Source organism: Babylonia areolata, chromosome 34 (genome assembly GCF_041734735.1).
Source record: "Babylonia areolata isolate BAREFJ2019XMU chromosome 34, ASM4173473v1, whole genome shotgun sequence".
Classification (NCBI taxonomy): domain Eukaryota; kingdom Metazoa; phylum Mollusca; class Gastropoda; order Neogastropoda; family Buccinidae; genus Babylonia; species Babylonia areolata.
In genome coordinates, this window is record NC_134909.1 from 24615005 (window position 1) to 24673392 (window position 58388).

Sequence of the window (58388 nt, forward strand, 5' to 3'; positions counted from 1 at the left end):
TCAACGTCAGGGATCGTGCACAACACTGAAAATAAGTTTTCTGGTTTGTTTTGTTTTGTATTGCTTTGTTTTGTTTTCCTCTGCTCTGTTTTGCTTTGTTTTCTGACACAGATCCGCTTCTGGCGCCGATCTTGGCTGACGACAGTGGAGAGAGAGAGCGAGAACAAATGAGGAAGATAAACTACACGTCAGTCAGCCGGGCAAGGGTTAACGTGAAGGGTTTTTGGCTGAAGCTGAAATGGAGGGGGTGGTTAAGGGAGACAGACTGACAGAAAGACAGACAGACAGGCAGACGGAGACAGAGGCAGAGAGTGAGGGACACACACACACACTGACTGAAACCATTTATTGTCAGATTAACTGTTTGTTGTACTCACACACACACACACACACACACACACACACACACACACACACACACACACACATATATATATATATATATATAGAGAGAGAGAGAGAGAGAGAGAGAGAGAGAGAAAATATATATAGAGAGAGAGATTTATATGCCAATACATGTATACTGGCCAGCCGTACATTATATAGTATTATAGGGAGAGACAGAGGGGGGGGGTGGAGATGAGAGAAAGGGGTAGGGGGAAGGTTTTCGTTTTTACATTTTCTTTTCTCTGGTGACAAATGCAGCAGAAAGCTCCAGGCTGTTTGGACACAGAGGTCCTCCAGACAGTCACCATCTGGCTTCTTCACTGTGGTCTGTGTTGTGCTGCCTTGGTCAGTTTCCCCAGGACAGTCACCATCTGGCTTCTTCACTGTGGCCTGTGTTGTGCTGCCTTGGTGAGTTTCCCCAGGACAGTCACCCCCTTCACTGTGGCCTGTGTTGTGCTGCTTGGTGAGTTTCCCCAGGACAGTCACCCCCTTCACTGTGGCCTGTGTTGTGCTGCCTTGGTGAGTTTCCCCAGGACAGTCACCCCCTTCACTGTGGCCTGTGTTGTGCTGCCTTGGTGAGTTTCCCCAGGACAGTCACCCCCATCACTGTGGCCTGTGTTGTGCTACCTTGGTGAGTTTCCCCAGGACAGTCACCCCCTTCACTGTGGCCTGTGTTGTGCTGCCTTGGTGAGTTTCCCCAGGACAGTCACCCCCTTCACTGTGGCCTGTGTTGTGCTGCCTTGGTGAGTTTCCCCAGGACAGTCACCGCCCTCACTGTGGCCTGTGTTGTGCTGCCTTGGTGAGTTTCCCCAAGACAGTCACCCCCTTCACTGTGGCCTGTGTTGTGCTGCCTTGGTGAGTTTCCCCAGGACAGTCACCCCCTTCACTGTGGCCTGTGTTGTGCTGCCTTGGTGAGTTTCCCCAGGACAGTCACCGCCCTCACTGTGGCCTGTGTTGTGCTGCCTTGGTGAGTTTCCCCAAGACAGTCACCCCCTTCACTGTGGCCTGTGTTGTGCTGCCTTGGTGAGTTTCCCCAGGACAGTCACCCCCTTCACTGTGGCCTGTGTTGTGCTGCCTTGGTGAGTTTCCCCAGGACAGTCACCCCCTTCACTGTGGCCTGTGTTGTGCTGCCTTGGCGGGTATCTGTGTGTACCTGTCTGTCTGTCTGTTTGCTCTTATGTGACGGGCATGTGTTTGTGTGTACGTGCACATGCGTTTGTGTGTGTGTGTGCGTGTGTGTGTGTGTGTGTGTGTGTGTGTGTGTGTGTGTGTGTGTGTGTGTGTGTGTGATGATGTTACTGTTGTTATTGTGAAGGTGATGCTGGTGATGCTGGTGATGCTGGTGATGCTGGTTGATGATGCTGATCTCTGTTCTCGTTATCGTTCCCGTTGCTCACGTTGGAGGGATGTGGGAGGGGGCGGTGGGGGAAGAGGGAGAGAGAACCATAGCAGAGCAGATAGAAAAAAGAAACTGTGCACACTGCACTTTAAGACAGAGGAGTCCGCTGGTCTACACAGCACGTGACCATCTGTATCACAGGAGGCTGGTTCTCCCTGCCAAACCTCATCACCAGCATGCCATCAACGCCAGACGCTCATGAAATGTGACCTGCTACATTCATTGGCATAGACTTGCCAGTCAGGGGGATGGAGGGGGGGGAGCGGTGTGTTGGGGGTATCTGTATATCTTCCTTACTTACCACATATTCTGTTTGTGCACGCTTTTTGTGCTTGTGTGTGTGTGTGTGTGTGTGTGTGTGTGTGTGTGTGTGTGTGTGCGTGTGTGTGGGGGGGGGGCTGCATAATGTGTGTGTGGTGGGGGTGTGCGGTGTGTGATGCACTCCCTTTTCTTGTTTTCTTCTTGTTGATTTCTTTCTGTCCTCGGCAAATGCCCAATCTTCACTTTATCACCCCCACCCCCACCCTCCTTACCCCCACCCCCCTCCTCCCCAACCACCTCTTTCTGTCTCTCTTCACTGTTCCCACAATCTGTCTGTCATAAACACCACACAGCTTTCTGGAGACAGTTTAATAGTAACAAGAAGAAGAAGAAGAAGCAAAACATACAATCATACAATCATAAAAGTTAACCATCTTCTGGGGTGACGTGGTCAGTGTCAGGGAGGAAAAGTGGTGACCGTTGTGTTGGAACCTTACCACAGACACACCTCACTACGGGGTCATCCAGCCAGCTAGTCACAGGACCTTTAACCTTTTAACCTTTGACCTTTTAACCATCAGTGGTGGTGGGTGGGTGGGAGCATTCATGTCCTCTGACACCCACTCACGCCATTAACGTCGACCCTACACAAAAAAGGTACCACTGTCTTTTCCGGCCATTTGGGTAGTGAACTGGTGTATATCCACTGTGTCCTGGGTTCAGCATAGTATATCCAGTGTCCTGGGTTCAGCATAGTATATCCACTGTGTCCTGGGCTCAGCATAGTATATCCACTGTGTCTTGGGTTCAGCATAGTATATCCACTGTGTCTGGGGCTCAGCATAGTATATCCACTGTGTCCTGGGCTCAGCATAGTATATCCACTGTGTCCTGGGCTCAGCATAGTATATCCACTGTGTCTGGGGCTTAGCGTAGTATATCTACTGTGTCTTGGGCTTAGCGTAGTATATATCTACTGTGTCTTGGGCTCAGCATAGTATATCCACTGTGTCTTGGGCTCAGCATAGTATATCCACTGTGTCCTGGGCTCAGCATAGTATATCCACTGTGTCTTGGGCTTAGCGTAGTATATCTACTGTGTCTTGGGCTTAGCGTAGTATATATCTACTGTGTCTTGGGCTCAGCATAGTATATCCACTGTGTCTTGGGCTCAGCATAGTATATCCACTGTGTCTTGGGTTCAGCATAGTATATCTACTGTGTCTTGGGTTCAGCATAGTATATTCACTGTCTTGGGCTCAGCATAGTATATCTACTGTGTCTTGGGTTCAGCATAGTATATTCACTGTCTTGGGTTCAGCATAGTATATCCACTGTGTCTTGGGTTCAGTATATCTACTGTGTCTTGGGTTCAGCATAGTATATTCACTGTCTTGGGCTCAGCATAGTATATCTACTGTGTCTTGGGTTCAGTATAGTATATTCACTGTCTTGGGTTCAGCATAGTATATCCACTGTGTCTTGGGTTCAGCATAGTATATCTACTGTGTCTTGGGTTCAGTATAGTATATTCACTGTCTTGGGCTCAGCATAGTATATTCACTGTCTTGGGTTCAGCATAGTATATCCACTGTGTCTTGGGTTCAGTACATCTACTGTGTCTTGGGTTCAGCATAGTATATTCACTGTCTTGGGCTCAGCATAGTATATCTACTGTGTCTTGGGTTCAGCATAGTATATTCACTGTCTTGGGTTCAGCATAGTATATCCACTGTGTCTTGGGTTCAGTATATCTACTGTGTCTTGGGTTCAGCATAGTATATTCACTGTCTTGGGCTCAGCATAGTATATCTACTGTGTCTTGGGTTCAGCATAGTATATTCACTGTCTTGGGTTCAGCATAGTATATCCACTGTGTCTTGGGCTCAGCATAGGAAGGCGTGGCCCAATTCTCTCCTTCCGCAGTTGGTTTGTTTGTTGTTTTGTGCTGTTTTTGTTTGTTTATTGTTTTTATTGGTTTGTTTGTTGTTTTTTGGTTTGTTTGCTGTTTTTTTGGTTCGTTGTTGTTGTTTTTCGGTTGGTTTGTTGTTGTTTTTGGGTTTGTTGTTGTTTTTCCTAACCATCCCCAACTGAAGGAAGGTACTGTCCACACCTGGGTGCAGTGAGGAAAATGGAGGAAAGTGTCTTTATAACTGAAGGAAGGTACTGTCCACACCTGGGTGTAGTGAGGAAAATGGAGGAAAGTCTTTCCCAAGGACACAACACAAGGCCGAAACGGGAACCGAACCCAAACTAGAGGTCCAACGCTTTGCCACGGTGCCTCCATGTGCCACGACACTTTGCCGTCACCATGCCTCAAGTCAACAATGTGTGTTTTGTGCTTACATCATTGCTTTGACGTCACAAGAACTCGAGTGAATGACGTGTTTTGTGCTTAAATCAATGCTTTGACGTCACAAGAATTCGAGTGAATGACGTGTGTTTTGTGCTTACATCATTGCTTTGCCGTCACAAGAACTCGAGTGAATGACGTGTTTTGTGCTTAAATCACTGCTTTGACGTCACAAGAACTCGAGTGAATGACGTGTTTTGTGCTTAAATCACTGCTTTGACGTCACAAGAACTCGAGTGAATGACGTGTTTTGTGCTTAAATCACTGCTTTGACGTCACAAGAACTCGAGTGAATGACGTGTGTTTTGTGCTTACATCATTGCTTTGCCGTCACAAGAACTCAAGTGAATGACGTGTGTTTTGTGCTTACATCATTGCTTTGCCGTCACAAGAACTCAAGTGAATGACGTGTGTTTTGTGCTTACATCATTGCTTTGCCGTCACAAGAACTCAAGTGAATGACGTGTGTTTTGTGCTTACATCACTGCTTTGCCGTCACCACGCCTACATCGAACGACGTGTGTTTTGTGCTGACACACAGCACTGCTTTGGGCTTGTGGCCTCTAATGGCGGCGTGAACAGGAACAAGAACTCAAGTGAACGGCGTGTGTTTTGTGCTGACACTACACAGCACTGTGAACGACGTGTGTGTTGTGCTGACACTACACAGCACTGTGAACGACGTGTGTGTTGTGCTGACACTACACAGCACTGTGAACGACGTGTGTGTTGTGCTGACACACAGCACTGTGAACGACGTGTGTGTTGTGCTGACACTACACAGCACTGTGAACGACGTGTGTGTTGTGCTGACACACAGCACTGTGAACGACGTGTGTGTTGTGCTGACACAGCAGTGTGAACGACGTGTGTGTTGTGCTGACACACAGCAGTGTGAACGACGTGTGTTTTGTGATGACACACAGCACTGTGAACGACGTGTGTGTTGTGCTGACACTACACAGCACTGTGAACGACGTGTGTGTTGTGCTGACACACAGCAGTGTGAACGACGTGTGTGTTGTGCTGACACACAGCAGTGTGAACGACGTGTGTGTTGTGCTGACACACAGCACTGTGAACGACGTGTGTTTTGTGCTGACACTACACAGCACTGTGAACGACGTGTGTGTTGTGCTGACACACAGCAGTGTGAACGACGTGTGTGTTGTGCTGACACACAGCACTGTGAACGACGTGTGTTTTGTGCTGACACTACACAGCACTGTGAACGACGTGTGTGTTGTGCTGACACACAGCAGTGTGAACGACGTGTGTGTTGTGCTGACACACAGCACTGTGAACGACGTGTGTTTTGTGCTGACACTACACAGCACTGTGAACGACGTGTGTGTTGTGCTGACACACAGCACTGTGAACGACGTGTGTGTTGTGCTGACACACAGCACTGTGAACGACGTGTGTGTTGTGCTGACACACAGCACTGTGAACGACGTGTGTGTTGTGCTGACACACAGCAGTGCTGTGGGCTGTGGCCCCTCATGGCGCTGTGAACGACGTGTGTGTTGTGCTGACACACAGCAGTGCTGTGGGCTGTGGCCCCTCATGGCGCTGTGAACGACGTGTGTGTTGTGCTGACACACAGCAGTGCTGTGGGCTGTGGCCCCTCATGGCGCTGTGAACAGGGACTACAGCCAGAAACGGATCAGCAAGATAAGTGAAAAGTCAGAACAGTTTAACTGGAGATGTTCTGGCAAGGAATGGAGGTGGGGAGGGAGGGGAACAGAGACGGAGGAATTCAGAGAGAGAGGGGGACAGGTTTAACTTGGGGTGTTGTGGCAACAAAGGGATAGAAAGAGAGACAGAGACAGACAGACAGACAGAGAGACAGAGAGATAATGGTGATGCTGGTTTATTGCTGCAGCTTTAACTTTGTTGTTCTCCTTCTTCTTGCTCACAAGGAATGGTTGGTTATCTGACAGCACGTATTTCGGAGTGAGTTAGTGAGTGTGTCAGTGTGTGTGTGTGTGTGTGTGTGTGTGTGTGAATGTACACTTTCTGATCTCAAATCAGTATGGTCTGTGATACTGTGATAATTTTCTTTTTTTTGTTTGGTTAAACTTTTTTTTCATTGTTTTGTGTGTGTGTGTGTGTGTGTGTGTGTGTGTGTGTGTGTGTGTGTGTGTGTGTGTGTGTGTTGTTGTTGGTTTGTTTTTTTTTGTTGTTGTTTGTTTTTTTGTTGTTGTTTTTTATTTGTTTGTTTGTTTGTTGTTTGTTTTGTTTTGTTTTGGGGTTTTTTTTTGTTTGTTTGTTTGTTTTTTTCAGTTTACAAGCGAATGTTTATTTCTTAGTATTATACACTTTGATAGATTCCCGTCTGCTGTGTCTGATATGAGTGTGTTTCTTCGGTGCGTAGGTGCAGGCGCGGGCGCGCGCGCACACACACACACACACACACACACACACACACACACACACACACACACACACACACACACACACACACACACACACACACACACGAACCTGTCCGACCTACAACATTCTCACATTCACAACCCCCACCTCCCTCCACTCATGAACAACTGTCCTCCTCCCCCCCTCCCCGCATCACCGCCACCCTCCCAGTCTTTGTTCTTCTTCTTGCTCTTCATGCCACACCAAACACACATCAAAGAGCCACAGTCGGCATTGCCAACTGCGGTGGTAGTACAGAGAGAGAGAGGGGGGGGGGGCACCAAAACGAATCGCACACACACACACACACACACAACTTGCCTCACGTGCAATGCACGCACGTACGCGCAGGAGCCAGCTCGCTCCGGAGCTTTGCGCACGCTCAGCCCGCAGACAAGACAGGATGAGGATGAGGAGGGGGGGGGGGAGGAGGAGGGGGAGAGAGGGAGGACGGGACATATATGGGTATAGCCTCCAGAAACCCGATACACTGTACCTCACACACACCTCTCACACACTGCGGCAACAAGGGGAAGGGTGGGGGAAGGGGGGTGTACCCAGGTCTGCAAGGGAACTCCACTGCCATCCACCACCAATACCCCCCCCCCCCCCCCAACCTCCTACTCCCGCCCCCCTCACCCTCCCTTTTTCCTCGCTATAACTAATGTACTCTGCACCTCCCTTCCTCCCTCCCTCCCTCCTCCTCCTCCTCCTTCCTTCCCATTCTCCTCCCTGTCCCCCAGTGCCCCCCCCTCCCTTAACCACCTACCACACCACCACCACCACCACCACCACCACCTCACACACACCACCCTTCTTTGCCAAATCACGAAAGCGATCAAGGTAAATGAAGTTGGCTGCTTTTCTTTCTTCTTCTTCTTCTTCTCTGTCTGTCTGTCTGTCTGTCTGTCTGTCTGTCTCTCTCTGTCTCTCTGTCTCTCTCTCCACAGCCATCACCCACCAGACACCAGGCAAGGTGTGTGTCAGGTCCTTCAGGTGTGCCGTCAGATAAACATCCAGGTTCCAGGAACCACGTCACTGCTGTCGTGTTGTGTCAGATTGTGTCGTGTCGTGTTGTGTCAGATTGTGTCGTGTCGTGTTGTGTCAGATTGTGTCGTGTCATGTTGCGCTATGTAGTATCATGTCATGCCATGTTGTGCAATGTCCTATCATGTTATGTCATGTTGTGCAATGTCCTGTCATGTTGTGCAATGTCCTATCATGTCATGCCATGTTGTGCAATGTCCTGTCATTCCTGTCATGTTGTGCAATGTCCTGTCATGTCATGTCATGTTGTACAATGTCCTGTCATGTACTGTCATGTTGTGCATTGTCCTGTCATGTACTGTCATGTTGTGCAATGTCCTGTCATGTACTGTCATGTTGTGCTATGTCCTGTCATGTCATGCCATGTTGTGCTATATACTATCATGTCATGCCATGTTGTGCTATATCGTATCATCAGGATGTCGTGGTCGATTGGTCAGCATTGTCCAACAATGATTTAAACTCTTTGATTGCCAAATATAGTCAACAGATCTTACCTCTTGCTCTGTGTGTGTGTGTGTCTGTGTGTCTGTATATCTGTGTGTGTGCAAGTGTTATGTGGCTGAGTAGGGAAATGTAATTGAATTATTACTTCATATGCTTATAGTAATTTTTAATAGGTTTCTTTTACGCGAATTGCCTGTGATTTTTTTATTTTACTCAAGCAGATGAATTTTATGGTGTGACAAGCCGCCGTGGCAAAGTGGTTAGCGTCGCGGACTGACGGCTGGGAGGACGCTGGTTCAAATCCCAGCGGAGGTGGGTTTTTCGGTCCGTGGCCGGCTCCTACCCAGAGTTGAGTGTGCTGTGGGCTTAAATGGGGAGACTGGGACCACACAGTCGAGTGTCATCCACTTCAAGGATGCGTCTTTGGGTGTGTTGCTCTAATTACCTGACCAAGACCTTAAGTGTCTGTATCTCTCGGACCTGGTTGACACCGGGATATCATTATGACAGGAAGCGTAGAGTTCAGCATTGTCACGCAGTCCTAAACCAGAATGGACCTCCATAGCAACATCGTCATCGTCATCCTCCACCTCCATCATCATCACCAATATAAACAAAAAATGTCCTAAAGTCTGTGGCCTTTCATGCCCTGCTCTCATGGTGACCTCAGTTCCGATCCCTCTCCACTTCCGTGCTCGGGGTGAGTCCTGTCAATGTCTTCAGCGTCGGCAGTTCATTGGGGGCTGTTGCTGGAGGGACGTGGTGGCGGTCTCCACTCTGGGAGGGACGCTCACTCAGTCTGGCTCCGCGACTAAGCCATTATTGTCGTCAGTTGGGGGCTTAGTAGGTGGTGTCCTAAGTACGTTAAATCAGAACAGGCACCACTGAACACAACCGAAGTGGCTCAGCAGCAGTACGGGTCTCCTCCGGTGTGTGGCCTCCTGACGACCCAACATCGATGGTTCCCTGTGGACTGCCGGCACTGGGACTGTGAAAGATGAACCCGGGGTGTGGCCGTGTGTGGGGGACTCGGAATGAGCGGCGTGGGAGTGATGCCACTGAAAGGGTGCACATGATGGGACAGTGGGGGGTGGGGGAGGGGGGTGTACAATGTGTGGTTCACCAAAACTTTACTCTTGTTTATCTTTGTTGATTCTCTGTGTCGATTTTAGTTTTTAGGTAGATTTATTAATGGTGTGTGTGTGTGTGTGTGTGTGTGTGTGTGTGTGTGTGTGTGTGTGTGTGTGTGTGTGTGTGTGTGTGTGTGTGTGTTGTATCTTTTTTGTGCTGTGAAAACACACTAAAAGCACTGTTCTAAAATGCAAAAAGGGCCTTTCAGTCTTAAAAAAATTGAAACCAAAGGCATCGAACAGCGCCACCTATTCCAGCTATATCAATCAGTCGTTCTCAGTGTGAAGCTATGATGCTGATCCTTGGAACAATAAAAGACACGCCAATGGCAACCATGCGATACCTGCTTGGCCTTCCTCCAGTGCAGGCCAGAAACAAGTTAGAACAGGTTAAGACCTACTTCAGAGTATTAGAAAACCCTCAAAACCCACTGCATGATGCAGTCAAAGAACCAAAAGGCAGCCGTCTAGGACGAGGAAGATCATGGATGGGGCAAGCAGAAGACACAATCCAGCTAGTATGCCGACTACAAGACCTGAAAGAAACAAAAGAATGGGAGGAAAGCCCCGAAAACCTGAATCATCTATTCAACACAGCCATTTCACCCACTCTAGGAAGACATTGTCGGGAATGGCCAGAGGGCAAAACTGATGCAGAAGTGAAGCTACTCATAGAAGAAAACAATGAGGCAATGCGCAACTTTCAGATTCAAAAACTTACATGGTCATCCTGGCCGGGACATGCAGGTGTTAACGGAAATGAGCGAGCTGACACACTTGCTGGTAACGCACAACAACGAGCGGTCCACATCTAGGAAAACCAGAAATCCTTGGAAAAGTGAAAGAGTGACTTAAAACCCAGATACAAGGCCATCACACTACTGATCGCCTCACAGAAAGAAAGATAGAGAGAGGGAGCGGCCGTAAGTCTAGCATGACAGGTAGAGCACGACGCTTTGCAAATCAACATTCCAAACCAACATTGCGCGAATTTCTTCAAAACAGAATAGAGTCTCTGTGGGCTTTTCCAAATACAGTTGACTGAGCAACACGCAAGACACCACGTTCCTGGCATCAGAGACCTTTTCTCACCCACCCCTCTTGCGGCAAATCAGTGGCAGCCTCTGTGTGTGTGTGTGTGTCTGTGTCTGTGTGTGTGTGTGCGTCGCCCCTCCGCCAGCATGAAGAACCACTGAAGAATGCCAGTGATGTAACCAGCTCAGAATGTACTGCGGGACTCTCTGTGTGTGGGAATAAATGTGTATATACATTTATATATATATATATATATATATATATATATATATATATATATATAGATATATATATAGATATCATTATTATTATTATCATTCGACATGTGTGTATGTATGTATGTAGATAGATAGATAGACATATTGATAGATAAACTGATAGATTGATGTGTGTATGTGCGTGTGTGTGTGTGTGTGTGTGTGTGTGTGTGTGTGTGTGTGTGTGTGTGTGTGTGTGTGTGTGTGTGGTATTTCTTTAATCTAACGTCTTTTCACTTTAAGTGAAATTAGACGTGTCACGTGTTTGTGTCATGTTGTTTGAGTGTGAGAGGTGGGGGGGGGGGGGGTTAAAGAGGGATACTCAGAGAAAGGAACACTACAACAACTGAATCGGCAATTCATAAATACCTGTGATATCTGCAACACTATAAACAACAACGAAAGTAAAATGAAATAATTATTGGTAGGTCGCATCACAGAAACAGTCCCATTGGACTATGCAACAGGAGTTTAGCGATTTCCAACAATGGTAACTGACTGGACATTGTTTCTTTTATGTTTTGCTCTGAAAAGTTTGTAACATTACATGACTTTGAAATAACCTGACACTCCTTTGACATTGAAACAAAACAGGGTTTCGTGTGATCTGTTTAACTCATCCACAATCAACACTTTGAAAAACTTCAACGAGACAGCAGAGAGGACCAGTGTATCGTAGAACACAGCAAAAGACGGACACACTGACTTGGGGGAAGGGGGGGGAGGGAGGGGGCGGCAGAGGGAAAATTACTGGAGAGTTCTGGAATTTGTGCTGGTTCAGCACAGCTTTTACTGTGAGCTGTGAAATTCTGAAGCACAGCGAAACACGCAACACTCAAAACATATTGGTTGGCCGTTCTGACAGAGAAAATGACACAGGCACAGAAAGATGAAGGCATGGGGCTTGAGAGAGAGGGAGGCAGAGACGGAGAGACAGACATAGAGACTAGGACAGAGACGGACAGACAGGCAGAGACAGACAGGGGTAAACAGAGAACGGGAAACTGATACTTGAGTGACACTGGTCAAAAGCAGATAGAAGACATTTTTGACTGATTGTGATCCTTACATTCTGATGAACACAATCGCAACTGAACTCAGAGAGAGAGAGAGACAGACAGACAGAGAGACAGACAGAGAGACAGAGAGACAGAGAAAAAGGACAAAACCGAAGGAACAGACCGCCAGAGACTAACAGACACAGACACACCCCGTTGAACAGAAAAGGACGGTACAGCTCTCTGACGGCGTTTCGGGCCAAACACTGGCAAACAGACGATGAACGAATTTAGGCAACACAGACCGCGTGCCAAGAGAAGAGCAGGTAAAACACGGCACAGGGTCTGGCAGCAGGTAAAACACGGCACAGGGTCTGGCAGCAGGTGAACACAGTGAGGACGGAGACTGGTTCCTTCTTCCAGCACTTCTCCCTGCCACGGGGTCGCTGCCAAGGTTTTCATAAAGCACCACGTCCATGCTATGGAACATACAGAGAGAAAGAAACAACATAAATACTCACACACACACACACACACACACACACACACGTACACACCAACGTGTATATGCATGTATATATGCATGCGCGCACGCACGGACACACACACACACACATACATGCCATAAGCACACATCCACAGACGCACGCAGGCACACATCCACACACACACACACACACACAACACACACACACACACACACACAAACACACACACACACACACACACACGCGCGCGCGCGCGCGCGCGCGCGCGCGCATGCATGCATAAATGCACGCACGCACGAACACACACAAGTAAACTGAAGACTGCACACACACGCACCCCCCCCCTCCCCCTGCCCTCCCCCCCCTCCACACACACACACACACACACACACACACACACACATGCATGCACGCACGCACGCACACAGATATAATTATTTTACATATCTCTCTCCCTCTCTGTATATATATTTTGAGAGATAGAAAGATACACAGATATAAAAAGATATATATATATACATATACATAGACATATATATCCACACACAGACAGAGACCGAGTACCGCAGTACATTCTGAGCTGGTTACATCACTGGCATTCTTCAGTGGTTCTTCATGGTGGGGTGAGGGGGGTGCGGGGTAGAGGTAAACTGGGTACTGACACCAGTCACTTACCTACATACTCGGAAGTTACAGTCGTCAAATACAGGTAAATCAGGTACATTGGTGGGTGGTTCGTTGCCACTACATGTACACAGGTAAGTGTATTCTCTGTTGTGTGTGCCTCGTGAATGGAGGCAAAGTAAGACCTCTCTGTGGTGGTCGCTACCACCGAGTCCTGAAAAAGGCCGGTACCAAATCAGCCAGTTTTCTTACAGGACACAGCTTCACTTCTCCGTTCTTTGCCGGTTACTTTCACCAGGTACAGCTAAATAAATAAACTGCATTCTTTGGTAGACATTGTTCCCGTAGTTACCAACAGCAGGCACATTCTTCGGTGACCCCCCCCCCACCCCCCTCCTCTCCTTCTGGTACAGGTAAAGACGGAGAGAAGTCAATTGAGGTGAATAAAACTCCATTCCTGGGAGTTAAAACCCACATCAGGTGGATAACACTCCACATTCTCTGGCTTGTCTCCCACACGGCTCACAGGTTAATCATCAACACATGCTGTGGTGTTCACGTCTACTTGGGCACGTGAAAAATGTGTCTTTGCTTTTTCTGACAACACATGAAACAAGTGCACCATTCTGTGTAGCCACGTTGGGTTCAAAGAAACAGGGCATTCCTTTCTTTGGCAATCACCAACATAGGGACATTCTCTTCTTTGGAGATCACCAGCATAAGTTATGGTGTGACAGGTAAAGAAACAGGACATTCTCTTCTATGGAGATCACCAACATAAGTTATGGTGTGACAGGTGAAGAAACAGGACATTCTCTTCTATGGAGATCACCAACATAAGTTATGGTGTGACAGGTGAAGAAACAGGACATTCTCTTCTATGGAGATCACCAACATAAGTTATGATGTGACAGGTAAAGAAACAGGACATTCTCTTCTATGGAGATCACCAACATAAGTTATGGTGTGACAGGTGAAGAAACAGGACATTCTCTTCTTTGGCGATCACCAAAATCAGGTATGGTGTGATAGGTTGATGGTCCCGTCAGGGCAGTGAATTCATATGATGATTGATATGGATACTTATATAGCGCCTATCCTAGGTCGGAGATCAAGCCCTAAGCTCTTTACAATCACGGAGTCATTTACACAACAGGCTGCCTGCCTGGGTAGAGCTGACTGACGGCTGCCATTGGGCGCTCATCATTCGTTTCCTTTGTTATTCAAATAAATTTCAGGCATGCACACATACACACTCGGACATGTAACATTCTTCGTGTATGATCGTTTTGTTTATTTACCCCGCCATGCAGGCAGCCATAATCCGTTTCCGGAGTGTGCATGCTGGGTATGTTCTTGTTTCAATTACCCGCCAAACACGGACATGGATTACGGGATCTTTAACGTGCGCTTTTTTTTTATTTTTTTTTTAATATCATAATTATTACTTATTTATTTACTTATTTATTTATGTAAGCGTATCTATTATTTATTCACCTTTTTTTTTTTCTTTTTTTTCCAAGGCCTGACTAAGCGCGTTGGGTTACGCTGCTGGTCAGGCATCTGCTTGGCAGATGTGGTGTAGCGTATATGGATTTGTCCGAACGCAGTGACGCCTCCTTGAGCTACTGAAACTGAAACTAACGTGCGCATTTTATCTTCTGCGTGCGTATACACATTCATGGGTTCAGGCACCAGCAGGTCTGCAAATAATTATGTTGAGCTGGGAGATCGGAAAAATCTGACTGAAAGTCCAACGCTTTATCTAATCGACTATTGCACCCGTCATATCCACTGTGTCTAGGGCTCACCATAAGGTGTGTGTGCGGGGAGGGGTGGGGGTGGGGGGCAGGGCGGTTAGGGAAATGGGGGGGGGGCAGTGATTTCATATCAACTGTGCCTAGGGCTCACCATAAGTGGTGTGTGTGCGGGAGGGGCGGTGAGGGGAATAGGGGAGGGGGGGGCAGTGATTTCATATCAACTGTGCCTAGGGCTCACCATAAGGTGTGTGTGTGCGGGGAGGGGTGAGGGGGGCGGGGGGGGGATAGGGGAGGGGGCAGTGACCACTCACAGAACACAGACAGAAGGGGCAGAGAACTGACCGTCACTCACAGAACACAGACAGAAGGGGCAGAGAACTGGTGACCACTCACAGAACACAGACAGAAGGGGCAGAGAACTGGTGACCACTCACAGAACACAGACAGAAGGGGCAGAGAACTGGTGACCACTCACAGAACACAGACAGAAGGGGCAGAGAACTGACCGTCACTCACAGAACACAGACAGAAGGGGCAGAGAACTGGTGACCACTCACAGAACACAGACAGAAGGGGCAGAGAACTGGTGACCACTCACACAACACAGACAGAAGGGGCAGAGAACTGACCGTCACTCACAGAACACAGACAGAAGGGGCAGAGAACTGACCGTCACTCACAGAACACAGACAGAAGGGGCAGAGAACTGGTGACCACTCACGGAAAACTGGATGGCGGTGGTGACGAACAGATGAAGAGTTGTCTCCCATTCAGTTTCAAGGCGGTGTTAATGCGTGCGGACTGTTCCGAGTTCGCCCCACATCCTCGGTGTGAAACCTGGCCAGGTAAACAGCACATGACTGACCAACACATAAACCTGGCCAGGTAAACAGCACATGACTGACCAACACATAAACCTGGCCAGGTAAACAGCACATGACTGACCAACACATAAACCTGGCCAGGTAAACAGCACATGACTGACCAACACATAAACCTGGCCAGGTAAACAGCACATGACTGACCAACACATAAACCTGGCCGGGTAAACAGCACATGACTGACCAACACATAAACCTGGCCAGGTAAACAGCACATGACTGACCAACACATAAACCTGGCCAGGTAAACAGCACATGACTGACCAACACATAAACATGGCCATGTAAACAGCACATGACTGACCAACACATAAACCTGGCCAGGTAAACAGCACATGACTGACCAACACATAAACCTGGCCAGGTAAACAGCACATGACTGACCAACACATAAACCTGGCCAGGTAAACAGCACATGACTGACCAACACATAAACCTGGCCAGGTAAACAGCACATGACTGACCAACACATAAACCTGGCCAGGTAAACAGCACATGACTGACCAACACATAAACCTGGCCAGGTAAACAGCACATGACTGACCAACACATAAACCTGGCCAGGTAAACAGCACATGACTGACCAACACATAAACCTGGCCAGGTAAACAGCACATGACTGACCAACACATAAACATGGCCAGGTAAACAGCACATGACTGACCAACACATAAACATGGCCAGGTAAACAGCACATGACTGACCAACACATAAACCTGGCCAGGTAAACAGCACATGACTGACCAACACATAAACCTGGCCAGGTAAACAGCACATGACTGACCAACACATAAACCTGGCCATGTAAACAGCACATGACTGACCAACACATAAACATGGCCATGTAAACAGCACATGACTGACCAACACATAAACATGGCCATGTAAACAGCACATGACTGACCAACACATAAACATGGCCAGGTAAACAGCACATGACTGACCAACACATAAACCTGGCCAGGTAAACAGCACATGATTGACCAACATATAAACCTGGCCAGGTAAACAGCACATGACTGACCAACACATAAACCTGGCCAGGTAAAAACCACGTGCCTGACAACACATAAACCTGGCCAGGTAAAAACCACATGACTGACCAACACATAAACCTGGCCAGGTAAAAACCACGTGAGTGACCAACACATTACCACGGCCAGGTAAAAACCACGTGCCTGACCAACACATTAACCCAGTGCCCTGTTCAGGCCGTGACAATCTACCCAGGGTGTGTGCAAAACACCAACAGGGAATGGAGTGAATGATTTAACAACTGAAAACAAATAAGTAAAGTACTTTTAAATACAATGAATTGAAGGCTACACAGAAAGCAAATGGGGCTGACATGACGATGTAACACATGGGGCTGACATGATGATGTATCACATGGGGCTGAAATGATGATGTAACACATAGGGCTGAATTGATGATGTAACACATGGGGCTGAAATGATGATGTAACACAAATGATGATGTAACACATGGGGCTGAAATGATGATGTAACACAAATGATGATGTAACACATGGGGCTGAAATGATGATGTAACACATGGGGCTGAAATGATGATGTAACACATGGGGCTGAAATGATGATGTAACACAAATGATGATGTAACACATGGGGCTGAAATGATGTTGTAACACAAATGATGATGTAACACATGGGGCTGAAATGATGTTGTAACACAAATGATGATGTAACACATGGGGCTGAAATGATGATGTAACACAAATGATGACGGGACAGGAAAACCCAGGCCCTGACACACTGCCAGACACGGAAGAATCAGGTGGACAGTTCTGTGCAGCTTGCTGAAGACGTCACACATGAGGGAGCAGAGAACCACTGCACGCTCCAACAACAGCATGAACAGACAGGTTCCAGATTCCTCGCAGAGTACCCCTACCCGGTGCTGCCAAGAACTGCATTGAGATACGGGTCAGTGGTCAAGGTGAAATTAATTAGCGGCATTCTCTGGTCATTAGCTGATAGTGCAAGCAGAGTGAACCAATGGATGCTGCCCGGCATTGTAAAGAACAAGGAGATACGGGTCAGTGGTCACACAAACACCCAGGTGATGACCTGTATGATACCTTCCCCATCCATCACACCTATCACCCTTCATCCCAGGTGATGGACCTGTATGATACCTTCCCCATCACACCTTTCACCCTTCATCCCAGGTGATGGACCTGTATGATACCTTCCCCATCCATCACACCTATCACCCTTCATCCCAGGTGATGACCTGTATGATACCTTCCCCATCCATCACACCTTTCACCCTTCATCCCAGGTGATGGACCTGTATGATACCTTCCCCATCCATCACACCTATCACCCTTCATCCCAGGTGATGGACCTGTATGATACCTTCCCCATCCATCACACCTATCACCCTTCATCCCAGGTGATGGACCTGTATGATACCTTCCCCATCACACCTTTCACCCTTCATCCCAGGTGATGGACCTGTATGATACCTTCCCCATCATCACACCTTTCACCCTTCATCCCAGGTGATGGACCTGTATGATACCTTCCCCATCACACCTATCACCCTTCATCCCAGGTGATGGACCTGTATGATACCTTCCCCAACACACCTTTCACCCTTCATCCCAGGTGATGGACCTGTATGATACCTTCCCCAACACACCTATCACCCTTCATCCCAGGTGATGGACCTGTATGATACCTTCCCATCATCACACCTATCACCCTTCATCCCAGGTGATGACCTGTATGATACCTTCCCCATCCATCACACCTATCACCCTTCATCCCAGGTGATGGACCTGTATGATACCTTCCCCATCCATCACACCTATCACCCTTCATCCCAGGTGATGGACCTGTATGATACCTTCCCCATCACACCTTTCACCCTTCATCCCAGGTGATGGACCTGTATGATACCTTCCCCATCACACCTTTCACCCTTCATCCCAGGTGATGGACCTGTATGATACCTTCCCCCATCACACCTTTCACCCTTCATCCCAGGTGATGGACCTGTATGATACCTTCCCCATCACACCTATCACCCTTCATCCCAGGTGATGGACCTGTATGATACCTTCCCCATCACACCTATCACCCTTCATCCCAGGTGATGGACCTGTATGATACCTTCCCCATCCATCACACCTATCACCCTTCATCCCAGGTGATGGACCTGTATGATACCTTCCCCATCCATCACACCTATCACCCTTCATCCCAGGTGATGACCTGTATGATACCTTCCCCATCCATCACACCTATCACCCTTCATCCCAGGTGATGGACCTGTATGATACCTTCCCCATCACACCTATCACCCTTCATCCCAGGTGATGACCTGTATGATACCTTCCCCATCCATCACACCTATCACCCTTCATCCCAGGTGATGGACCTGTATGATACCTTCCCCATCCATCACACCTATCACCCTTCATCCCAGGTGATGGACCTGTATGATACCTTCCCCATCATCACACCTTTCACCCTTCATCCCAGGTGATGACCTGTATGATACCTTCCCCATCACACCTATCACCCTTCATCCCAGGTGATGACCTGTATGATACCTTCCCCATCCATCACACCTTTCACCCTTCATCCCAGGTGATGACCTGTATGATACCTTCCCCATCACACCTATCACCCTTCATCCCAGGTGATGACCTGTATGATACCTTCCCCCATCACACCTTTCACCCTTCATCCCAGGTGATGACCTGTATGATACCTTCCCCATCACACCTATCACCCTTCATCCCAGGTGATGGACCTGTATGATACCTTCCCCATCCATCACACCTATCACCCTTCATCCCAGGTGATGGACCTGTATGATACCTTCCCCATCACACCTATCACCCTTCATCCCAGGTGATGACCTGTATGATACCTTCCCCATCACACCTTTCACCCTTCATCCCAGGTGATGACCTGTATGATACCTTCCCCATCACACCTATCACCCTTCATCCCAGGTGATGACCTGTATGATACCTTCCCCATCACACCTTTCACCCTTCATCCCAGGTGATGACCTGTATGATACCTTCCCCATCCATCACACCTATCACCCTTCATCCCAGGTGATGACCTGTATGATACCTTCCCCATCACACCTTTCACCCTTCATCCCAGGTGATGACCTGTATGATACCTTCCCCATCACACCTTTCACCCTTCATCCCAAGTGATGGACCTGTATGATACCTTCCCCATCACACCTTTCACCCTTCATCCCAGGTGATGGACCTGTATGATACCTTCCCCATCCATCACACCTATCACCCTTCATCCCAGGTGATGAACCTGTATGATACCTTCCCCATCCATCACACCTATCACCCTTCATCCCAGGTGATGACCTGTATGATACCTTCCCCATCACACCTTTCACCCTTCATCCCAGGTGATGGACCTGTATGATACCTTCCCCATCACACCTATCACACTTCATCCCAGGTGATGGACCTGTATGATACCTTCCCAATCCATCACACCTTTTACCCGTCATCACACCTGCTCATGTTCTAAAAATGATTGTTCTTTATGTCTTAAGTGTTATATGTAATCGAGCCAAAAGACGATTTTCATTTCATTTACAGGTAACTTACCTTACCTTACCTTACCTTAATTTACCTCACCTCACCTCACCTTACCTCATCTCACGTCACCTTGCATTTCCTCACCTCACCTCACCTCACCTCACCTTACCTTACCTTTCCTCACCTCACCTTACCTCACCTCACCTCACCTCACCTTACCTCACGTCACCTCACCTCACCTTACCTCATCTCACGTCACCTTGCATTTCCTCACCTCACCTCACCTCACCTCACCTTACCTTACCTTTCCTCACCTTACCTCACCTCACCTCACCTCACCTCACCTTACCTCACCTTACCTTACCTCACCTTACCTCACCTCACCTTACCTTACCTCACCTCACCTTACCTCACCTCACCTCACCTTACCTCACCTCACCTTACCTTACCTCACCTCACCTTACCTCACCTCACCTTACCTCACCTCACCTCACCTTACCTCACCTCACCTCACCTCACCTCACCTCACCTGACCTCACCTTACCTCACCTTACCTTACCTCACCTTACCTCACCTCACCTCACCTTACCTCACCTTACCTTACCTTACTCACCTCACCTCACCTCACCTCACCCCCTTACCTTACCTACTTACCTCACTCCCTCACCTCACCTCACCTTACCTACCTCACCTTACCTCACCTCACCTTACCTTACCTCACCTTACCTCACCTCACCTCACCTTACCTCACCTTACCTTACCTTACCTCACCTCACCTCACCTCACCTCACCTTACCTCACCTCACCTTACCTCACCTCACCTCACCTTACCTCACCTCACCTCACCTCACCTTACCTCACCTCACCTTACCTCACCTCACCTCACCTTACCTCACCTCACCTCACCTCACCTCACCTTACCTTACCTCACCTCACCTTACCTTACCTCACCTCACCTCACCTCACCTCACCTCACCTTACCTCACCTCACCTCACCTCACCTTACACCTCACCTCACCTCACCTCAACCTCACCTCACCTTACCACCTCACCTCACCTCACCTTACCTTACCTCACCTTACCTTACCTTACCTCACCTCACCTTACCTCACCTCACCTCACCTCACTCACCTTACCTCACCTCACCTCACCTCACCTTACCTCACCTCACCTCACCTTACCTCACCTTACCTTACCTCACCTCACCTTACCTCACCTCACCTCACCTCACCTTACCTCACCTCACCTTACCTCACCTCACCTCACCTCTCCTTACATCATCTTACCTCACCTCACCTCACATTACCATACCTCACCTTACCTAACTAACCAGTTGGACTGTCTCCACCCCAGTGGGCAATCTGTACAGGACCCAGCATCACTGCTCCCAACCCCCTCCCTCTCTCCCTGACTCTCCTCCTCTCTACATAAATTGCCTCCACCCCCTCATCAGTTCTATTCCAGCTCACCCACCCCACCTCACCCCACCCCACCCCACCCACCCCACCCCGCCCACCCCACCCCACCTCACCCACCCCACCCCACCCCACCCCAGCCCTGTTTCGGCGTGTATTACCAGCCCAACAGCAGCCTTGCTGTGAAACCTGTTCGGCAGACAGAAAAGAAAAACTTCACTTTGTTTTTGACACTCTTGCTGCTTCACATACATTCTCCTCAACTCCCTCTGTGCACGTCTCTCTCTCTCTCTCTCTCTCTCTCTCTCTCTCTCTCTCGTTCGCTGTGTCATGCACGTATTACCAAACCACATGCATGTGCGTGATGATGCGCATTTGTTCGTCCGCTGCTGCTTACTTACGAACACATTCACGCGGGCACGCACGCACACGCAAACACGTTGAAGCACGCATGCGTAAATGTGGAGATAAACAGTTCTTTTACAACATGTCCGCACTTAGGTATACACGAGTCTGTTTCAGTTCGTTTCAAGATGTCAGAGCGGACAGATCCATATACACTACTCTACCCAACACTCGGCTTATATCACAGATTGACAATAAGTTTACATTTGGGCCAACAGCAAAGTGAGAGCTGTATTATCAGTGGTTTCTCCAGTCAATGGGAAACCATTTACAGCTTAGTCGTTTGTGAAAGACTATGATTCTCAAACTAGGAGGCAAAATTGCACTGGCTCTTAGTGCTGCAGCCTTGTGGGCTAGTTGGCCTTTGGGAACCATCCCAACGCCGACTGTCCTGAAACCCTCTTGGCCGAGAGAGTGGGGATGTAACTTGGGCAAGACACTCTCCACTATAATCAAATTCTAGCCCAAATAGTCGGAACAGCAGTTGCCTCCTCTGCTGTTCTGATGGTCATAGTCGGACACGACTGACTATCATATACATATACTTCAGCTGGACTTGGAGAGACAGAGAGGCCTGACGTTTGTATGACCCAGTCACACCTTGAGAGTCGGTCCCAAATTTGAGTAAAATATTGACTTTAGAAATGAAGTAAAATAACAAACAAACAAACAATACATTAAAACATAGTGAAGGGAAAGAATATGTATGTATGTGAGAACTCTCTTTCTCTCTCTCTCTCTCTCTCTCTCTCTCTCTCTCTCTCTCTCTCTCTCTCTCTCTCTCTCTCTCTCTCGTGCGAACATCATGAAGCCATTATTAAATCTTCACAAACGGGGGCTAAGCTGGTACTCCTTAAAAAGACTTCCGTTCTGGAGTCAGACCATAAACAAGTGAATGTTCTCCCACTAATCTGTAGATTACAGGACAACAAAGGAATAGCAACATTCACAATAAACATTTTTTTGCTAAACTTTGTCTTGAAAGCGTTCAGTTGTGTGTGTGTGTGTGTGTGTGTGTGTGTGTGTGTGTGTGTGTGTGTGTGTGTGTGTGTGTGAATTTTTAAAAATATTTATCACTTCAATTTTCCCCTCTCTTATGTACTTCTACTAACACCATGCTTTGCTTTAATTTTCATTCAGTATTGTGTAGTGTAGACCCTATTCAGGGCGGGGACTGGATGTAAAAAAAAACAATAAAAACACCAGTGCTTATCTGTTATCCTCCAAAGAAAGAAATTTGTCTTGTCTTGTCTCTCTCTCTCTCTCTCTCTCTCTCTGTCTCTGTCTCTCTCAACCTCTGTCTCTGTCTCTCTCAATCTCTGTCTCTGTCTCTCTCTCTCTGTCTCTGTCTCTCTCAACCACCGTCTTGAATAATTACACACACTCCTGTCTCTTTCCTCCAAACTTAACACCTCACCCACCCCCCACCTCACCCACATCCGGAACAACCTGCCAAACAAACCACCTCTCCTCGCACTCACCTCTCTCATCATCACCATCATCGTCATCTCCGCAACCCCGCCCCCCACCCCCCCCCCCAGCCCCCCAGTTCCCTCCTCCCACCCCCCAGCAGTGTGGCCCGCTATGGTGTGAGCCATGTTCCCTTCCTGCTTCCCTGCCAACCCTCCCCCCTCCTCCTCCACCCACCTCCCCCCACACACACACTGCAGCCAGCAGGCGAGAGAGAGAGGAAGCGAAGTGCAGGGAAAACTATGGCAATTCATTCGCTGCAAAAAGATAGAAATAAATAAAAAGAAAATAAAGGGTTTTCAAATCATCAGCATGTTTTGGAAACATAGATAACGATGATAAGTATACTGACTCTTGAAAAGAAGGCTTGGTACCATCACCAGGACAGCCCTTCACTGGACACCACAAGGCAGACACCAGACAGCAAGGTCACATCACCAGGACAGCCCTTCACTGGACACCACAAGGCAGACACAAGACAGCAAGGTCACATCACCAGGACAGCCCTTCACTGGACACCACAAGGCAGACACAAGACAGCAAGGTCACATCACCAGGACAGCCCTTCACTGGACACCACAAGGCAGACACAAGACAGGAAGGTCACATCACCCAGACAGCCCTTCACTGGACACCACAAGGCAGACACAAGACAGCAAGGTCACATCACCAGGACAGCCCTTCACTGGACACAAGGTGGACACAAGACAGGAAGACCAAAGAACACCTGGCGCAAAACAGTGGAAAGAGAACTCCAGACCCTGAAGCACACCTGGGGTACCGTTCAGAGACTGGTCCACAACAGACAGGAGTGACGGTTCTTCGTTACGGCCCTATTTAATAAAGAAGAGAAGAAGAAAAAAAACTGCAGTAGAACGAAGTTGGTTTTCTTTACGCACTGTTAACCCTCACTGAAGTGTGAAATAATTCGATAGAAGAAGAAGGAGGAGGAGGAGGAGGAAGAGGAGGATGAGAAGGTGGAGAAGAAGGAGGAGAGGAAGGGGGAGGAGAAAGAGGAGGAAGAAGAAGAAGACGAAGGAGGAGGAGGAGAACATGAACAAACACACCAGTACCCATGTCAACATTTCATTCTACCGGTCGGTTCTTCATGCAAGCTACAGTATGTCCCAGGGAAAAAAATGTTTGAAAAAACAGAGAGAAACCTTCCGAACAATGTCTCGTGCGCGTTCTTTGTTATCATTATCATTTAGTTGTAGTAGCAGTAGCAGCAGCAGCAGCAGTGGTTGTACTAGTAGCCGTAGAAGTAGTAGTGGTAGTAGTAGCAGTAGCAGCTGTAGCGTTAGTAGTAGTAGTAGTAGCAGCAGCAGCAGCAGTAGTAGAAGCAATAGTAATAGCAGTAGTAGTACTAGCAGTAATAGTAGTAGGAGTGGTAGATTGGAGATGAATGATAACTATCTATCAATCAATGTAGGTTGGAGATGAGTAATAACTATCTATCTATCTATATAGGTTGGAGATGAGTGATAACTATCTATCAATGAATGTAGGTTGGAGATGAGTAATAACTATCTATCTATATAGGATGGAGATGAGTGATAACTATTAATCAATGTAGGTTGGAGATGAGTGATAACTATTAATCAATGTAGGTTGGAGATGAGTAATAACTATCTATCTATCTATATAGGTTGGAGATGAGTGATAACTATCTATCAATGAATGTAGGTTGGAGATGAGTGATAACTATCAATCAATGTAGGTTGGAGATGAGTGATAACTATCTATCAATCAATGTAGGTTGGAGATGAGTAATAACTATCTATCTATCTATATAGGTTGGAGATGAGTGATAACTATCTATCAATGAATGTAGGTTGGAGATGAGTGATAACTATCAATGAATGTAGGTTGGAGATGAGTGATAACTATCTATCAATCAATGTAGGTTGGAGATGAGTGATAACTATCTATCAATCAATGTAGGTTGGAGATGAGCGATAACTATCTATCAATCAATGTAGGTTGGAGATGAGTGATAACTATCTATCAATCAATGTAGATTGGAGATGAGCGATAACTATCTATCAATCAATGTAGGTTGGAGATGAGTGATAACTATCAATCAATCAATGTAGGTTGGAGATGAGTGATAACTATCTATCAATCAATGTAGGTTGGAGATGAGCGATAACTATCTATCAATCAATGTAGGTTGGAGATGAGTGATAACTATCTATCAATCAATGTAGATTGGAGATGAGCGATAACTATCTATCAATCAATGTAGGTTGGAGATGAGTGATAACTATCAATCAATGTAGGTTGGAGATGAGTGATAACTATCTATCAATCAAAATCCCCATCACCATCAGACTGGTCGTCAGGCATGCTCCAGGTTTCCCCGCGATAAAAACTCTGTGGAAATGTTCACCTTGGGCACCTCACGTCTCGCCATACACTGCAGGGAGAGAGAGAATGGGGGGAGGGGGGGGGGGAGAAACAGAGAATGTGGAGAGACAGAGACATAGACAACGAATATGGAGACAGAGACAGAGAATGTGGAGAGAGAGAGACAGAGAGATAGAGAGAGAAAATGTTGGCTGTAAAACAACAACCAGTCTCACTTTGGTCTCGCTCTTTCCCCCCCTTCACACCCCCACCCCAACCAACACCCCACCCCCATCCAAGACACACTCCACCCACCCCCCCCCCCCCCCATTGCGTCGTACAAGATACCACGCGCTTTGCAGGAAGGGGGGTATGGGGGGTGGTTGTGGGGGAGGTGGGGGGACACCCAACACGGGTCTTACCAGGATGCCGAGCACCCAGCACACGACGCAGGCATCAGTGTCCGGACAGTCAGCCAGGTAGCTCTCCGAGTTCCTCGAGTGGCGCGCGTGTCTCTGTCCTCACCTCCACACCTCTCACAGCTCCTCCTGCTGATACCTCCTCTCCTTCTCTCACTTTCTCCGTCTCTCCGACATCCAACCAGCCAGCCAGCCAGCCAGCCAGCCAGGTCTTGCTGACTTTTGCACACGTCCGGGTTCAGTCGTACCTACCTGCCTCCCCTGTTCAGACCTGTCTCCCCATCCAGGGCCAGCCGGACAAGCCGTCAGTTGTTGTTGTTGTTGTTGTTGTGTTTGACCCGCTCTTCCCTGCCCAGCACCATGTCTAACCGCGAAAAGGCCATGGGAATGGACAGAGCTCTCACCTCCAAGGTAGGGACATTTTCTGGGCTTTGTTTGCTTTCATTTCTCGTCACGGGGTTCCTGTCATTTCTTCTGTCCCTCACCTCTGAGGTATGGACACTTTGTCTTACTTTGCTTGCTTTCATTTCTCGTGAAGAAGTTCCTGTGTTTTTGTCCTTCACTTCTAAGGTATGGACACTTTGTCTTACTTTGGTTTTGTTTTGTTTGTTTGGTTTTTCGTGACGAGGTGCCTGTGTTTTCCTCTTTGTCCCCCTCTGTAATCCCCTTTGGGAAGTGTGAACTGGATTCCCTCCCCTCCAGTCCGGACTGGTGTCACACATCAGTCCCCCCATGTGGCTCTCATGTGTGGGGTACATGTGGACATTCAGCTTTGTCTTTTTTTTTTTTTAACTTGAAGTACATGTTTTCTTCTTTTTTCTTTCCTTCCTCTGACCATGATTGGTAAGACAGGTAAATTTCCCTCTACCTCCTGCCCACTATATGTGGTCTCACCTCTCAAGTATGGACACTTTGTCCTCCTTTCGGATTCTGGTTGATGAGCAAAGTCACTTTTCTTATTGTGTGTTTTTTCTGATAAGACAGGAAAGGGAGGCGAATTCCTCAACCCCCCCACCCCCAGGACCGGTAAAGTAGGTGTATTTTCTCGTCTTGTTTATTTAGTCATTGTTTTTTTGTTTGTTTTTGTTTTGTTTTTTTCATCTCTTATAAAAAGACCCCCTCCTACCCACCCCAATTCCCGCTTCCACCCCCCCACACCCCCACCCCCGCACCCCAAAAAGAAAACCACCTTGAAGAGATTATAAAAACCACCATAATGATCATGAACATAAAAGTGTGTTGCCAAACGATTACAATTGAAATGAATGATAATTATACAGACACGTGTAACCGACATTCACCAATGGTACATTCCCCAAGTTCTAGAAATGTTTTTTTCATCCATCCAAACAACCACATATCATACATTCCCGATGGCCAAACCGAGAGGAAAGGCAAGTATTGAGGATTGTGAAGAGATACCAGTCATGGTGACAGGACGAGTATTGAGGATTGTGAAGAGATACCAATCATGGTGACAGGACGAGTATTGAGGATTGTGAAGAGATACCAATCATGGTGACAGGACGAGTATTGAGGATTGTGAAGAGATACCAATCATGGTGACAGGACGAGTATTGAGGATTGTGAAGAGATACCAATCATGGTGACAGGACGAGTATTGAGGATTGTGAAGAGATACCAATCATGGTGACAGGACGAGTATTGAGGATTGTGAAGAGATACCAATCATGGTGACAGGACGAGTATTGAGGATTGTGAAGAGATACCAATCATGGTGACAGGACGAGTATTGAGGATTGTGAAGAGATACCAATCATGGTGACAGGACGAGTATTGAGGATTGTGAAGAGATACCAATCATGGTGACAGGACGAGTATTGAGGATTGTGAAGAGATACCAATCATGGTGACAGGACGAGCAGGGCAGGGCAGGGCAGATGAAAACACGACAGAAAAAAAGATCAAACCCAGAAAAGAAGAATGTTATATTTAGCAAATAGGACATTTCTGGCTCAGGATTTTTAGAAAGTGGGCAGTGTTAATAATTCAAAGACTAAAGGAGGTGCTCCTCTAAAATGTGTCTAAACCATTGCCCTTGAATACTTATTTGCTGAGGTTCATATTTTTGTGGGGGGGGGGGGGGGGGGGGGGGGGTTCATATCTAATCGTCCTTGGTAATGTTACACAATGTTCTTTTTTTTACCCTGCAAATAATGATTGACAAGTACGTGGAATATGGACCCCCCCCCCCCCCCCCCCCCCCCCCCCCCCCCCCCCCCAAACCACCACCAGCCCCCCCCCCTCCCCTGCCTCCCCTCTGCAACCCCAACCACCACCCCCTCCCCAAATAACGAAGTACATGAAATCCCTTTTCCTCTCCTCTGGTAACTGCACCTCTAGAATTGTAGTGATTGATAAGGAATGTGAAATTTCTTTCCCTTTTAATAGTAATCAGTCTCAACTTTCCTGCAGTCAGTTTCTTATATCGATATGACTTCTACCCATGTCGACACAGGGCAAAATGGTGTGTGAAATCTTTTTTCATGTCGTCAGTTTTTGTTGTTGTTGTTGCTGTTTTATCATACACACATGGCAATGTCGACACAGTGCAAATTGACGTGTGAAATCTGTCTTTTTTCATGTCGTCAGTTGTTTTTTTTTTATCTTACATACATGGCGATGTCGACACAGGGCAAAATGACGTGTGAAATGTGACTGTTCCTACAGTGAGTTTCATTTATCGATATGACTTACACACATGACGATGTCGACACAGGGCAAAATGACGTGTGAAATGTGACTGTTCCTACAGTGAGTTTCATTTATCGATATGACTTACACACATGACGATGTCGACACAGGGCAAAATGACGTGTGAAATGTGACTGTTCCTACAGTGAGTTTCATTTATCGATATGACTTACACACATGGCGATGTCGACACAGGGCAAAATGACGTGTGAAATGTGACTCTGTTCCTTCAGTGAATTTCATTTATCGATATGACTTACACACATGACGATGTCGACACAGGGCAAAATGACGTGTGAAATGTGACTGTTCCTTCAGTGAATTTCATTTATCGATATGACTTACACACATGACGATGTCGACACAGGGCAAAATGACGTGTGAAATGTGACTCTGTTCCTACAGTGAGTTTCATTTATCGATATGACTTACACACATGACGATGTCGACACAGGGCAAAATGACGTGTGAAATGTGACTCTGTTCCTACAGTGAGTTTCATTTATCGATATGACTTACACACATGACGATGTCGACACAGGGCAAAATGACGTGTGAAATGTGACTGTTCCTACAGTGAGTTTCATTTATCGATATGACTTACACACATGGCGATGTCGACACAGGGCAAAATGACGTGTGAAATGTGACTCTGTTCCTACAGTGAGTTTCATTTATCGATATGACTTACACACATGACGATGTCGACACAGGGCAAAATGACGTGTGAAATGTGACTGTTCCTACAGTGAGTTTCATTTATCGATATGACTTACACACATGACGATGTCGACACAGGGCAAAATGACGTGTGAAATGTGACCTGTTCCTTCAGTGAGTTTCATTTATCGATATGACTTACACACATGACGATGTCGACACAGGGCAAAATGACGTGTGAAATGTGACCTGTTCCTACAGTGAGTTTCATTTATCGATATGACTTACACACATGACGATGTCGACACAGGGCAAAATGACGTGTGAAATGTGACTGTTCCTACAGTGAGTTTCATTTATCGATATGACTTACACACATGACGATGTCGACACAGGGCAAAATGACGTGTGAAATGTGACTGTTCCTACAGTGAGTTTCATTTATCGATATGACTTACACACATGACGATGTCGACACAGGGCAAAATGACGTGTGAAATGTGACTGTTCCTACAGTGAGTTTCATTTATCGATATGACTTACACACATGACGATGTCGACACAGGGCAAAATGACGTGTGAAATGTGACTGTTCCTACAGTGAGTTTCATTTATCGATATGACTTACACACATGACGATGTCGACACAGGGCAAAATGACGTGTGAAATGTGACTGTTCCTTCAGTGAGTTTCATTTATCGATATGACTTACACACATGACGATGTCGACACAGGGCAAAATGACGTGTGAAATGTGACTCTGTTCCTACAGTGAGTTTCATTTATCGATATGACTTACACACATGACGATGTCGACACAGGGCAAAATGACGTGTGAAATGTGACTGTTCCTTCAGTGAGTTTCATTTATCGATATGACTTACACACATGACGATGTCGACACAGGGCAAAATGACGTGTGAAATGTGACTGTTCCTACAGTGAGTTTCATTTATCGATATGACTTACACACATGACGATGTCGACACAGGGCAAAATGACGTGTGAAATGTGACTGTTCCTTCAGTGAGTTTCATTTATCGATATGACTTACACACATGACGATGTCGACACAGGGCAAAATGACGTGTGAAATGTGACTGTTCCTACAGTGAGTTTCATTTATCGATATGACTTACACACATGACGATGTCGACACAGGGCAAAATGACGTGTGAAATGTGACTCTGTTCCTACAGTGAGTTTCATTTATCGATATGACTTACACACATGACGATGTCGACACAGGGCAAAATGACGTGTGAAATGTGACTCTGTTCCTACAGTGAGTTTCATTTATCGATATGACTTACACACATGACGATGTCGACACAGGGCAAAATGACGTGTGAAATGTGACCTGTTCCTACAGTGAGTTTCATTTATCGGTATGACTTACACACATGACGATGTCGACACAGGGCAAAATGACGTGTGAAATGTGACTGTTCCTACAGTGAGTTTCATTTATCGGTATGACTTACACACATGACATGTCGACACAGGGCAAAATGACGTGTGAAATGTGACTGTTCCCACACAACGCATTCAGGTGTGGAGAGGAAAGTGCAGCGTCGTGATGTCCTGACACAGACATGTTTGACACAATTCAAAGCAATGCAAACCACGTTTCCCACAATTCAAAGCAATACAAACCACGTTTCCCACATTTCAAAGCAATACAAACCACGTTTCCCACATTTCAAAGCAATACAAACCACGTTTCCCACATTTCAAAGCAATACAAACCACGTTTCCCACAATTCAAAGCAATACAAACCACGTTTCACACAATTCAAAGCAATACAAACCACGTTTCCCACATTTCAAAGCAATACAAACCACGTTTCCCACATTTCAAAGCAACACAAACCATGTTTCAAACAATTCAAAGCAAAACAAACCACGTTTCACACAATTCAAAGCAATACAAACCACGTTTCACACAATTCAAAGCAATACAAACCATGTTTCACACAATTCAAAGCAATACAAATCACGTTTCACACAATTCAAAGCAATACAAACCATGTTTCACACAATTCAAAACAATACAAACCACGTTTCACACATTTCAAAGCAATACAAACCACGTTTCACACATTTCAAAGCAATACAAACCACGTTTCCCACAATTCAAAGCAATACAAACCATGTTTCACACAATTCAAAGCAATACAAACCACGTTTCCCACATTTCAAAGCAATACAAACCACGTTTCCCACATTTCAAAGCAACACAAACCATGTTTCAAACAATTCAAAGCAAAACAAACCACGTTTCACACAATTCAAAGCAATACAAACCATGTTTCACACAATTCAAAGCAATACAAATCACGTTTCACACAATTCAAAGCAATACAAACCATGTTTCACACAATTCAAAGCAATACAAACCACGTTTCACACAATTCAAAGCAATACAAACCATGTTTCACACAATTCAAAGCAATACAAACCATGTTTCACACAATTCAAAGCAATACAAATCACGTTTCACACAATTCAAAGCAATCACGTTTGTATGGTGAATAACGTATCCCTTTCCCTCTCTCTTTCTCCATATATATACATCTGAACGAAGATATCGACCGCATTGTAACATTATAAAGATTGAAACAGAGGGAGGGGGACTATGAGGAGAGAGAGAGAGACAGAGACAGAGAAAAAGAGAGAGAGAGACAGAGACAGAGAGAGAATGATCAGAAATGGATGTTTTTTTGTGTGGTTTTTTTCTGTTCTAATGAGAATAATGAAGCAACATACGACGCTTGTTGTGATTTTCACTGTGGAACACATGGAGGGTTGGGGGGGGGGGGGGGGTGTTGTGATTTTCACTGTGGAACACATGGAGGGTTGGGGGGGGGGGGGGTGTTGTGATTTTCACTGTGGAACACATGGAGGGTTGGGGGGGGGGGGTGTTGTGATTTTCACTGTGGAACACATGGAGGGTTGGGGGGGGGGGGGGGGTTGTGATTTTCACTGTGGAACACATGGAGGGTTGGGGGGGGGGGGGTGTTGTGATTTTCACTGTGGAACACATGGAGGGTTGGGGGGGGGGGGGTGTTGTGATTTTCACTGTGGGACACATGGAGGGTTGGGGGGGAGGGTGTTGTGATTTTCACTGTGGAACACATGGAGGGTTGGGGGGGGGGGGGGGTTGTGATTTTCACTGTGGGACACATGGAGGGTTGGGGGGGAGGGTGTTGTGATTTTCACTGTGGAACACATGGAGGGTTGGGGAGGGAGGGGGAAGCAGAGGTACTGACCGCAAATTACGCACAAAAGAATAACATGCAAGGCCATTGAGCACAATGAACGATTATGGTCATCATTAGACTACGATCGTGCCTGATACCACCCTGAAAAGCATTTAGGATAACCAAATGCAAATAAACCAACTCAACTATTAAGAAAAAGGGGAAGTAAATAATGTGATGGAAGACAGAATGTGTTCAAAGACAGAAAGGAGAAATACAGACAGACAGACAGACAGACAGAGGAAGGGAGGGGGGGGGGCTGAGGGGTAAAGAGAAAAAGAAGGAGAGACAGAGACAGACAGACACTAAGACTCCGAGACAGAGACAAAGAAACAGACATAGATTTACAGGTACAAAGACAGAGACTCCGAGACAAAGAGACAGACAGAGAGAAAGGGGCACAGAGACAGACAGACAGACAGACAAAGAGAGGGACAGAGAAAGCCCCTAGCATGACTGGTGCACACAGTACATTGTGAAGGAATTTCTCTCAGACATGTTCGGTATGGAGGATGATTACACAAAACAAATTCCGCACTCACCTCGAACTGAAGAGACAGACAGACAGCCAGACAGACAGAGACAGATAGCAAGACACATTGACAGACAGAAACAGAAAGGGAGACAAATACAGGGAGAGAACTCTGAACTTTTCTTTACTGAATCAAAATACCTTTTCAGCCCTTATGGCATGAGGTTTAAAGTAATATTCTTTAACCATGATGAAAACAAAAACTGGCCATATATTAATGAAAAGGCCTGAAAATATACTGATAAATTAAACAGTGTCGACCATTCACTGTGTGATAACTGGACAGACTGCCGGGAGACAGGGAGAGGGAGGGAGAACGTCAAGAAATTGTCACTGTCCAAACAGAGGAACTATGTCAGTTCCAGATCTGTTTACCTGTCAATACACCTACCTGTTGTGTGGAGTGACGTCACACACACACACACACACACACGACACCACACACACGCACACACGCAGGCACGCACACACACACACACGCACACACACGTTTTTCATATATATATATATATATATATATATAGCTATATCTTTGTACACACACACACACACACACACACACACACACACGTTTATTTATAGCTATATCTTTGTATACACACGCGCGCGCGCGCGCGCGCAGGCAGCTCTTGCCGTCAGGTACTCTCAGCGTTTCCTACAACAAACCCCTAAACCCACAGTTCAATCTCTCTGCCAGCTCAGTTCTTCATGGAAGTTACCAGATTTCTGGCAGCCGGTTGTTCCTCCCCCCTTTCAGAGGAGAAGGGAAAAAAGATGGAGGAAAAAGCAGACGATGGTTTCCTCGTGCAGCCCGGGCCATGGAGACCGCCCTGAGCACTGGGCACGACTCCAGCCAACAGGCCCCGTCAGCACAGGCAGCAGAAACCGGCATGCAGCAGTTAGGGGATGCCGGGTTGGTTCTCCTCTCTGCTGCTGCTGCTGCTGGCATGATGCGGGCAATTGGATGCCACCATGTCTTCTGCTGCTGCTGCTGTTGCTGCTGTGTGGTGGTTGTGCTGTGTGTGTGTGAGAGAGAGAGAGAGAGAGAGAGAGAGAGAGATGCTTCCCCCTCACCACCAGCCCACGTTACCCCACATTGCCTAAAAGGCGAAACAAGACAGGGAGCCAGCCTCTCTTGTCAGCTGACGCCGGAGCGAGTGCAGCACGTGCTTGTGTTTCTGTTGATTGGTTGCTGGAGGTATCTGGTGGCGCGTGGCTTCTATTTTTTTTATCGCGAGCGGTTTGGTGCTTTTTGTGGTTTTTACCACGTGGGCACACTTTTTCGACACGGGGAGTTATTTTGAGAAAACCTTTTTACAAGGTTATTAGAAATACACACCCCCACCACCCAGCCTAAAGTCTTTTTTTTTTTTTTTTTTTTTTTTTTTTTTAATTTACAACATTGGTTTATCTGAGTCCCAGCAGCGACTAGCTCTCTCTCTCTCTCTCTCTCTCTCTCTCTCTCTCTCTCTGCGTGCTGGTGTTTTTCAGTGTGTGTGTGTGTGTGTGTGTGTGTGTGTGTGTGTTCACGCGCGTGTGTGTAGGAAGTATTACCATCTATTGTCTCTCATGTACTTGAAAATTCTCCAACCGTAACACCTCAGTGTGGGAAGTAGCCAGTCACATGACAACTACATCATCCTTCACATTGTGTCATGCCTTCCCTTCCAGTCACATGACAACTACATCATCCTTCACACTGTGTCATGCCTTCCCTTCCAGTCACACCATCCTTCACACTGTGTCATGCCTTCCCTTCCAGTCACATCATCCTTCACACTGTGTCATGCCTTCCCTTCCAGTCACATCATCCTTCACACTGTGTCATGCCTTCCCTTCCAGTCACACCATCCTTCACACTGTGTCATGCCTTCCCTTCCAGTCACATCATCCATCACACTGTGTCATGCCTTCCCTTCCAGTCACACCATCCTTCACACTGTGTCATGCCTTCCCTTCCAGTCACACCATCCTTCACACTGTGTCATGCCTTCCCTTCCAGTCACACCATCCTTCACACTGTGTCATGCCTTCCCTTCCAGTCACACCATCCTTCACACTGTGTCATGCCTTCCCTTCCAGTCACACCATCCTTCACACTGTGTCATGCCTTCCCTTCCAGTCACATGACAACTACATCATCCTTCACACTGTGTCATGCCTTCCCTTCCAGTCACATCATCATCAACTACATCATCCTTCACACTGTGTCAGTCAGTCAGTCAGCCAGTCAGTCATTTCTTCAGCTAGCCAGGCAGTCATTAAGTCAGTCAGTCAACCAGCCAGTCATTAAGTCAGTCAGTCAGCCAGCCAGCCAGCCAGTCAGTCAACCAGTCAGTCAGCCAGTCAGCCAGCCAGCCAGTATGCCATTGTAGTGAGGAAAAGCACGCACGCAAATAGACAACTTGAGAGACAAATGGAGTGTTCTTTTCAGGGAGGAAAACGACAAAGATGTTCATGTCTCAAAACGTCGCCTGCGAACAGCATCCGTATCTAATGACAACCACTTTGGATGACGTTATATCCCACTTCATCGTTTTAAGAGTAAAACCATTCATTTACCTATTTATTCGTTTGGTCCTTTCACCCACCTACCACCCCTCAACGTGACGTCACAAACACTCGTGATCTGAGGGCGCCAAGGTCGGTGACACCGTGACCTCATTTCCGATTAATAAATAGGTCAACAGGGTGACATCTGTTGACCCAGTTCCAGCGCCAATAACAAGGCGAACAATGATGTGATTTTAAAGCCCACGTCTTTGCAGATTATCGTTGACTAGGAAAAGTGTGTGTCTGTGTTTTTGTGTACATGTTTGTGCGTCTGTGTTTGTGTGTCTTGGATAGTATGTGTATGCGCGTGTTTTGTCTGTATGTGTGTGCGCGCGCGCGTGTGTGTGGAAGTGTGTGTGTGTGTGTGTGTGTGTGTGTGTGTGTGCGCGCGCGCGCGAAGGCACCTTTCCAAGAAGATGACGGTTACAATTATGAGGACAGAAGTGAAGCGTGCATCAGAATGACACCTGTGATGTCTGGGGTCAGCCGTGCAGGAGGAGAAGGAAGGGGGATTGGGGCTGGGGAGTGGTGGGAGGGGGGGGGGGGTAGGGAAGATTGTAAGGGGGGGGGGGGGATCCAAGAACGTAGTCTTGAAGAGAACACACAGAGAGTGAGACAGAGACAGACTGAGAGACAGAGATAGCGCAACAGAGTGGTTTGTTGATTACTTTCCCTATCGAAACAAGAGACAGACAGAGAGAAAGAGAACCTGATTCAGAATTGTCGTCTTTTTCACGGTTTAACAGAGACAAGGCGAACCAGCCAGATAGACAGGAATTGGGACTGAACAGCTTACTTCTGCCTGAGACACATTTACACATGAGATTGGGGAACTGCTGCAGGACACAGAGAGAGGGGGAGAGAGAGGGGGGAGAGAGAGAGACGGAGAGAGAGAAAGAGAGAGAGGGAGAGAGAGAGAAAGAGAGAGAGAGAGAGAGCTCCAGGAAAAAAAATCTATTCCTCAAACAAGGATCTCCGAACGTACACACAACACAGCATTCAGACTTCCAAACCAGATGCAGGCCCGACGCCATAACTATGACGTCAGCCCGCATTACGTCACACCTGCAGGGCTAATGAAGAACACGTGCACGCGCGTTCCACGAGTGATTCTGCTGTGGATGGTAGGCAAACTGAGTGCAGTGAAAGAGAGGGAGACGGGGAGTGGGGGGAGAAGAATGCGGAGAGTGGGGGAACGGGGGGAAGGGGAAGTTGGATGACTCAGGAGGTGTACACAGGTAGCACATTCTCTGCATCTACCACCGAAAGAACGAACTTTGCAGCCATGCAGCAAACAGGTGTCAAAATGACGCAGTGCGCGGAAGGCGTGAAGCCAGTCAGAGTGCTTCCCCCTCTTTCCGCCATTCTTTCCATCTCTACACAACCAACGTCTGTCTTTCCGCCATTCTTTCCATCTCTACACAACCAACGTCATGTCTTTCCGCCATTCTTTCCATCTCTACACAACCAACGTCTGTCTTTCCGCCATTCTTTCCATCTCTACACAACCAACGTCTGTCTTTCCGCCATTCTTTCCATCTCTACACAACCAACGTCTGTCTTTCCGCCATTCTTTCCATCTCTACACAACCAACGTCTGAATTTCCGCCATTCTTTCCATCTCTACACAACCAACGTCTGTCATTCCGCCATTCTTTCCATCTCTACACAACCAACGTCTGTCTTTCCGCCATTCTTTCCATCTCTACACAACCAACGTCTGTCTTTCCGCCATTCTTTCCATCTCTACACAACCAACGTCTGTCTTTCCGCCATTCTTTCCATCTCTACACAACCAACGTCTGAATTTCCGCCATTCTTTCCATCTCTACACAACCAACGTTTCAGAAAAAAAGACCGTCGCCCTGTGTTATTCAAATCTGAAAAGACATTTGTTGCCAACTTATAACTTGAAGTTTATCAAATCTGAGGTGTGTGGAAATACTTTGTGATGGTCACGGTGGAGTATTGTGCAGTGAGACAAAAGAACTTTCGTGACAGGAAGAAAAGAAATTTTAGGCCAGAAATGTTCCAGTCCTTCGCTCTCTCTCTCTCTCTCTCTCTCTCTCTCTCGCTCTCTCTCCATATATATCATATTATTTTTTTTTTTTTTTTTTTTTTTTTACAGTACAGCACAGCACGAGAGAGAGACCGAAAACCAGCGACACTGAGAAACAAAAGGACGCAGAGACTGCTTTAAAAACAAACGTGCACTATGATAAGACACACACACACACACACACACACACACACACACACACACACACACACACACACACACACACACACAGAGAATACTGTCAATAGCTCGCGCAAAACTGATCGCATGTTTTCTTTTAAAACAAAAGGATATGACAGTAGCAGAAGGCTCGCCAGTCTAATTTTCAGACGATGACTGGATGTCATAAAACAAAACAAAACAAAGCACGTCAAATGTGACTTGCTTTTGCGGCAATGAAATTGTCCCCCGTGCATATCATCCATAAATGTAAACAGTTAAAACTATATTTACCTATGTCATTTACAAAATCTGCAGTTCCATCTGCTTCCATCAGAAATGTCTTATATGATAATCAACATGTGTTTGAAATAGTTCAGAGTTTAACTTGGAGTCCAGTTGGCTCTTTGTTGTAATTCTTCTGGTTGACTTGTTAGTTTGTTTTATTTCCTTTGTATATATTATTTTTCTTTTTTCTTTAACATTTGAAGAGAGAGGAACAGGAAAAGTAGTGAGGATTTAAGGCATGGGTGGTGTGGGAGAGATGATGGATTTTCGTCTAAAATCACAAATGTGGATAGACGTTAAGCAAAAGAACGAACAAACACACACACACACACACACACACACACACACACACACACACACACACACACAAAAAAAAAAAAAAAAAAAAAAAAAAAAACCCAACAACAACACATCACAACTGACAACACCATACCACACAACACCATACCACAATACACAACACAACACCCCACAACACACATCACACCACACCACACCACACACCACCACACCACGACACTACACACACACCACACCATACCACACAACACACCATACCACACAACACAACACCATACCACTCCACACAACACCACACTACACCACACCACACCACACCACACCACGACACACTACACCACACCACACCACACCACGACACACTACACCACACCACACCACACCACACTACACACTACACCACACCACACTACACACCACACTACACCACACCCCACCACCACACCACACCACACAACACAGACAAAATCAAAAGGACAGTTCACTGATTTAAAGGACAGCGAAATCAACTGGCACCACAGACCACCACCACCCACCCCCCTCCCCAAACAACACAGAAAAAACAGAAAAGAAAGTAAATGGAAAAGAAGCAGACCCGTGACACGTGCAGACCTGGTGTGTGTTGACATTTCTTCAGACAGTCCTCACTGTGTCAGCGGGCACGTGCACATCGGTGCAGAATGTCAAGCTAAAGGTCATCGTGACCCCGCCCCCACCACCCACCACTCACCAGCCTCCCAGACCTCCCCACCGCCCCTCCTCCCCCAGCCCCGCCCCTCCTCCCCCACGCCGCCCCTCCTCACTTCTGCTGTCCCCCCTCCCCCTTCTCACCCCCTCCCTCCACACTCTCCTCCTCCACCCTTCCTCCACCCCTACCGATCTGCATCACGTCCTGTTTTCATTCTGTCTACTTGTCTGTCAGTCTGTCTGTCTGCCTGTCTGTCTGTCTGTCTGTTTGTCTGTCTACCTGTCTGTCTGTCTGTCTGCCTGCCTGTCTGCCTGTCTGTCTGTCTGCCTGCCTGTCTGCCTGCCTGTCTGCCTGTCTGTCTGTCTGTCTGCCTGTCTGTCTGTCTGTTGGCCTTTCGCTCTTCGTTGTGCTCCGGTCCACACCTAAACTGACCTTGACCTTGGGCGGAAAGAAACGGTGGGGGTGGGAGAGGGTGGTGGGGGAGAAGGGCAGGGGGATATGTAGGGGTTGGGGGAGGGCAGTGGGGGGGTGGGGGGGATACATGATGAAACAGCGGACATGAGAAATGGGGAAAAGGGGGGAGGGGGGGGGGTGCAGTTTGTGCTGAATCTGATTTTATACACAACAGCATAAAAAAAAAAAAAATTAAAAAATTGAAAAAAAATCATCGGCAACTTTAGGCATGCCTGTAACGATATTTTGGAACAAAACCAAAGCAACGTCAAGTATCGTCTCTGAGTGTGGTGGTGTGTGGGGTGGGAGGTGTGGAGGTGGGGAGGGGGGTGAAAGGTGACCAGAGCTCACGCACAGCATGGTGTCAGTTTCCTGACCAAACACACCACACACCAGTCTACCAAACACACCACACACCAGTCTACCAAACACACCAGTCTACCAAACACACCACACACCAGTCTACCAAACACACCAGTCTACCAAACACACCACACACCAGTCTACCAAACACACCAGTCTACCAAACACACCACACACCAGTCTACCAAACACACCACACACCAGTCTACCAAACACACCACACACCAGTCTACCAAACACACCAGTCTACCAAACACACCACACACCAGTCTACCAAACACACCAGTCTACCAAACACACCACACACCAGTCTACCAAACACACCAGTCTACCAAACACACCACACACCAGTCTACCAAACACACCACACACCAGTCTACCAAACACACCAGTCTACCAAACACACACCAGTCTACCAAACACACCAGTCTACCAAACACACCACACACCAGTCTACCAAACACACCACACACCAGTCTACCAAACACACCAGTCTACCAAACACACACACCACACACCAGTCTACCAAACACACCACACACCAGTCTACCAAACACACCAGTCTACCAAACACACCAGTCTACCAAACACACCACACACCAGTCTACCAAACACACCAGTCTACCAAACACACCACACACCAGTCTACCAAACACACCAGTCTACCAAACACACCACACACCAGTCTACCAAACACACCACACACCAGTCTACCAAACACACCAGTCTACCAAACACACCAGTCTACCAAACACACCACACACCAGTCTACCAAACACACCAGTCTACCAAACACACCACACACCAGTCTACCAAACACACCACACACCAGTCTACCAAACACACCAGTCTACCAAACACACCACACACCAGTCTACCAAACACACCAGTCTACCAAACACACCACACACCAGTCTACCAAACACACCAGTCTACACACACCAGTCTACCAAATACATTACCGACTCACCCTCTACCAAACACACCAGTCTACCAAACACACCACACACCAGTCTACCAAACACACCAGCTCTACCAAACACACCACACACCAGTCTACCAAACACACACCAGTCTACCAAACACACCACACACCAGTCTACCAAACACACCACACACCAGTCTACCCAAACACACCAGTCTACCAAACACACCACACACCAGTCTACCAAACACCACCAGTCTACCAAACACACCACACACCAGTCTACCAAACACACCACACACCAGTCTACCAAACACCCACACCAGTCTACCAAACACACCAGTCTACCAAACACACCACACACCAGTCTACCAAACACACCAGTCTACCAAACACACCACACACCGTCTACCAAACACACCAGTCTACCAAACACACCACACACCAGTCTAACCAAACCCACACACCAGTCTACCAAACCACACCAGTCTCTACCAAACCACACCACACACCAGTCTACCAAACACAAAACACCCATCTACAATACATTACCGAGACTCACCCTCTACCAAACACACCAGTCTATAATACATTACCCACTCACCATCTACCAAACACACCAGTCTTATATAGATTACCCCACTCACCATCTGACAAAACACACCAGTCTATAATACATTACCCACTCACCCTCTACCAAACACACCAGTCTATAATACATTGACCCACTCACCATCTACCAAATACACCAGTCTGTGTAATACATTACCGACTCACCCTCTACCAAACACACCAGTCTATAATACATTACCCACTCACCATCTACCTAAACACACCAGTCTATAATACATTACCCACTCACCTTCTGACAACACACCAGTCTATAATACATTACCTGCACTCACCCTCTACCAAACACACCAGTCTATAATACATTACTGACTCACCCTCTACCAAACACACCAGTCTATAATACATTACCCACTCACCCTCTACCAAACACACCAGTCTATAATATATTACCCACTCACCATCTACTAAACACACCAGTCTATAATACATTACCCACTCACCATCTGACAAACACACCAGTCTATAATACATTACTGACTCACCCTCTACCAAACACACCAGTCTATAATACATTACTGACTCACCCTCTACCAAACACACCAGTCTATAATACATTACCCACTCACCCTCTACTAAACACACCAGTCTATAATACATTACCCACTCACCATCTGACAAACACACCAGTCTATAATACATTACTGACTCACCCTCTACCAAACACACCAGTCTATAATACATTACCGACTCACCCTCTGCCAAACACTCCAGTCTATAATACATTACTGACTCACCCTCTACCAAACACACCAGTCTATAATACATTACCGACTCACCCTCTGCCAAACACTCCAGTCTATAATACATTACTGACTCACCCTCTACCAAACACACCAGTCTATAATACCCTGATTACCGACTCACCCTCTACCAAACACACCAGTCTATAATACATTACCGATCTCACCCTCTATCAACTACACACCAGTCTATAATACATTACCCACTCACCCTCTACTAAACACACCAGTCTATAATACATTACCCTCTCACCATCTGACAAACACACCAGTCTATAATACATTACTGACTTCACCCTCTACCAAACACACCAGTCTATAATACATTACCGACTCACCCTCTGCCAAACACTCCAGTCTATAATACATTACTGACTCACCCTCTACCAAACCACCAGTCTATAATACATTACCGACATCACCCTCTGCCAAACACTCCAGTCTATAATACATTACCCACTCACTCCTCTACCAAACACACCAGTCTATAATACATTACCCACTCACCCTCTACCAAACACTCCAGTCTATAATACATTACCCACTCACCCTCTACCAAACACACCAGTCTATAATACATTACCCACTCACCCTCTACCAAACACACCAGTCTATAATACATTACCGACTCACCCTCTGCCAAACACTCCAGTCTATAATACATTACTGACTCACCCTCTACCAAACACTCCAGTCTATAATACATTACCGACTCACCATCTGCCAAACACTCCAGTCTATAACATTACTGACTCACCCTCTACCAAACACACCAGTCTATAATACATTACCGACTCACCCTCTGCCAAACACTCCAGTCTATAATACATTACTGACTCACCCTCTACCAAACACACCAGTCTATAATACCCTGATTACCGACTCACCCTCTACCAAACACTCCAATACATCACCGATCAGCCTCCAGCCAACCTTCAGCAATCAACCAACCAAGCTTTTTATCCCTGTGTGACAGGTGAGCTCTAAATATGACTCCCATGTGTGACAGGTGAGCTCTAAATATGACTCCCATGTGTGACAGGTGAGCTCTAAATATGACTCCGGGGCAGAATTTGAGGTGAGGGAATGGATCAAGCACCTCACCGGAGAGGACATTGGCTCGGGGGCTGTGGAGGTGGAGAAGAGACTGCGCAACGGTCAGATCCTCTGCAAGTAAGTGTGTGTGTGGGTGTGCGTGTGTGTGTGTTCCAGTGTGTGTGTGTGTGTGTGTGTGTGTGTGTGTTCCAGTGTGTGTGTGTGTGTGTGTTCCGGTGCGTGCGTGCGTGCGTGTGTGTGTGTGTGTGTGTGTGTGTCGTGATCCAGAGCCATGCTGTGACGGAGAAACAGAGAGAACGAGACAGATAAACGGAAGTGGTCCGTTTCTGAAAAATGCAGTGAGGGTTTTCAGTACGTGCACACACACACACACACACACACACACACACACACACACATATATATATATATATATATATATATATATATATATATATATACGGGTGGAGTGTATGATTTTTTTTCTATGGGAAGCAACTGCGTGTCTCTTGTCAAACAACATTTTTACTGGCATCATCGTTCCTTAGTGTTCATGTTTCAGTAGCACTGAGTGGAGTTGTGGTTGTGACTGGTCAGGGCACCAGCAGTGAGACGTACGGCTGAGGCTTGGTGCTCAGTCCACGTACCGCCAAGTCAGCACTGACAAATCCAGTGTAGGGAAGAGTGCTGCCATCAGCACACCTCACGCTTCATCAAGGAGGGTGTTGAAGAAGTCCACGTACCGCCAAGTCAGCATTGACAAATCCAGTGTAGGGAAGAGTGCTGCCATCAGCACACCTCACGCTTCATCAAGGAGGGTGTTGAAGAAGTCCACGTACCGCCAAGTCAGCATTGACAAATCCAGTGTAGGGAAGAGTGCTGCCATCAGCACACCTCACGCTTCATCAAGGAGGGTGTTGAAGAAGTCCACGTACCGCCAAGTCAGCACTGACAAATCCAGTGTAGGGAAGAGTGCTGCCATCAGCACACCTCACGCTTCATCAAGGAGGGTGTTGAAGAAGTCCACGTACCGCCAAGTCAGCATTGACAAATCCAGTGTAGGGAAGAGTGCTGCCATCAGCACACCTCACGCTTCATCAAGGAGGGTGTTGAAGAAGTGCTCGCTCACTGTCGATACTGAAGATGGTGTCCTGAAGCACTGTGTCAATTCCCTCCACACAGACACTGACGTCGTTGGTCCCACCGGTTCTGACGCTCTGGCCTGCTGTGCTGTGACCACAGTTCAGTCAACCACAACTCTACTCAGGAAGATAAAAAGGTTGAGGCGATGTTCTTCTTTTCATAGCGAAGATCCGCATTCAGGCGAATATCGCTTCGGTTTTTCGGGTTCATTGAATTTCAGCGTTACGCGATGCGATTTTCTTTTCTTTCAGTGCTAGGTTCGTATGCGAGTCCTTTGGCTCCTGAACTAAGGAGACAGAGCACACTTGGCCCCTGTGCTAAGTGGTAGAGCACATTATAACACCATTCATTATGATTTTGACGAAGATGAGGAGGAGGAGGAGGAGGATTATTATTATTATCATTATTATTTTCATATCATTATTGCCACAATTATAATTATGATTATTATGATCTGACGGGCAGACTGGCCCAGGCAGTGTACAATGGAACAGCCAACAAGCCACCAGCTGCCCAGAGCTACAAGATCAGGATGAACACCATGTCGGCGCCATTCAAACAGGTACAGCCTCTATCACTGTTGCTGCTGCTGATGTTGTGGTTCTTGATACTGCTGATGATGTTGTGCTTCTTGATACTGCTGCTGATGTTGTGCTTCTTGATACTGCTGCTGATGTTGTGCTTCTTGATACTGCTGCTGATTTGTGTGACAGTCAGTGGTGTCTGACTCACTGTGACCCTCAGAACAGCAGTGAAGGCAACTGCTGCCCAGACTACATGGGCTGAAATTTGATCTGGATGAAGTGTCTTGTCCAAGTTACATCCCCACTATCTCAGCCAATAGGACTTTAGGACAGTCGGCGTTGGGAAGGTCCCCAAAGGCCAACTAGCCTCTAACATTGCAGCACTAAGAGCCAATGCAATATTGCTTCCTAGTTTGAAAGTCATAGTCCTCAAAAGACTAAGCTGAAAATTAATTCCAATTGCATCCACAAAAGACAAAGCTGAAAATGACTCCCCATTGCAGTTGAGAAAGCATTGATGTTGCAATGAATGATGGGCACCACGCGTGTCGTCTGATGTCCGTCATATCGTTCTTTTCACATCGTTTTAAAGCCTGTCTCTTTAACTCATTCAGCCCTGCTTCCCACCATTACTCTGGCGTCAAAGTTAAGCTGTAGCAGTCATCCTAGCCAGGCAAGCGCTTGGCTACATCATCATCATCATCACTTGCAGTAGTTTTTGTTTTTATGTTGTAGTGGTGGTGGTGGTGATACTTACAACAAGACTGTTTCTCTCTCAGTGGTTTACAGAACTGACCGGGCACTCAGCCTGGAGTCCTGACTGAACTGACTGGGCACTCAGCCTGGAGTCCTGACTGAACTGACTGGGCACTCAGCCTGGAGTCCTGACTGAACTGACTGGGCACTCAGCCTGGAGTCCTGACTGAACTGACTCCCCTTGCGGTCAGCTGGACTCGTAAGCACAATGATTTGATTTGATTTGATCAACATGGTGCTGGCTTGTGCTGGGCAGATGGAGAACATCGAGGTGTTCCTGAAGTCGGCAGAGAACTACGGTGTGCCCTCCAACAGTTTGTTCCCCACGGCAGACTTGTTTGAGGGGAGGAACATGGCCATGGTCATCTCCACCATTCTGCAGTTCGGTAGTGAGGTCAGGGGCGCCAACTCCGTTTTCTTCTTCTGCTTCTCCTTTATTATCATCAATATCAATTTATCTGTCTGTATAAAATTATCTATCTGTCTGTCTGTCTGTCTTCATTCCGGCTAAAAATTATATATATATATATATATATATATATATATATATATATATATATAGAGAGAGAGAGAGAGAGAGAGAGAGATACGTGTGTGTGTGCGTGTGTGTGTGTTGTTGTTGTTGTCGTCGTCGTCGTCATTATTTCTCACGGCCTCATCCTCCTCAGCATCGTCTATCTTTCTTGTTTCCTTTCTTTCTTGCCTTTCGTCTTGCTCCTTGTCCTATTTCTAGTTTCCTTTCTTTCTTGCCTTTCGTCTTGCTCCTTGTCCTATTTCTAGATTCCTTTCTTTCTTGCCTTTCGTCTTGCTCCTTGTCCTATTTCTAGTTTCCTTTCTTTCTTGCCTTTCGTCTTGCTCCTTGTCCTATTTCTAGATTCCTTTCTTTCTTGCCTTTCGTCTTGCTCCTTGTCCTATTTCTAGATTCCTTTCTTTCTTGCCTTTCGTCTTGCTCCTTGTCCTATTTCTAGATTCCTTTCTTTCTTGCCTTTCGTCTTGCTCCTTGTCCTATTTCTAGTTTCCTTTCTTTCTTGCCTTTCGTCTTGCTCCTTGTCCTATTTCTAGTTTCCTTTCTGTTTCCTTTCTTCAATCTCTTCCTTACCCATCTCTTCCTCCTCATCTTCTTCTCTCCTTCCTCTTCTTTCCCTTTGCCTGGCCTTTCCTTTTCTCGGTGTGAGTGTGTGTGTGTGTGTGTGTGTGTGTGTGTGTGTGTGTGTGTGTGTTGCATCTCCTGTACCCTCACAGTGAGAGAAAGTCGAGACACAGTGAAACAGGGAGAGAAAGAAAGGAGGGGTGGGGGTCGGGGGGGAGGGGGGCCGGGTGAGTGAGAGATGCAGAATCAGAGAGACAGATAGAGAGAGGAATTCCTTCCTCTTACTGGGGTATTGTCTGTTCATTACAAAGTGATTTTGTCATGTACGCATTTATTCATTTCACCACGCGCGCGCACGCACACACACACACACACACACACACACACACACACACACACACACTACTAACAAGACACATTGTCTCCCCTGCCCCAGGCCCAGCGGCACGGGTTCAACGGCCCCACGTGTGGCCCCAAGCCCTCCGAGAAGCACGAGGTGCACTTCACCGAGGAGCAGCTCCGTGCCGGGCAGAGCATCATCGGCCTTCAGGCCGGCACCAACAAGTGTGCCTCCCAGTCAGGCATGGCCATGGGCGCCGTCCGACACATCGCCGACATCCGCGCCGACGACGCTTCCAAGGAGGGCGCCGGCATCATCGGCTTGCAAGCTGGCTCCAACAAGGGAGCTTCCCAGTCCGGCATGGCCATGGGAGCTGTGCGACACATCGCCGACATCCGTGCCGACGATGCCTCTAGGGAGGGTGCTGGAATCATCGGTCTGCAGGCCGGCTCCAACAAAGGTGCCTCACAGTCCGGCATGGCTATGGGCGCCGTCCGACACATCGCCGACATCCGCGCTGATGACGCTTCCAAAGAAGGAGCTGGAATCATCGGTCTCCAGGCCGGATCCAACAAGGGAGCTTCCCAGAAAGGTATGGCCATGGGCGCCGTCCGACACATCGCAGACATCCGCGCTGACGATGCCTCTAAGGAGGGAGCTGGAATCATCGGTCTGCAGGCCGGCTCCAACAAGGGAGCTTCCCAGGCCGGCATGTCCATGGGCGCCGTGCGTCACATTGCCGACATCCGCGCGGACGACGCCTCCAGGGAGGGCGCCAGCGTGATCGGTCTGCAGGCCGGCTCCAACAAGGGAGCCACCCAGGCCGGCATGTCCATGGGCGCCGTCAGACACATCTCGGACATCAAGGTGGACGACATGAGCCAGGAGTCCAAGGCCTCCATCAACCTGCAGTACGGATCCAACGTGGGAGCCAACCAGGCCGGCATGAGCTACGGAGGTCGCCGCGACATCATGCAAAAGTAGGTCAAGGTCGGGACAGATCAGGGTCACCACTTAATTGCACTTTTTCGGAGCCGTTTTTCAGTTAAGGAATCACCACCATCTCACAAGATCGGCATGTCCTTTCTCTCTTTGGTCTGAAATAAGATTTGGTTTTTTTTTTTTTTTTGGTTTTTTTTGTTGTTGTTTTATTACTGAACGTCACTTGAGAATTTTTTTCGCCTTTGTTCAAGTTTGGTTTATTTCTCTGTCTTGTGGCACTGTCAGATATATTATTATTATTGCCAGAACTCTTTGGTTATTTATCAGTTTGTACTCTTCCCTCCAGTTCCCCACTGACCCCTGTGACCCCTGTGAGTCAGCACGAGCTTTGAGTGTCATGGTGGCTACATTGTATATATTTCGGGTTCAGCATTGGTGAGAGCAACGGCGAGCTTTCTGCCTGGGCAATTGTTAGCTTGATCCTGTGCTAAACTAGTTGACTCGCTAACCGAGGCTATTACTTTACACATCCTATAGGCATAGACCTACATGTTATGAGCAGAAAAAAAATCCAGTACTCGGAATTCTATTTTTCCATACCGTGCGTGCCTTTTCGATGTTGCTGTATAGCGGGAAAACCGAACGTTGACGGAATTTACCGAACGTTACTGATCCGTGGGTGGCGCAGAGTTGTCTCTCTTTGTCTTGGCAAAAAATGTTGTACAACCATTCCGAGTCCATTTTCTGCGCATGTAACAGGTATATGCCGTTATAGTTGTGATTTCTCCATTATCGTCTTCTTGGTCAGTGTACAGGTCTAGCAAGCTGCTTAAAAAGGTGTTTTGTTTTCAATGCTGATTTGTTGAACACTGCATGAAATGTAAAAGATTTAGGTGATGGTAATTAATCAATAACTTGCATGTCCAGAAACAACAAGCACCGAATCAGTCCACGCATTCAGCGGGTGTTCAGCAGCCGTTATCATGTCAGTATTATCGCGTGTTTACTTGCAACACCAATAGTGAACAGGGAATGCGGACTGTTGTTATCTGGTTTGTTACAGTAGATCCATAGCTGTGTTGTCGTGTTGCTCAATCACAGAACATTTCATACTGTATTTGTAATCAGACTTTCTTCTTCTTTTTTCTTTTTAAATACTATATTTTTTTGTTTGTTTCTCTCTTTCTCTTGTTGGGAATGTTGAAGACGCACTCAGTGCGATCATTCATGTGTGATAACGTTTGCTAAGAGTTCCACATTCGCTTCAAACTTCCAAATTACTCCTGTGACGTTTTCTAATTCTTATCTTTTATTATTTCTAAATAATCTTGTCCATTGTAATTTCTTTTATGCATACTTTCTTTGTCATGTAGAACATCCCTATCCCCCCCCACCCCCTCCCCTCACCCCCTTCCTCCACCCCACTGCACCAGCAGACGTATCACACACATAGTGTAGTTTTCAACAAATTTTACAAGTGCAATACAATTATTTATTTTGATTGAAACTGCTTTCACGTACAACATATATTCGTTTCTGTGATTTGCGTTTTTTGCATGTACATGGCGATGTTACTGGCTTTCACTGCGGCTATACTGGAAGAGATTTTTTTATGTACAGAAGGTCTTTTTGTTCTACACGGTCTTTTGAACGTGCAAGTGCCGAGATTTTGGAAGGAAGAAAAAGTGACAGAATTAAAAGAATATGCTGTATGTATTGTTTTTGTGATGACTTTGAATGTGTGCGTGTGCCGTACAGTGTGTGTTTGTGTGTATGATCCATGCGGATATGTGTGTGTGTGTGTTCATTTGAGTGTGTGTGTGTGTTCATTTGAACGGAAAAGAGCTTTTTTCTTCTTCTTTTTTTTTCTTTTTCTTTTTTTTTCTTTTCTTTTTTTCTTTTTTACATCTTTTCTGGTGATTTAAAGATGCAAAGGAAGAACAACACGACTCTTGTTAACACGGTGTATGTGCAGTTCAGGTCGTCACTGCCACTTGTGACAGTCTACTGTTTTAGGGAGGAAGGCGGCAGAGTGGTTAAGACGCTCTTTTGCCAGTTCGGAGTCTGTGAGAATATGGGTTCGAATCCCGCTGTTGCCTTTTCTCTCAAGTTTGATTGGAAAATCAAACTGAGCCGTTTAGTAATTCGGATGACACGACAAACCGAGGTATCGTGTGCGGCACGCTCTTAAATTGGTGCACTCAAAAAGAACCCATGGCAACAAGAGTGTTGTCCTCTGGCAAAATTCTGTAGAACTGAGAAATCCACTTAGGTACAGAAACACTGTACGCATGCACCCAAGGCCTGACAAAGCGTGTTGGGTTGTGCTGCTGATCAGGCATCTGCCTGTCAGACGTGGTGCAGCGTACATGGATTTGACTGAACGCAGTGACGCCGCAGCCTCCTTGGGACACTGAAACTTAATGTCTAATGACCTTACTGCCTTTAACGGCTGTTGGAGCGGTAAGTTGATACTGGGGCTGTAAATTTATACCCAGTGTATCTGGAGCTGTAAATTTATACCCAGTGTACCTAGGGCTGCCGGTAAACTGTATCTGGGGCTGCCGGTAAATTCATACCCAGTGTATCTGGGGCTGCCGGTAAATTCATACCCAGTGTACCTGGGGCGGTAAATTCATACCCAGTGTATCTGGGGCTGCCGGTAAATTCATACCCAGTGTGTCTGAGGCTCGACATAGGAAGATGTGACCCAGTCCTCTAGCTCCTTCCGCCGTTTTAAATCTCCCTTCCCCAGTCGCTGAGGTACCCATTCACACCATTACAGAAGCACACTCACACAATCACACTTTTTTTTTTTTTCTTTTTTTTTTTCTTTTTTTTCTTTGTTGTTTTTTGTTTGACATTGTTTGTTTCAAATATTGAGTTGCAATGAAGGGGTGAGTGAGGGTGTGGGGGGAGGGGAGAGGGAGGGGAGGGGGTATTATGGGGGGGTGGGGGGGGGGGTCGTTACTTTCAGACTACAAGCATTTTATTGCATACTGAGATAGGGATACGTGAACTGAGATCAGGGATAATGGAAAAGATTGATTTAAAACTGATGGTACAACACACACACACAGACACACCAAGGCGTGACAGTTGTTGAAGAACAGACACCGGACTATGGCAAGGGTATGTGTTGGGTGTCAGGGTAGATACCGGGCTATGACAAGGGTATGTGTTGGGTGTCAGGGTAGATACCGGGCTATGACAACGGTATGTGTTGGGTGTCAGGGTAGATACCGGGCTATGACAACGGTATGTGTTGGGTGTGTTGTGTGTCAGGGTACAGATACCGGGCTTTGACAAGGGTATGTGGTGGGTGTGTTGTGTCGGGGTACAGATACAGGGCGGATTTCCCTTCGTACTGTTATATATTGGTTACCTCTCTGCCGGTTGTCTCAAATTAGACTGAATGCTTTCAAAATTCAAGATAATGGTTGAGCAAAAGCGTTTATTGTGTGTGGTAACCATCACAAGAAATCATATTTTGTTTCAATATCAAAGGATTGATATGTTACTTCCGTGGTCGTGTAAAATGAGACAATTTTCAAAGCAAAACAAATATTGTTCGAAACTGCTGAATCCTTTTTAGATCGTCTAATTGGAGCGTCTCTAATCTATGAAGTATGATGCGGCCCCTTCGATATTCAAAACTTTTATTTATTAATTTTTTTTTTTATTGTTGTTTATGTATGTAAATTGCTGTTTCACAGATATTTACGAATTGTTGACTGTTGTTGTAGTGTATCAGCTCTCTGTATATCCCCCTAAAGTATCATCCCCACCTCAACCCCACCCCCACACGACATGTCTAATATCACTCAGTGTGAAAAGACGTAAAAGAAAAAGAAAGCACACACACACACACACACACACACGTCGAATATCACTCAAAGTGAAAAAACATTAAAGAAAGCACACACACACACACACACACACACACACACTCGCACGACACGCCTGTGTGAAACGACATTAAATTGTAGAAAGAAAACACACTCACACACACACTCACAGGCCAAGAGAAGAGAGACAACAAGTGGAACAAAAGACAACAGCTGTAAAACAATGTTTTAATTTCTCACCAATCAGTGTGAAATACAGTTGTTACATGTCGATAATTCAGCAATGATCAACAGAAAACACAAACGCATGCAATTAAAAGAAAGGAAAACTTTGGAACTTTACAACAAAATCATGGAAATGAAGGTGAAAACCATAGCAATGATGACTTCTAAATAAATCACACGTTCGCATAGTTGAAAAAAAAAATTATTTAAATGAAAAACAAACTGAAAAACTGAAATAAAGCTGTTAAAAACTGAAAAGGAACTAAGAAATAAAAGATAAAATCAAAGAGGAACACCTAACCTGAAGCTTCAAGGACAGGGAGGGAGGGAGGAGAGGAGAGCTCCAGACAGATAAAAATACCAGCTGAATTAAAACCCAACCAGGATTGCAAAATCCACAAAACATCGCTGGGAAGTTAGGTATCACAATGAAAAGGGAGATAAAAAAAATTGTAAAAAAGAAAAAAAGGAGAGAGACGCAGGTGAAAAAAACAAACAAACAAAAAAGCACAGAAAGAAGGCTGACTTTTTTCCCTTTTAAAAGAAACCCGTTCATCAGACCACCAGATAAGAGAGACCCACAATGTCTGTCCAGCTTCCTTCATACTGCAAACACTTTGGGTGGGTGGGAGACAGGGGTGGGTGGAGGTTCAAGTGGGCAAGGTGTGGGGAGAGTAAGGTAAAGTCATATATCTGGCGTTATGCTGACAGACAAAAAGGAGGATAAATATTGTTCATACAACACAATGGTTTCAGAGTTCCAGATAAAACTGCGATGTTGACAGCAACTAAACACCCACATTTCCCTTGTGAGGTGGTCTGAATGGGTCACCACAACACAACTAAACACCCACATTTCCCTTGTGAGGTGGTCTGAAAGAGTCACCACAACACAACTAAACACCCACATTTCCCTTGTGAGGTGGTCTGAGTGAGTCACCACAACACAACTAAACACCCACATTTCCCTTGTGAGGTGGTCTGAATGGGTCACCACAACACAACTAAACACCCACATTTCCCTTGTGAGGTGGTCTGAAAGAGTCACCACAACACAACTAAACACCCACATTTCCCTTGTGAGGTGGTCTGAGTGAGTCACCACAACACAACTAAACACCCACATTTCCCTTGTGAGGTGGTCTGAATGAGAGACAGAGAAATGCAGGGTGTAGACAGATGTCTGATAAGACACAGATGGCTAGACAGGAAACTTGATCGCTGTTGAACACACAGCCAGACAGACTGACAGACAAGACGGGGAACGAAATCAAATCAAATTCCCAATAGCCATAGCATGGTATGTCTTTTGGAAAATCATCTCACTGCCATAACACAGCACACACTATCACATATTTCAACATTCCAGTTGTTTGAAACAACAGCAAGGCGGCAGGCTGTATAGAAAGGACAATTATAGCGCTTCATGAAGTTAACTGGCAACTTGACGCAGCATTAGCCAACAGGAACTGCTTTTTCTTTTGTTTTCTGCTGCAAAGTACAGGAGGGACTTCTGTTTTTCAAAAACATACATATGTAATAAATAAAAAAAATACTAAAAAAAATAAAGAAAATGATGGAATGAGTCAAGTAGATATTTTCATTGTGTGGATATGTATTACAGTGATAACATTCTCTGGTTCCCTTCATCACTGGTGAAAAACAAGTAGTACTGGATAAGATCTGAATTTGATATGTACCAGAAACAAAGAAATGAAAAAATATATATATATACAAGAAATATACTTGGGTATGTTCAGATTTTTGATATGCACATTGTCCAAGTCAAGTCAGAAAACAGACAATATACCATGGTACAATCAACAACAATAAAACCAAGTAACTGGGCATACAGTATCATCACAACACAATACATGGACATGAAGGTGAACAATTAAGCCTTACAGTTAAATATGACAGGTCTGTTGCTGCTAACAGAAAGAACTAATTAAAGACAACACAATACATGGACATGAAGGTGAACAATTAAGCCTTACAGTTAAATATGACAGGTCTGTTGCTGTTAACAGAAAGAACTAATTAAAAACTGAAGAAAATATATAATGACTTTTGTTTACAAGACTTTTTTTCTTCTTCTTTTTTCCCCCCTTTTTTTCTGAGCACCAAAATGAAGTTTAGACAGAAAGATGTCTGAGAGTATCAATTAATTTGAATTAAAATATGCCTTTCTCTCACTCTCTCTCTTTTGCTGTGTACTCATTGTCACACAAATTAAAAATGAAAAAAAAAAGGAAAGAACAATACCAAGAAGAACTCCAATTCTGAATTCACCACAAAACTGACAGCAGATTTCAGTTTACAAATCCACTAAACATATATCATCTGAGAGCAGATTAACACATCCACTGAACATATATCATCTGAGAGCAGATTAAACACATCCACTGAACATATATCATCTGAGAGCAGATTTAACACATCCACTGAACATATATCATCTGAGAGCAGATTTAACACATCCACTGAACATATATCATCTGAGAGCAGATTTAACACATCCACTGAACATATATCGTAAACAACACAAGCACATGGCGTGACAGTTATTTCTATGCAACACAGACATTGTGTAACAAACGAAAAAAACGCAATTCGTACACAGAACGTCAAGCTTGATGCCAGTGTGTGTATGTAACAGACCATATTTCTGTATCAACACGTGATATGTCTAGTAATGACATGATTCTGTGCAACGTACCATACTCCATTAGTGTCTTTTGTTCAGAACCACATTCAGATCTTTGGTTTGTTAATTGAAACAAATGATAAAATATATAACAGTATTGGTGTGAAGCAATATCTATGGCATTTTCCTCAAGATTAATGTCAAATGATGATGATAATGATGATGATGATGAAAAATACACACAAAAGATGGAAATAGTACATGTGTTAGTGAAACAAATCTGTGACAATACAAGTATGAAATGATATCAATATTCATGGCAGATGACAGTATTTTGAGAGTTTTCTAGTCACAATGAAAAATATTCACAAAAGAAAAAAAATATATATCAATGACAGAACAGTATGAAATGATAATAGTTAAATGGCAAGTTTACGTCAAATGAGGGTGAAAAGTACGCCCCAAAGACAGAAACATTACAAGGAAAGAACATCAATACATGGACAGAACAAATTACACACAGTAAAAAGGAATACAAGTGTAAACAAACTATAATGAAAAAAGAAACATGTAAACAAAACCACACAAGTCACAAAATGTGTAGCCATCAAAAAGTTAAACCAAACTGACAAACATAACAATGGACCTAAATTTTAATGAAAATTAGACGCAAGCAATATGAATAATAAACAACACACACACACACACGCACACACATACATATGCACACACACACAAAAATCAAAGCATATGGTTACGTGTATATGTTTAAATGTTTAAAATCTGCATTCAGAGCAACAAACAAACAGAAACAAAGAAATTGTTAGAAGAGTAATTTAGCCACTCACAAGAGCACATGTGTACAATTACTTCCACCTTAAAAAAACAAAACAAAACAAAAAAAAAACACAAAAAACCAGGGCCATCAGAATAAAAAGAAAGGATGGGGTGGCAAGAAGAACCCCTATGTAACAACTACGCTTTGTGCTTCTGCAGTAAATACAAATTAATAAGTATTAAAAAAAAAAGAAGTAAAAAGTAAAATAATAAGTAAAATGTAAAATAAAGCATCTGAACAGTCAAATGTTTACAAATGTGCTGCCAATATGTGTTGTTAAATCAATGTACACACAAAGAATGTCCGACTAAATCCACAAACCCCACCTTCTTCTACTGCTTTGGCCTGATCTAAAGCCTGTACAAAATGACATTGTAAAATACTGTACATCTTTTGATTCAACATGGCTAAACCACAAAGTGTGCTGCCCATAATGGCAGAATGAATAACAAATGGCTTGAATGACATCACCCAACCAGTCTATGGAAACTAAATTAGAATACATATTTTTATATAAAAATTTAAGTCTTGATAAATTCGGCAAATCTATTTTCTATGAAGGAAAATGATCTCTCAAGTCTTGATAAATTCGGCAAATCTATTTTCTATGAAGGAAAATAATCTCTCACTCTCTCACACACACCACACCACACCACACCACACCACACACACACACACCTTTAAGAAAAAAAACCCTCAACACCACCAGTCTCAAACCATCACCAAAGGCTAAGCAGAACACATCACAAACCAACAAATTCACTTCAAAACATGAACAAGAAGAAAAAGAGAAAAAAGAAAAGTAAGTACACTCACATGCAAAATACAGTGAATGAAATGGTCATGCACATGTATGTGACAGAAGACATGATCAAGGAAAGACACACAAACGGAGTGAACACCATTAGTGCATTACATTACAAACCATCATCTGGCAATACAGCGCCATCCAGTTACACTTCATCACTATCTATGTACACGTTTTCTGTCTTAAAGCACAAAGTCATACACAGAAGCAATGTAAAAAAATAACAGGTAAAGCATGTTTGATCAATGTGTATATGTGTAAAACCACACATGAAAATCCAGATCTTACAAATACCATCTGTGCACACACACACACGATTCATGCACACCATTCACATGCAAACACGGACACACGATCACATGCATGCACTACATGCACACCAAGTTGAATCGTGGTACACCCATCATAAAATGTACAGCCTAGCATGTCTGCCACATGTACATAGTGCATGTCTGTATTTCCCCCATGGTGTTGTTTTCATGTCAAGTGATCACAATAACTAGTGCTACTAACTCTCTTCACCTTCCTATTCAATACATTATTCACAAAACATATATATACATACACACAAAGAAACACCCACAAAGAGTACTGTCAAGAAAATGAAGAAAATGTTTCTAGTAATTACACTGAAGCCAACACTATTTCATTCTTTGACGTCCATGTGCCTGACAATAGCAATCAGATATTCCATCTGATATCACACACACACACACACACACACACACACACACACACACGCACACACACACACACACTGAACCACTTAGCCTTGAACTGATACTATACCTACACACCTGTCAATAACGAAGTACTTACTGAAGTTACTCCTCTGTCTATGTTTTACTCATGCACTCAACCAAGAATAAATTCCATGTTTTTGTCAGATTTCCTGTTGTGCTTCAAGGGCCCAAACCTTGCAACGTCTGCTGCTTCTTCACTAAATGTATGATTTGCACAGCGTTTCAAATCTCCACTTGGGTCAGCAAGAACCAACTTCACAATGCAGACAAATGGTGAGATGAATACAAACACATGAATCTTTGTGAACACCCTGTGTGCTGACAGAACTGGCATGGTAATGCAATCTCCATGATGACAGTGATCAACAAAATGGCATGATCATCACGACGCCACAACCAGACACGTCCATCATGACTGTTCCAAGTGCAGAATGAAGACAATTATCATGATCATTCAATGTGTTCCAAAATATTTTCATGCTGACATGGATGGAAGCTCAATATCAATTAAAATATATGTTTGTCAAATTTCATTATATTCAAGGAAGAGGAGTGAATTAATCCACCACAAGAACTACGATGCTGGTTACAAATCACACCGTTCACTGGGTGTGAAAACAACAAAGTGTCTGACGCAGTAATATGTAACTCTTCACAAAACACAACACACTACTACCATCTGATACAGTGATATGTACTTGTTGACACAATGCACAACACATTAGTATCTGATACAGTGATATGTACTTGTTGATACAATGCACAACACACTAGTATCTGATACAGTGATATGTACTTGCTGACACAATGCACAACACACTAGTATCTGATACAGTGATATGTACTTGTTGACACAATGCACAACACACTAGTATCTGATACAGTGATATGTACTTGTTGACACAATGCACAACGCACAAGTATCTGATAAAGTGATATGTACTTGTTCACAAAATCACACATGAAGTGATATACCTGCTTGTTAGTGTTAAGAAAGGCATATGATAAAGCAACATGTA

General features: G+C 45.8%; 1 protein-coding gene across 1 annotated transcript; it reads left to right on the top strand.

Annotated features, from left to right (window-relative positions):
* Positions 1 to 26129: 26129 nt before the first annotated feature.
* LOC143277485 (uncharacterized) lies at positions 26130 to 49972 on the top strand. Its single transcript, XM_076582336.1, has 5 exons — positions 26130 to 26509; positions 43473 to 43603; positions 45074 to 45170; positions 46145 to 46282; positions 47415 to 49972. Exons 1-5 carry the CDS (start codon positions 26459 to 26461, stop codon positions 48300 to 48302), a joined length of 1305 nt encoding a protein of 434 aa, XP_076438451.1. The 5' UTR covers positions 26130 to 26458; the 3' UTR covers positions 48303 to 49972.
* The last annotated feature ends 8416 nt before the right edge of the window (positions 49973 to 58388 follow it).

Coding starts and splice junctions, on each gene's coding strand:
- LOC143277485 (XM_076582336.1), top strand. CDS start 26,459: ATGTCTAACCGCGAAAAGGCCATGGGAATGGACAGAGCTCTCACCTCC. Junction 43,604..45,073: donor AACGGTCAGATCCTCTGCAA/GTAAGTGTGTGT, acceptor TCTGACGGGCAG/ACTGGCCCAGGCAGTGTACA. Junction 45,171..46,144: donor TGTCGGCGCCATTCAAACAG/GTACAGCCTCTA, acceptor TGTGCTGGGCAG/ATGGAGAACATCGAGGTGTT.